Here is a 70,171-nt window from a genome sequence, read left to right as displayed (position 1 = left end):
CGACGCTCTATCCACTGAGCCAAACCGGTTAGGGTCTAACAAGAAATTTTGATGTGTGCCTTCACCCTCTCCCAGGAGCTGGTGGGTAGGTATTGAGGGGACTTTCGTGTAGTCACCCAGCTACTGGAGGATCAGCTCACCCAACCGTCCCCACATTCACACGGGTATGCATTTGGCAGGTGGGGCAGCTGAGTCCCAGGAAAGACAGGTAACTTGTGGGAGTCGCTCTGCTTGATAGTGACTTTGCTGAGGCCAGATGCAGGCCCCCTGACTCCCAGTCTAGTGCTCTTTCCACCACCAACCAGAGCTGCTGCTCATCTTGATTGCAGGTCATATCATTCAGGCCTGAGAACAATGAATAACAATTGCTGGTATCATGGTTACCATGGCAACATGGGCCCCTGATTTCCTCCCAGAGGTTCTGGGAGCATGGCTTGGGCTGTGAGAGGCCTCAGGCTGGGGTGGGGCTTGACCTGGATGGGGCTGAAGTCTGCTGTGTCTCAGGCCAATGGGGTGACATCATCCTGATGCCCTCAAGGAAGCCCCAGGGTTGGGCCCAGAGCAGGGACTGTCACCAATGATGCTCCAATTTGGTGCTGATGCTCCTGGTGAAGACAGAAGCAGGACCCATAGTTCCGGTTGTTTTTTTAAGACAGAAAGATGAGAGGCATAGCTGAGAATGGGAGCCTAAGCAAGGAGGAGCCACTGGAGAGAAAGCTTTTCCGGTGGCAGCGGTGGTGGGTGACAGGCATTGGTTTGTTTGGGGGAAGCCACACAGAAAGGTGCCTGGAGAGAGGGCGAGGCCCAGAATGGGGTTCTGGGGATAGAGAGGGCTCCCCAGACGCAGTCCTGAGGCTCACAGGTGGGACCAGCCTCAAATCCTATAGGCGTCCTCTGAGCACTGTTCAGACGGGCCTCTCCTGAGCTGGGCTGGGCTGCGGAGGAGGAAGAGGAAGAGCGGGGGTCCAGGGGAAGAGGGGTGGGGAAGAGGACCCCAGGGTGCAGGAGGTGAGGGAGGAGTTCTTCAGCTTCCTGCTCTCCTCAGCTCCTTTTCTGTTCCCCTCTTTCCTCCCCTCCGTGTCCCTCTCCCCCTTCCCTACTCCAGGTCTCTCCCCTCCCCTCCTCCGCTGTTACCTTCCTTCCTCCTCTCTCGCCCCCTCCTTTCTCCTCAGCCCCTCTCTTCCTCTCTGACCTCTTCTCTTCCCTCTTCCCTCTAGCCACTCCCCTCTCTCCTTTCTCCTGTCCCCATCAGGTGACCAGACATGCAGTCCTCGGCCCCCCCCCCCCCCGTCCACAAAGCCAATCTCATTTTATAAATAGAAAAATAGATAGATAGAGAAGTTGATTAAAAATCAACTGGGCTCCCCCCCCCCCCCCCCCCCCAACCAGCCATCATCTGGGTCTGCCACTGCTTGTTCAGGGAATGCGAACATCAGCCCAAAGCAAATGAAATTGACAAGGAAAACCTGTTGCTAAAACTCCCCAGAGCCACACGGCCTAGGAGCTCCGGTCCTCACAGTGGGAGATGCAGCTCAGGGATATGGTTAAAGCACAGACTCTAGAGCTCAGCTGCCGGGTCCCAACCCCTGCTCTGGAACACACTGGCCATGTGACCTGGGGTAAGTGCTTTATTCCTCAGTGCCTCAGTTTCCCTTTCTGCAAAATGTTAATAACACCCTCCTGTCATAACCACCTACCTCATAGGTTGTTATGAAGATTAAATGCCTTAAAATGGAAAGATCTTAGCACAGCACTTGGCATGTAAGTGCTATGTAACTGGTAGCTATGTCTATAGGTGTTCCATGCAAGGAAGTTTGAGAAACACTGAGTACCATCTTGGAAATAACCACCATAAGGCCCAGAAGTCCTACCACTAAAATATCTGTTTGACTTTGCTGACCTTGCAATTCTCGAACTTATTTTTACTATCGTTCTCCCCCTCCCTTCTTCGTAGGCACTAAACACCTGTCTCTTAGGACACGCCCACTTTTGAGGGTCGCAGTTGGAGAAATGCCAGTTTGGGATTATTCATCATTTCCAGACCCTGGTGACAGAGGCAGAGGGAGAAAGCATTATCTGAGTCATCACCAAAATCTGGGGTCAAACCCCAGCTTCACTCTGCCAGCCACGGGACCCAGGGAGTGTTGCAGGCAGGTCCCGAGTCAGGAAGTGGCTCACCCAAGGCCATATAGTTAGCTGGGGGAGACTCAAGACTAATGCCGGACTCCCAGCCCTGGACTCTTCCACTCCCCTCACCTCTCCAACCTCTTCGTCAAGTAAAAGCAGGAGGTCTTTTTTGGGGGGAGGGAAGGGTGTTCATCTTTGAGACTCATGTGAGACCCCTCCTCCCTCACTGGCACTTCATGCTCTGCAAATTCTGAACCACAGTGGCCACAAAGAACGTAGCTTTCCTCCCAACCAGTCAGAGGGAGGAGTTGAGAAGTTCCCGCTCTTCCCTTTCCACCAAAAAAGGCAAAAAGAGCTAAATTCCCCACAGGCAGGGTGACCACATGCCCTTGACCAAAATCAAACCCGGGACCCTTAAGTCTGAAGGCCGATGCTCTATCCACTGAGCCAAACCCGTTAGGGCTGACCAGGCACTTTTGAACTTTTGAGAGCCAAAGCATCTGCCCCTGTCCCTGGTGCTGAAACATGGCCTGGCGCCTGGGCAGTGGTCCCCAAGTCCAGACTTGGCAGAATCTCCTGGGGAGAGTTCATCCAACTGGGATCCCCAGGTGTTGCCTCTCACCCACTGAATCCGATCTCCTGACGCCAGTGCCCGGCCTCCGTACTTTTGTAAATCTTCTGAGGGATGGTTCAGGACCCCACTACCGTGGGGAGCATTTGTGTATCCCAACCCCAGGCCACTTCTCCAATGGGTCGTTGTTTTTCAGTGATATTTTCTGAAAAAAATTGTAATTTTGACACTGTCACTGAAAAGAAATGTTATTTTATATGTTTCCCATTAATGGAGCAGCTTGGCGGTCTATTATTTTTATAGCGGTAGCAGTTGTTCTCCACTCTGGGATGTTGAGGATGCATATTCCTTCCTGATTCCACTGCTTCTGTCTAGAGTAAAAAAAGAAAAAACTCAAGGGGACATGGGTTCGTTTCTGGAAAGATGGATTGGATTGGTTTCATGCGGCCCTAGGGGGAAGCCACAAAGCTTAGATGTTAAAAGCATAGATTTTGGCATCAGACAGGCTGAAATATGAGTTCTGGCTCCGCCATTCACCACGCCTATGAGCTTGGCCTCTTAGAGGCTCAGTCCCTTCACCTGTGTAGTGGGACTAGCGGGAAAAGCCACCTCAGTGATGTGAGTCGATAAGAGTCAGTGGCAATACATAGGACATGCTTCGCTCCTTTGACAAATAAGATTTAGGTCTGTGTCATGCACATGCTAAGATGTTGAGCCAGAAAGTGAAGAGCAAGAACATGGAATACGGCTATTCCAGTATGGCCAGGAATAGCCCACACTGTCTGCACATCCAACATTGTCTGTGCAGACTTCCAATGATGGAAGGAGCTGCCTGTGTGAGAGGGGGCTCCTGGTCACTGGAGGTGAGCAAGCCTGGGTAGGGTGCACGGAGAGGATTCAGGCTTCGGCTGGCAACATGGCCCAGCGCCTCTGATGGTCCGTGGTGCCCACTCTCCTCCTTCTCTATTCCCTGGCTCCTGCTCACCGGGGCTTCTGTTTTCCAAAGCAGCAAGCAGCCTGCATGGTAATTACTTTTGGACTTATTAAGCATAATTATCCCCTAATCGCATACAACCAGTAATTACTGTGGCTGTTAGCAGGGGCCTACCCAATGCAGTACCGCCTGTAGCCCTGGGGTCCAATGCCCAGCTGGGGCCTGAGATGAAACTGGGGCTCCCTGCCATGGGGTTGGGGGGCTCGGTTGAGATGGGACTGCTGCATCTCCCACCCAGTGCTCCTTCAGCTTGAGTACCAGGCTGGTGGAGTACACACGCCAGCCCCAGGGCCACTCCAAGCTCCAACCAGCCAGCGCCCTTCCAAGTTCCCCACCTGTGGTGCTTGCCCAAACCGCCAGCCTCTGCCCATGCTGGTCCCTCCTCCTGGGACTCTCCGTCTCTCCTCTTATTCCTCTTTCTTTTCTCCAACCAACTCCCCTCTCCTCTTCCCTTAATAGTTGTGATTTCCTTTTATGTTCTAGGTACTGGAGCTCTGGTGCTGTGGGGGCAGGGAGGACAAAATCCAAGCTTTCACGGAGCTAGCTTCCTCTTTGAGAGAGAGACAAAGAACAAAATAGATAAATGACAACGCATATTAGAAGGGCTGAGTGCAACGGAGGAATAAAAGCAGGGTGATTAAGATGAAGAGGTTTCTTTTGGGTGGGGTGAGAGAAATTCACAGTTTTAATAGGATGGCCTTGGTTGACCTCTTGGAGAATGGGACACTTGAACAGACATTTGAAAGAGGTGATGGGCTAACACTAGGATGATTATGGGGAAAGAATGTGCCCGAAAGAGGAAACAGTTAGTGTGAAAACCCTAAGGTGGGAACAGGCTCCGAGTGTGAGCATGTGAGGCTAGACTGGTTGGAGCAGAGGGAAGGAGGGAGGGGAGAGGAGTGAGAAGAACAGCAGCCAAAGGGGAGGAGGGGTGGAGTGTAGAGAGCTAGGGCCTGGAGGGCCGTTTTAAGGATGTTGGCTTTTCCTCTGAAGGAAACATTTCAGCGAGGAGCGGCCTAATCCCATAGAGAGACTGTGGAGGTGGGGTTGGGGTGAGGGAGCCCCGTGAGGAGGAGCTGTGGCAACAATCCAGGTGAGAAATGATGGGGGCGTAGGCTACCGTGGGGGCCATGGAGTCGGGAGGAATGGAAGGATTCCAGAAGCATTTTCAAGGTAGAGAGGACAGGGCTGCTGGTGGGTAGTGATGAGGTGTGAGAGAGGCAGCAGGAATGACTCCAGGGGTTTTGGCTTCAATAACTGTGAGGAGGAAGCTGCCACTTGCTGAGCTGGGAAGCCTGTGGGTGAAGCAGACTTGGCGAGTGTGTGTGTGTGTGTGTGTGTGTGTGTGTGTGTGTGTGTGACAGGTGTTCGGTTTGGGGCACGTTAAGGTGGTTAGACCTCCAAGAGTTGTGTTCGTCTGTGGTCCAGAGGAGGCCTGTCTGGCTGGAGTGTTTATGTGCCGGCCCCCCAACACAGGGATGACGTTCAAAGCATCCAGACTGATGTGTCATCCAGTGAGTGAGGACAGGTGAGAGAAGGCCCCGGTCTGAGGTGGGGCCAGGGCCTGAGGAGAAGGCAGCAAGGAAGACCAAGGAGCAATGAGAGAGGCAGGAGAGAACCAAGGGCAGACTCTCTCACTCTGTAACCCCCGGGCATCAGGTCCTGCCTCTTCTCCTCTCCCCAGTCCTCCCTCCCCGTTCAGCTCCCCTCCGAGGGCCTACCCTTGGTCGGCAAACTGCGGCTCGCGAGCCACATGCGGCTCTTTGGCCCCTTGAGTGTGGCTCTTCCTAAGCCTTAGGAGCACCCTAATTAAGTTAATAACAATGTACCTACCTATATAGTTTAAGTTAAAAAAAATTTGGCTCTCAAAAGAAATTTCAATCGTAGTACTGTTGATATTTGGCTCTGTTGACTAATGAGTCTGCCGACCACTGGGTCCCTCTCCGTCCTCCTCTCCACTCCTTTTTATACTTCCCTACCGCTTCTGTGTTTCTCTGGGTCTCTCAACCTGGGCTCCTTCTTCAGGCCTCTCCCTCCACTCCCCTCCCCCATCCCCCCTCAGCCCCCTGGGCCTCTCCCTCCACTCCCCTCCCCCATCCCCCCTCAGCCCCCTGGGCCTCTCCCTCCACTCCCCTTCCCCATCCCCCCTCAGCCTCCTGGGCCTCTCCCTCCACTCCTCTCCCCCAACCCCCCTCAGCCCCCTGGGCCTCTCCCTCCACTCCCCTCCCCCATCCCCCCTCAGCCCCCTGGGCCTCTCCCTCCACTTTCCTTCCCCACCCCCCCTCAGCCTCCTGGGCCTCTCCCTCCACTCCCCTCCCCCAACCCCTCTCAACCCTCTGGACCTCTCCCTCCACTCCCCTTCCCCATCCCCCCTCAGCCTCCTGGGCCTCTCCCTCCACTCCTCTCCCCCAACCCCCCTCAGCCCCCTGGGCCTCTCCCTCCACTCCCCTTCCCCATCCCCCCTCAGCCTCCTGGGCCTCTCCCTCCACTCCCCTCCCCCAACCCCTCTCAACCCTCTGGACCTCTCCCTCCACTCCCCTTCCCCATCCCCCCTCAGCCTCCTGGGCCTCTCCCTCCACTCCCCTCCCCCAACCCCCCTCAGCCCCCTGGGCCTCTCCCACCACTCCCCTCTCCCTCCACTCCCCTCCCCCATCCCCCCTCAGCCCCCTGGGCCTCTCCCACCACTCCCCTCTCCCTCCACTCCCCTCCCCCATCCCCCCTCAGCCTCCTGGGCCTCTCCCACCACTCCCCTCTCCCTCCACTCCCCTCCCCCAACCCCCCTCAGCCCCCTGGGCCTCTCCCACCACTCCCCTCTCCCTCCACTCCCCTCCCCCATCCCCCCTCAGCCCCCTGGGCCTCTCCCACCACTCCCCTCTCCCTCCACTCCCCCAGCTCAGCCTCCGGGGCGCAGGGAATCTCCCAGGGGCCCCGCAGGCACTTGCCAATCTCCCCGCATTTCAAACCAGCGGGGGAAGGGGGCTGCCCCGCTTCCTGCCCACGTAATGCGCTCTAATACTTATTTACATGCATTTCAGACTATTATTTATTAAGGTATTGCTGCCAATTGTGAGCGAGCTAATTGCTCTTAAGTGCCCCCTCCCGGTTCCCACCGCTATGCCTTCGTGGAGGCGGGTCCGTGCCTTTCAGGACCGAGAGATGGAGGACCCAGAGCGTGGAGGGTGCCGGGAGCGCGGATTGTCTCGAGGGCGCGGCGGGGGGGGGGGGGGGGGGGGCGGGGGGGGGAGCGAGTACTTGTCGAGTTGGGGACGCCGGGAACGCGGGGTGAGGGTCGCGGATTTAGGGAGTGGAGAGGCGTGCCAGGGGCGCAATTTGGAGTCTTGGAGCGCGAAGGGGACCCCGCAGTGCGGGGGGCGGTCCGGGGAGCCTGGTGGGCGTCTTGGAGCTGGGAGGCGGACCCCCAGTGCGAGGGGCGGTCCGGGAAGCCTGGTGGGCATCTTGGAGCTGGGAGGCGGACCCCCAGTGCGAGGGGCGGTCCGGGAAGCCTGGTGGGCATCTTGGAGCTGGGAGGCGGACCCCCAGTGCGAGGGGCGGTCCGGGGAGCCTGGTGGGCGTTTTGGAGCTGGGAGGCGGACCCCCAGTGCGAGGGGCGGTCCGGGAAGCTTCTTGGGGGTCTCGGAAGTGCCGGGGGGGGAACCAGAGCGCGAGGTGGTGCCTGGAGGGCAATTTGGAGTCTGGGACGCAGGCGGGGATGTCCGTGCAGGGAGACCCAGGGGGGAGGTCTTTGAGCAGGTGGGGGACCCCAAGCGCGGGGCCTGCGGGAGTAAGGTTCGGACCGCCGTGCGGGGGCCTCGCGCGTCTCGCCGGCGGTGGGTGGGCAGACGGAAGCGGCCTGGCCCCGGGAGGGGCCGCCGCCTCTCCCCACCCCACCCCTCCCCTCCCCACCCGCGTAGGCGGTGGCCGCTCGCTTGCTTCTCCCCACGTCAGCAGCAGCGCAAGGAGCCCGGAGCCGGAGGGAGCGGTTTAATTGGCAGGATTTGGGGTTGGGACAGATGTGGCGTCGCTGGGTTTGGAGGCGGGGCGCGCGGGGGCTGAGGGAGGGTGCTGGTCTGAATGGAAACAGACAGACAGAACCGGGCCCCTGGAGACCGAGGCAAAGGCAGGGGTGGGCGATGGCTGGGAGCGAGCAGCCGGTGAAGAGGGACCGGAAATACGGCTGGGCCAAAGCAGAGGGAGAGGAAGGCTGGAGAGACAGTGGGGAGAGGGGTCCTGCCGGTCTGGCTTCTGCCCCCTGCCAGGTGGGGGCCTCCCCTCCTCCCACCATTAGCACAGCCCCGTCCCAGGCTGCAGGCTTGGTTTCCAGAAGGGGCCAACCTGGGGACAGTCAGTCATTTAATTTTATTGCTGGGACGGTGGGTACAGTGTCTACCGCTCCCAGGCCTTGTTGGTGTCACCCTGAAAGTTCTCTCTCTACTGGGAATTGCAATTTAATAAAACCCAGGAACTGTGCCCCCCCCGCCCCCCAATAAAGACTGATTGACACCTGGGTTGCAGGGGCCTCAGGGGTCCCTCTTCTGAGCTGCCTGGGCCCAGGGTGCCTCTAACTGTGAGCACCCTGAGGTAGGCCTGGTGGTTTGCCTGCTGGGCAAACCAGGGCTCGGGGAGATGAAGTGACTCCCAGCTAGTGACAGGCAGAGGCTGGAGGGAGAGGCCGGCCCAGAAACTCACACTTTTTCCACTACTCAGGGCCAAACCTCTGATTGATGGTGGCTGTAATTTCATCAGGCCTCCGGCCCCAGGGGCCACGGTGGTGGTGGCCTCCGAGCTTTCTGGAACGGAATCCTGCGGATCTGCCTGGCTGGTGGCTGCTGGAGGCTCCAGGCTTGCTGTCTGCTCTGTGTGCTCCCGGGTCCCAGAGCTCATTTATCACCCCCCCCCCCCCCCGCCCCTCCCCGGACCAGGTGCGGCCATGCTGGAATCTGCCCTCTCAATGCCTGTGGCCCCAGGGGAGAGTCTGTGTCTGCAGGAGAGCTAGCACAGCCTCCTGGGGGCTGAGGCTGGAGTGTGGGCAATCCGTAGGAATGTTCTGGAATCAGGATGTTAAACTTACCACCCTCAGAGCTGGAGGGAACCTTGGCAGTTATCCAGTCCACCTCCTCCCTTTAACAAATGGGGAAACTGAGGCCCAGAGAGGGGCAGGAAGTTGCCTAGGGGCGCACAGACTACACACCGGAAATGACCTGGGAGGTCTCCCCTCAGCATCAGGGAGTCTGGGGTTGACTACAAAATGGGGAGGACAGCAAGATTTATTTCTAGTTGCCCCAGCCTTGCTCTGGCTCTTGCTCCCCGCTCTCTAGTGCTCCCTGCCTCCCCAGAACCTGGCTTCCCCCAGCCTAAGTATCTAGCTCATGGGTACCACCCCTCGGAAGTTCCCGTCTCGAGCCTTCACCCCCACAGGGGTATTTTCACAGGAGCCTTTCTGGGGACATTGCCGTAGAGTAGCTCTCACATGGGACCTTCAGATACAATGAGGGCAGGTTTTCGGGGACCTGAGTGAGCGTGGTCCAGGCCCTAAATGCCAGGCGTGATTCTATGGTCTTTCCTCTGATTCATTAGATACAATGGGTGACGTTGGTCCAGGCCCTCTGCCTCCCTCGGCCTCCGTGTCCCTCCTGTAAGACGGGGGTGGGCTGGCCATGTGGAGGTTTCTCAGCACCGTTTCCAGCCCTGACATCCTGAGACTGCCAGCAGGAGCCACTGGGACTGGGGTCCCCAGGCCAGGGCCGTCTGCTGCTTCCCTCCTCGGGGCAGGAGTGGGGGCCAGTAACGGGGAAAGCACAGTGGAGAAAAGGCAAACAGCTGTGGGCTCCATTGCGCGGCATGTGGTGAGCAGGGACCGGCAGGAGGATTTGTCACAGATTCTTCTCCTGTGTCTTTAGTCCCTGGCTGTCTTCCTGGGGAGGGACCGGAAGAGTTGGGCTACATTTACCTTCTGGGGATGGTGTGGTGAGGAGGAGACTTCGTGGGCAAGGGGACAGTGAGCCACCTGTCCCACGGCTGAGCATGGAAAGCTCAGGAATAAATGCTCCCTCCCCTCCCCTACTTCCTCTCCCCTCCCTTTTCCTCTCTTTCCTTCTCCTCCCCTTTCTGTACTTGGCCCAGTTAACTTGGCCTGGGTACCTACACATGGTAGAAGTCAGAGTGAACAAATGAATGAATGAATGAATGAATGAATGTCTTGAAATGAAGAGTTGGGCAGACCTAGGTTTGGATCCTGCCCTCACCAGTGTTTGGCTGGGTGACCTTGGGCAGATAACTTAATGCAGCGGTTCTCAACCTGTGGGTCGCAACCCCTTTAGCGGTTGAACGACCCTTTCACAGGGGTCACCTAAGACCATCCTGCATATCAGATATTTACAGTATGATTCATAACAGTAGCAACATTACAGTTATGAAATAGCAACGAAAATAATTTTATGGTTGGGTCACAACATGAGGAACTGTATTTAAAGGGCCAGAAGGTTGAGAACCACTGACTTAATGCCTCTGAACTTCAGTTTCCTCATCTGTCACACCAAAATGATACGTCATGGAGTTGTGAGGAGCAAACGAGGTGAATCAATGGAAAGACCTAGAATCATGCCTGACGTTTAGGACTCCCTAAATTATAACTTCTGATTATTTGCATTAAACATAGAATGATTGGGCCACCCTGTAACCTTGCACTTCAGCACACATTTACTGAGCAGCTGGGATGTGCCAAGCACTGCTGAGGCCCAGGCTCTTCTCTCAGGTTGCTTATAGTTTGATGGACACACAGCCTTGAAATATCACTGAGAGAGCTCATAACAGCCGTCACCGAGAGCACAAAGGGCTGTTGGAAAGGTCCTCTCTGCCCTGGGCTGCAGGTCAGGGAAGGCTTCCTGGAGGAGGAGTTTCCCTTGGTAAACATCCATCATGGGCAGAGAAAACATGGCAAGGACATGAAAGGCCTGCTTGGGGGACACTCGGAGTCCCGTCGAGCAGTCCTCTCTAACTGCCCGGGCACAAACAGCATCCTCTCCGCTCTGCTACTCCCTCCCCGCAACATTGCTCCATTTTGCTGCCCTGTCATCTCTTGAACTAACATGTAGTGACTTGATTTTGTGTTTCCTGCCTAGCTCTCTCTACCAGGACATCAGCCCCATGAGTGCAGTGTCATAGCTTTGTGTCTCCTGCCAAATTCATACGTTGAAGTTCCTAACCCCCAACACCCCAGGGTGTGACCCTTCGGGGAGAAAGGATCTTTTCAGAGGTAAGCACGTTAAAGTGAGGCCATTTTAACCTGATCCACTATGACTGGTGTCCTTAGGAAGAGGGGAAATTTGGAGACAGACACAGGCACTGGGAGAATGCCAGGTGCAGATTGCGGTTATGCTGCCATAAGCCGAGGAACCACCAGAAGCTGGGGAGAGGCTTGGCACAGATCCTCCCTCACAGCCCTCGGAAGGAACTGGCCCTGCTGACACCCTCATCCTGAACTTCCAGCCTCCACAACTGCGAGACAATACATTTCTGTTGTTTCAGCTCCGGGTCTGTGGTACTTTGTTATGGCAGCCTGAGCAAGCTGGAATAGGCCCAGCCTTCTTTGTATTACCAGTCTGGGGCCCGGCATTTAGTAGGTAGCACAGTTCATAGTTCTTGAATGAATGAACTTTGCTTGTGATGGACAGGAAGTGAAGGCAGTGAGGGGAAAATGAGTGAGAAGGTGAAGGGTCCTGAGTGTCAGGGTGAGTTTGGACTTGCCCTGCATGGGCGATGGGGAGCCACTGAAGGTGATTTAGAAGGCTCCTCTGGCCTCATTGCACAGGCTGGACGCAAAGAGGCCAACTTGAGGCAGGGAGAATAGGGCAGCACTGGACTGTTGTACACATGGGCAGTGATGAGGGCCACCTCTTGGGTGGCAGTGCAGGCGGAGTGGAGGACCTGCAGGGAGGGCGAAGATGTGGTGCAGACAAGTGGGGGGAAGGTCTGGTGTTTTCAATCTCCTCCAAGGCTCACCTGCTGCCTTTCTGGTCTTCTTTCCCAAGGACCTTTTGCCTGATCCTTTGATCATTTGCCTGATCAAATCCCAGCTTTCTCTTGCCCAATGTGCAAAGCTCATGGGACTTTGGGGGGGCCCTTCTCAGATCCCCCCTTGGGGATGTAGGGAAGAGGGCTGTCTTCAAACTGCTCACCGTCTGTGGACAGAGTCCTAAAACCGGTGCTAATGGAGCTACCCCGGAGCACACAGTCGGGTGGAGGAGACACATCCCTATCTGACGGAGGAGATAAGATCTGTGGCTTGGGAGAGACTCCGTGTATGACTGGGAGCTCCTATAAGAAGCTGCTGCTAGTAAGAGGCCTGGGAGGGCTCCCTTAAGAAGTGGTCTTGCAGGAAGTTTGGAGAAGGGGGAGTACTAATATGGTGGAGGGGAGGAGGAGTGGGCAGAGCAGGAAAAGGACTAAGTAGTCACACTCTCCTTTCCAGTCCCAGGTGAGCTAGCTCAGTGTCCAGACACACAGGTGAATAAGTGACCAGCACAGCCTTTCAGTGGGCTAACTAGCCATCACGAATCACCCACTTTTAGCCGAGAAAAAAGACTGTTGCCAGGGAACAGGAATAGCTTGTAAAGCCTGCCTTCATTCCTGCTGCCCCTCTTTCCCCAAATGTCTCAGCCTGCCCTGGGCCTGGAAGGCAATGCATGCCCACAGCGCTCTCTGCTGGACAATATCAGAACAGCACTGGAGGGTCTGAGTGTCAAGGCATTTGTGCAAACAGCCCCTGGTTGCCTGCTCTGGGGAAGCCCCAGATGCTGCAGCCAGACAGGAACCCGGTCAGTGCCTGCAGGGTCCATATCTACAGCCTAGAGGATCTTGGAGCTTAGGGGTAGTGTAGGGGATAGTGAGTTCTGCTTGGGGGAGCTGAGGGAGCCATCCATCATAGACAACGTCCCTCCCCCCAGATATGATCGGGGTCTTAGGAGCTGGGGTAACAACATCTTGAGTCCCCAGGCCCCCACCCCCTGGCTAGGAGAGGGTGCCTCCCAGCAGAGTACCTGTGTCTCATTATATCATGGAAGACATTTCCCTTTCTTCCTCCACCCCTGGACCTGGGGTGGCTGGACTTTGGGTGGGTGGTCTGGATGCTTCCAGGAAGGATTCATGGTTGGCAGATTCTAGGTCAGTGATGGCGAACCTTTTGAGCTCGCTGTGCCAGCATTTTGAAAAACCCTAACTGAACTCTGGTGCCGTGTCACATATAGAAATTTTTTGATATTTGCAACCAAAGTAAAGCAAAGACTTACATTTTTGATATTTATTTTATATATTTAAACGCCATTTAACAAAGAAAAATCAACCAAAAAAAATGAGTTCGCGTGTCACCTCTGACACGCGTGTCATAGGTTCGCCATCACTGTTCTAGGTGATGCTCAGGTGGGGACGAGGACAACTGCTGCTGGATGGCAGACCCGGAGAGCCGCAGAGCGAGGCTGGACTCAGCCCCCATTTCAGACCAGGGCAAAGATTACTTGAGCCAGGGGAGCCCAGGCTTCCCCGAGGGCCAGCCGTGACTGGAGCAGACTGACCACCATAGGACAGAGGTGCAGGAGACCCAGAGACCCAGACCACCGGGGTCACTTCATTTGCTCCTTCTAGACTCTAGAATCTAGAGAGTTTCCAGTGCGGAGTCCCTGCTTTTCTGAGTATGTTTTGCATGGTGTGAAGGTCTAGGAGACCCTTATTGCCATCCCAGCAGGACACACACACACACACACACACACACACACATGCAGGACACACACACACACACACACACGCAGGACACACACACACACACACGCAGGACACACACACACACACACACGCACACACACACACACACACGCAGGACACACACACACACACACACACACACGCACACACGCACACACGGCGTGTACAGGGTGCACAATGGGAGAAGAGAACAAAGAAGCGAGTTTCTTACAAAGTGGAGGTCATACCAGCTCCTGTACATCAGTGAAGTGTTGAAGGGACTTCAGGTCCTCCAGCAGCCCAGAGCTGGGGGGGCGGGGCGGGGGTCAGAGAAAGGACTCATCCATCTCAGTGAAAGCCATCGCGCAGCGAAGATCACCCACAAGGGCCATGCCTGCGCACAGTATCGCACAGTATCTCACTGTGACCTTTTAGCCTCAGCCCCCCTGGCTCCCCGAATGATTCTTCTCGGGGCTGGTAGCACATCGAGGCAATGTTTTGGGCCTGTGGGGAATTCCTAGCTCCCTCATTGTTCTCCCTGAAGGCTGCAAAGTGAGGATTGATTTTGAGGAAACAAGGTGAGCTGCCGAAGGATTTCCAGATGAGCCTTGTGTTTGATTTTGAGATCAGCGTGTGTGGGAGGCAAACTGGTGACTGGGGATGATTTGCACATAAGCATACTTTGTGATCACTAATTGCTTCTGAGAAACATCCCAACTGTGGGAAGCAGCTCCGCCAAGACACTGGAGCACGCGCTGCCAGGGCCCTGCAGCCCCCTCAGCTTATCTCCCCTCTGCGTGTGGGCTGGCCACCGGCCAGGACCTGTGCGTCTCTGCCCGGGGCTTTCTCTAACTGCAGGGGCCAGCTCGGCTGCTGTGCCGCCGGTGGCAGCCAGAGTGCCCTGGAATGAATGGCCTGGGTGACCCTCACCCAGTGACTGAGTGGAATGGGTAGTCCCCACCCCCATTCCTTCCCAGGGAGTTCCCCAGGGATGGAGGTGCACACCCATGGGAGTGACCTGCTAGTGACACGCCCTTTATCGGTGTCACTCCTGTCGCTGTTCCACGGCCTCACTTGCCTTGAAGTGTTTCCTGGGGTCACACAACACACCATCTGCACCGAATCCTTATCATAGGCTCTGCTTCTGGGGGAACCACTGTGACCAACTTGTCCCGATTTCCCCCGGATCGCCTCAGTTTTAGAACTGGAAAGTCCCACATCCTGGGACCGCCCCACCTCAGTCCCTGGGGAAATCCAATCCAAGTCAGGTGTGACCACAGGGGCGAGCAGATGGCTGGACGCCTCGTCTAAAGTCAAGTCTGAGCTCTGAGAACAGAAGAGCAGACACACGTGTAATTTTGTCACATCATCGCGTCCAACGGTTTTTATGAGCTGAAAGCCTATACGAGAACAGTAGCCACCACTTACAAATAAGCCATTCCTCTGAGAACACACACACTCACACAGCCCGGGATGGAGTTTGCCAGCTTTCGGTGGACATTAGCTGACTGATGTCCAGGCCTTCCACGATGCCCACCTAACTGGCTGCCGGGCAGAAAGGCGAGGTGTATTCCAAGACCAAGTGTCACAGGCTCCAGGGGGACATTACGGGGGAGCAGGCAAGGGGGCGGGGCAGCACAGTGTAGGCACTTGAGGCTCCGAGGGGGACAAGCACCGGCCATGCCACTTGAGCCAAAGCCACCTGGGCAAATAGAGAAACTGCACTGCGCGTGTCACCACAGGCGACCACATGGAGGCGAGGCGCTTTGCCTTGGGAAGCGGCGAGAAGCTGACGACGGCCGGTTCCAGCCGAGGAGGTTTGCAGCATGAACAGGGGAAAGCCGGCTTCGTCAGGTGACCCGGGAGATGGCGCTGCTCCGAGGCTCAGGTCACCAGGCTGGGGCCGGCTGAGGGCGGGGTTCAGGGAGCCCCATAGTAGGGGCCGAGGCCTGGCCAGGAGACACTGCTGAGCTCCCGACCTCAGAGGAGACCTCAGCCAAGCAGATCACCCAGCTGCAAAGGGCTGCCCACGCCCCTGCCCCTCTGGTTTTTACACGGGCGCTGCGGAGCGTGCTGCAGCCCCGGAACGCGCCCATTCTTTTTTGTTGATTTCTCTAGGCCCTGCTAGAGAAGTGGGGAACAAGATCTCCCAGATGCCATGGCAATGAACACACAGCCCATTCCCCGGGTAGCACTGCCCTTCTCTTCCCTTCCCAGGGCTCTCAGGTTGTGGAATGCATTTGGGTCTGGGGGCCACTCGGAGACGGTCCAATATGCTGTGGTGAGAGGCGGCATTTGGGCTCAGCAGTGGCGGGTGCTGGAGTGTCCCACAGGTTCCAGGCAGGGGCACAGGGCGGCCCGTTGCCAGGGGTGTCTCTCTGCACCTTTGGGTGCTGGGCGGGAGAGCCAGGGAGTGCGGAGGTCAGCAACTTGCTTATGCATCAGAGTTGTCCAGCCCTCCAGCCACTGCTGCCGGGGCAGGGTCTGAGGATGCTCCCTGTGAAGGGGGTGGTGCACCCTCAGCCTTGCGGGGTTTCTCGGTTACCCCTTCCAGGTGTCTCATTCCACACTGGGCAGGTGCCAGGCCATCCCGAGCCCCCAGTCGTCGTCCACACTGAGCCGGGACACCAGGATCAGGTTAACTGGGAGGCTGGACAGCTCGGCCCAACCTGGTCGTGTTAGAGGAGGAAAGAAGCCCAGAAAGCAGATGTGACTTGTTCAAGGTCACCCAGGCAATTAGAGCAAGTCCATGGTCACGAAGAGGAAAAGAGCTCAGAGGCTGGGAATGGGGGAAAGTCAGAGTAGGGGGAAGCCCCAGCTCCAGGACACCCAGAGAAGAGGTGCCACTTGCCTGAACTAGTGCCAGGTGTGTGAACCATCCGCCTGACAATCTTCCCATTAACCACTGCCACGCCCCTCCCTCCTTACTCTGGGGCTGGGGCTGCTGCTGCACAGCTGCAGAGTGTTATTTTGGTGGTGCTGGAGGGAGTGGGGGGTGGTGGGAGGGGGGGAGAAGGTGGGGAGGGAGATGACAATGCTGTCCTCACACCTGCTCAAGGCCTTGAGCAAGACAGCCTACAGCCCTTATCCCTCTGGGGGATGCTGACATTGAGCCAACATCCCCTTCTGCCCTCGTGTCCTGCCCGGGGTGGTGGGAGCCACTGGCTTAGTGACTGCCCAGAGGGTGAGAACAGAGCAGGGAGCCAAGCAGCTGGCGGGATTTATATGAAGGAAGTCTCCAGCCCCGTTCCCTCCCCTGGGGATGGATCCAGCTTTATGTGAGGGCCTCGAGGGGCTGGCGCAGAGAGGCGCCTGGGAGAGTTTGCAGCTCAGCAGGAGGTCAGGGAGGGCTCTTCCTGGAGGGGGGGGTGCTGTGTGTGGTGCCACTTCCTGTTGGGGCTGCCTTTCCTCCAGCCTGGTGGGTGTTGGGCTGGACCCCTCGGCTCCCTCAGCTCCTGCTGAAGACGGGGCATTTCTGAGTCTTCCCGAGGCTGAGACTGCGCCAGAGTCCACGTGCCCCACAGGTCTGCGCGGGGCCCTCCGGATCTCCGGAAGCGGGAAGCTTGTGAGCTTGTGCCAGGGCCGTGGGGCCTGACGGGGCCACTCGATGAGGCGAGATTAAGGCCTTGGAGAGGGGTGTGCGCGCAGGGTGTGCGGATTCAGCCCAGGGCCTCAAGCTGGTGGGCTTCCTTGGTGAGGTCCAGACCTGCCTCCAGGGGGGTCTGTGGGGCAGAGATCGCTGGGCAGCAGCCAGATGGGAATCTGAGGCTGCAACACGGATGTCACCACAGGGCACCACCAGGTGGGCCTGAGAGCAAGTCCCCAGGGCCTCTCTGCCTTGAAGCCTCAAGAGTCTTCCATGTCATTGAGTAGATCACGTCTCCTGGCTGGAGCTGCTGCCCCAAATGCACTGCAGCCAAGCACAGCTCCCTGTTGCAAAGAAGGCCCCGTCCCCTACAGTGTGACACGGCTGGATGGCGCCCCCCGTCCCAGAATGCAGCTGACACAGGGTACCTCTCTGCCCCTCAGCCCAAGGGGGTAGAGTCTGCATTACGTCCTTCCCGAAAGTGTGTAAATTACTTAAGCTGCTGTCTGGTCTCTCCACTGACTTCTGTGACTCCATCTATTCTTTTGGGACTGTGTTTGCACGGACAGCCGCTCAATTCTAACACCCCGCTTTGCAGGGTGTCTCCCCCTGTCCTGCTCACCTGCTCTTCTTAGCCAGGAACTCCCACATCCACACTAAATACACGAAGGGCTTCCAGGCCGGAAGAAAAGGCCCCGGTGACCCTTCTACCCAGTGTTGGGGAGGATGGTTGTCTGTGGGTTTGTAAGCGTGACTTAGGGGTCCTGGGCTGTCACCATGGAGACGAGTGCCTAGCCCACCATGTAGTAGGCCGAGGTGGTCTCTCCGGCCTGGCTACAAGCTTGTAAATCTGGTGACTTGCAGTTTTGGGGTTTGCTCGTTCACCCTTTTATTTGAGGGAACACTGACCACGTGCTCCTCCTCTTGGGGGATCCCAGGTTTAAGTTGTGCTCCCTCTCCACCCCCAGTGGCTGTCACCCCCACAGCAGCCCACAGTCCAGGCAGAAAGGAACTTTGACCCTTCTAGATATCTAGTCCAACCTCACCTCACCCACTGATCTTACGGGGGTTGGGGGGGGAGGGGGGAGAAGGGGGGAAACTGAGGCCCAGACAGGGGGCACGGTCTGGCCTTTCGTTGCACAGCTAGGTGGTAGCAAAGTTGGGATGGAATTCAGGCCTCCTGACCGCTAGTCCAGGGCTCTTTCTAGCAACCAATATATTACAGCGTCCAAAGCTCCCCGCCCAGGCCCCAGGTCCCCTCCCGCCTCCCCTGCCCCAACCCCCCTACACATAATTCGGGTTATAGCAGAGCATATTGAACTCCAGGCTCTCGTCCCAGTGCCGCAGGAGCACGAACAGCTGCAGGGCGGCGGCCTTGAGCGTGCCCCGTGTGCGGCCCTCCGGCACCTCCTGCTGCTCCAGCCATGCGCTGGCCTTGGCGGCCACCAGCTCCCACTCAACAAAGTAGGACGCCGAGCTGTGCTCCAGCCACGCCAGGGCCACCACCGTGGCCCACAGCTTCCCTGTGTGTTCTGTCACCGCGCTGAGCTCCCAGCTCGCCTTGTCCCCTGCCAGAGGCTCCTCGGAGGAGGTGTCACAAGAGGGGTGCCGAGACGAGGGGCTGGTCTTAGATGCGGGCTGGCGGGCTGTGAGGGACACTCGGTGGCAGGTGAAGGGCGAGGTCCACTTGAGCTTGTCCATAGGGATGTGGATGGCCTCGCAGAAGGCCTGGTTCATCAGGAAGGCTCCGGAGGCCAGCTGCAGAGACACCTGTGGGTGCGGGAGCCCCTCAGTGGGCCTCCAACTTTGTAGGCGGTGGAGCCCCAGGCCATGCAAAAGTCTGGGTCCACACAGCCCACCATTCATCTTCCTGGGGGGTCTGCAGGGCACCCAGGCCCACTGAGCTCCCTCCTTTATCCCACAGGCACTCCACTGATCACTCTCCAAGCCCAACGCAACGCCTTCACTCCTAACCTGCCTCTTGTTCTGGGCAGGTGGGCCCATCCCCACCGCTGAGACTGTCCTCGGCCGTCAAGCCTGCTCTGGGCAGCTCACCGCCCTCTCCCACCCTCCGAGCCAATCAGTTTCCGAGTGCCAACAGGTCTGCTTTCTAAACATCTCTGGAGTCCACCATCCGCCTCCCCGCATGGTCCCTGCCTCTACTTCCTTCCGTCGCCCCCAACCCCACACCTTCCCAGCACCCCAAGGGGTCTCTGTAAGGCACAGATCATGTCACTCTCTGACGTCAGTTCAGTGGCGTCAGTTTTCTCTTAGAGTAAGTCCCAACCATGATTTCCAAATCGCTGGTTCGTCCTCAACTTTTCCTCCTCAAGCCCCATTCTCCAGCCGCCGCTCTCTCTCTCTCCTCTCTAGGCTGCCAGCTATCACTCGGCTTTCCTGACCTTTATGCTCCTCAGTAAGCCATGCGTCATTCCTTGACCGACCGACCGACCGACCAACCGACCGCAAGCCTGGAGAAGGTGCCCCACCCGCCTAGCTCTGCCCCACCAACCCGAGCTCTCCTATCACAGCGGCCAAGGAGCAGAATTGCCTGGCTCCTTGTCTGTGTCCGCACTACAGCACCATGAGCTCAGGGACTCTGCTCATCTGGTTCAAGGTTGTCTCCCAGGGCCTGGCACTGGGCCTGGCTCAACGGGTCCTTGTTGAGTGAACCCCCTGCACAGCGCTCTGCCGCCCCGATGGCTGGAGAGGCTCCGTGTCGGTGTGCAGGGACTGGAGCTGCACAGTGAAACTCCAACCATGTCCCTCCTGCCGGCACCTCTGCTCCCCACGCCCCCTGGCCCGGAGGTGGCAGGCCACGCCCCCTGGCTCCTCAATTCAGAGATGTCCACGCCATACCTGGGCTTCCCACGCTGCCACAGCGGTGCTGGGGCGTCTGCAGAGCCGCTTCCCAAACAGTGCATGCCCGTGGGGTGTGAATTTTACTCACCTGAGCGTCATTTCAAGGCTTATTGTTATGCATTGAAAATCAGACACATGTAGATGGTGGGGTAGAATGTGAAATTCCCGTGAATTTTTAAAAAGGCAGCCGATTGCCAAGATGCTGCTGCCGCTAGCTTTTAGCAACATTCTTAGACCCTGGGTGGGGGTCTCGTGCAGACCCCTCTGCCCTGCTGACTACGTGGGTGGGAGGCCTAGGTTTTCTTCCCTTGTGGGGGCGGGGCTGGAAGGGGGCTCCTGGGAAGGCCCCCCTGTGGAGCAGCCGGCGTCTGGGGCACTCACCAGTGGGACGTAGTCGAAGCTCTGGCTCCCCGGCGTTGGCTCTGGAGTCTTGGTCAGCGGCTTGCCCAGGAAGCCCCTGGCTGCTTGCGTCAGCAGCCTGGACTTTTTGAGAGTCAGCCTGTGTGGGTGGAGCAGGGAAGAGCGGCCACAGCCACCCCGGTGGTGTCCCTGGTCATCCCACCCCCCGGTGCTCACTCAGCAGCCTCTGAAAGTCAGGCCAGAAGGGATCGGATAGATGACTTCCTCCAATCTCCTCATTTGACAGCTGGGGAAACTGAGGCCTGGGGGTGTGTGCATTTTCCCTGAGGCCCTCAGTGAGTTAGTAGCAACCTGGACGGGGACCAGGCTATTCTTTTTTAGGACGGTCTTTTAGCCCAGCGGTCAGTGTGTCTCAGGCTGGCCCTCCCAGGGGGTCGCATTTGCAAAGAGACCGCACTGTGGGAGATGAACCACCAAGGTGGGATTTCTGCAGTGGGATACCTGGAGGACAGTGATACCTCTGGATGGGGCCTTCTTGGCACGGTTTGGATTGTTCATTTTTGTCTGAATGTCAGGCTGGGCCTGCCTTTGGTCTTCCAAGTCAGGGACAGCCCCTGGGAGACGGGTGGTGGTAGAGTGTCCCCCAAGGGAAAGCCCACGTACCTGGTTCCAAACAGGGTCTCAGAGGTCTTCAAGGAAGAAGGGGTGTTGGTGGCCAGGTCGTGCTGGGGACCTGGAGAGCCACACAGTGACAGTTGTTGCCTGACAGAGGACCCTGTCCAACCGCTCACTGCCCAGCTGTGGAAACGGAGGCCCAGAGAGGGGCAGGGGCTTGCCTGGTCACTAGGGATCTAGGGGAACGTCAGGCTGTTTCTGTTTATGACCCAGTTGGTATGGGGAGGAGTGAAATATATCGGCCCACGTGTAAGAAACAGGCCTCCAAGTGTCCTTGGCTGGTGGCGCCTGGCATCTTCTGGAAGGTTCCCTGATGGGGCAGTGACAGCCTCATATTAAACCCTCTTGTCCCCAGATGGGGACATTGATTTTCCTTCCCTGGCACATTGCCAGAGGAATCTAGGCAGAGTGCGGTGATGGAACGGTCAGCTAGAAACTGGGAGGCCGGATTCCAGGCCTGGCTTCATCACGGACTTGCTGTGTGACCTTGGGCAAGTCACTTTACTTCCCTGAGTCTCAGTTTCCTAGCCTTTAAGTTGGGGATATTCCTATTTATCTCACACAGGGTTGCTTTGAGGAATAAATGAGCCACTGAGGACTATGTTGGGCCAAGACACTCTCTTGGCCGGAGGATCAACCACTATCACTATCTTCATTAAGGGGAGAGCCGGGTGATGGTCCACATACCCTCAGAAGCAGCGTACTTCTCCCCGCCCGGGGATATGGCATTGCCGGAGGGCACAGCGGGGTTTTCCTCCACATCTGCAACAGAGGGAAGCCAGTGAGGCCTGAGCCCCCTGGCTCTCCCTTTCTCCTCTCCCACCCCTGCCAGGAGAGTGATGGCTGAATTCACAGAACCTGGGGCTGGGCTGGAGAGCAAGGTAAGTGTTCCATCCCTAGTTGGATGGGCCTTTGTCTTCAAGGTACCACCATTGCTCTGCCATAAGAGTCAGAATGCCTGGGTTCCAATCCCAACTCCCCCGTGGACTAACTGTGTGACCCTGGCAAAGGGACTTCCTGCATAAGTTTTGATTGCAAATTAGGGACAACAGTATCGGTCTCACAGTATTAAAAGGATTCAGTGAGATACTTGGCTCATAGTAAGTGCTCAATGAAATCCTGAGCTACAGACCCATCAGGGAAGCAGGAGCAGGTCAGGGGCTGAGGGTAGAAGTTGGGGGTTGCGGAGAAGTGGGCATGAAGCACCAGGTATGTCTCATGGAGGAGGGTTTCATGCCAGCACTCTAGGAGGCACCAGAACATGGCTCTGGGCCTCAATTTCCTCATCTGTAAAATGGGGGTGATAATTACACAGAGTTTGTTCAAAATGTGTAATCAGGGTAGTTTTTCTTAGGATCATTATTTCAAGAGATGGAGAGTGATGGGCAATCTATACTAATAAGAGGGTAATATACTAATTAGACCGGATAGACCGGACGTCTTCTGGATGTCCTTCCGGACAAAGCCGCGGCGGCTGCGAGGGCCGAGAGCAGGCGGCTGGCAGAGGCAGCAGCAGCGGGGTGGTGGGGGCAGCGCCTTCCCCTGATCGACCCGGTTGCTTCCTGCAGAGGTAGGACATCCCCTGAGGGCTCCCGGACTGTGAGAGGGGGCAGGCCGGGCTGAGGGACCCCCCCACCCCAGTGCATGAATTTTCGTGCACCAGGCCTCTAGTATACTATAAAAGAATAAACCAAATCATGGAAAAAGCTTCATGCACAAATATGTTCATCAGAGCCTCTGGTCCCCTATGAGATTGTCAGGAGCTCCATGAGGGCCAAGGATCTCTGGTTATCACTAGGTGCTCGGGTACAGTGGGGCAGCGTGGGAGTGAACTAGTGACTGAGACAACCAGGAGGCAAATTAACCTGGTGGTTAAACCCCTGGGTTCTGGGGCCAGACAATGCCTGAGTTTAAGTCTTGGCTCTACCTTATATCAGCTGTGTGATCTTGAGTAAGTCACTTAACCTCTCTGAGCCTCAGTTTTCTCATCTCTTAATGGGGACAATAAAATAAACCAACTCAGATGATTATGAGGAGCCATGGATAATTGGGACAGTGCCCAGCACACAGGAAACTCTCAGTATGTGTTAGCGATGATCACCCTTGGGGAGGGCAAGTGCTTGGGATAGAGGAACAGCTTAGATATAATAGACACTTGGGTCTGAATCAGAGGACAATTGAAGAGAAGAGATTTTCGCCCAGCCAGCATGGCCCAGTGGTTGAACATTGACCTATGTACCAGGAGGTCACACTTTGATTCCAGGTCAGGGCACATGCCTGGGTTGTGGGCTCGATCCCCAGTGCGGGGTGTGCAGGAGGCAGCCGATTGATGATTCTCTCATTGATGTTTCTCTCTCTCTCTGCCTCTCCCTTCCTCTCTGAAATCAATAAAAAAAAAAGTTAAAAAACAGAAGGGATTTGTGATTTTGATGGAAGTCATGGGCCACCGCTATGGAGAAAGGAAGACATTTCCTCTAGACTGGAGGCTCAGCATGGCTCAGGGGAAGAGCAGGTTCCCAATTTTGGAGGCTCTGATGGAACCAAAGAGTTGGCAGAACTCTTTAATTCTAAAGAGCTCCTCCACCCGCTTACCCACTGTTCCCTTTTTAACCCATCAATGTCTGTGAGAACTTTCTAACCCTCAGGTTAAATTAAATTATGATCTGGGCGTCCTGGCTTGTGGCCAGGTGGGCCCTCCACTGTCCTCCCTGTGCACAGAGCAGAGCTTCACTGCACACCCGGGGGCGTGAAGAAAGGGGTTAGGACTGGTGCAGCTGTTAGGATGTCTTTAGAGCAGCGGTTCTCAACCTGTGGGTCGCGACCCCTTTGGCGGTCGAACGACCCTTTCACAGGGGTCGCCTAAGACCATCCTGCATATCAGATATTTACATTATGATTCACAACAGTAGCAACATTACAGTTATGAAGTAGCAACGAAAATAATTTTATGGTTGGGTCACAACATGAGGAACGGTATTTAAAGGGCCAGAAGGTTGAGAACCACTGGTTTAGAGGGACAGGAAGACATGCAGACATTCAGGATACAGAGAGTTGAAGCCTCCTGTGAATAGTGTAAAGTCACAAAAAGGCCAAACCACGGATCTTCAAGGACCAAGCTGCAGGCACAACGCAATCAGGTGAAGGCGGGAAGGAACGAGGCAGATGGTAGGACCCAAACGATGGACCTGCCTCGTTGCTCTCCACTTTCCCCTATTTATCAGGTTTTCTGGCATTGGACGCCTGGGAGGACTCAGAGATTGGAGGCAGGGAATAGCCACCGGGGTTGGTGGACCTTCAGAGGGGAGAGGTGAAGGGATGGTGTGGGCACGCGGGCAGGGAGGCCAGGGTGCCCCTGGCTCCGAGAGGCTCTCTCAGCAACGCTGTGTTAAGGCAGCATGCTTGGGCCATGCTGCACCCCGCTGCCCATCTCAGGCCTCAGAGAGCCCGGGAGGCCTGGCCTCACCCTGGTCCTGCAAGAGTCCAAAGTGCAGACTCAGAGTGAGGCCTCCAGGGTCTTGGGCATGAGGATGCCATAATTCAGGAGCTCAGGATCCAGAACCCGCCCCAGGTGGTTCTTACTTAGGTTCTGAAATCTGCCAGGTCCTGCTGCCGAGTCTTCTGTGAACACGGACTGGGACCGACTGAAGCCAGCAGAGCTGCCCCTCCACTGTTGGTTCAGGGCCCGAGAGCTGGCCATCCGCAGTGCAGCACCTTCGTGAGGACAGGAGAAGGGGTCAGGTGGGTGCAATTGTGCCAGTCCTTTGCCTCCTTCCCAAGCTGGCAGGAAGGATTCTGGCTTCAGCCTGTCAATTATCCAAAGACAGGGAGGCACTGTACAAGGTGAGACCATGAGCTTTGGAGCCAGAATGACCTGGGTTTGAACCCCAGCCCATCTTTTAGTAGCTGGATGGGGTGCTAACCACTCTCAACCTCAATGTCCAGACCTGGAAAATGGGGATAATACTGACTTTGCCAGGTAAATACTGCTGCCGAGAGAGAATGTTCAGGAAGCAGCAGTGTTTTCTAGTTAGTCTAAAGGCTGGTTTTCTCTCGAACACCCCATTTCCTCTCATTCCCAGTTGGCTGTCTCAAAGGCCCAGGTCCCATGCCCCCTGCCACAGGCAGATCCCTGTAGTCCCAGGGCATCACCTATGGGGGATGGACGGAAGAGAGAGGAAGCTACAGCACCCAAGTGTTGTTGCGGCCAAAGGTAAACTGAGTGGGGGGGGGGGGGGGGGCGGGGGCGGGCGTGAAAGGATTAAGGAAAAGACAGACAAGAGAATAATAGCTGGGTCTCGGTGGGACGCTGCCTCCCTGATGAGGAGACAACGACAGCACCCACAAGCCGTGTCTTATTTTATAGCAGATGTCACGAGGCAAAGCAGGGGCGTGATCACGTTGTTTACAGCATTCTCGTGAGTTCCAACCCTACTCAACTACATGCACCTAAACTCTAGCACAAGGCACGTGGGGCTACGTGTTTGACCATAGGTTCAAGCTTACAACCACAGCCGTTGGCTATAATTGTGCTGGGGGGGCCCTGCCCTCCAGCTGGGACTTGCACGTGGCAATGAGAGGACCCTGTCCTTTCATTAGTCCGAGGTTTGAACCTGGCCAAAACACCGTACCCGCGCCCCACAAAGTGTGTTTTGGGGAACCCACTCTACGAGAACACTAGTTTGTAAGTTATTCTTTAAAAAAAAAAGAAGAGTTCTATTGGGCAATAAATTTTGAAGAAGCTGCATTCTCTGAGCCTCCTGATGTATATTAACATCCCAAAGGTTCCAAAGGCTCTGCTGTGAAGAAAGCTTTTGAGCTTTATTTAGTTCAGTGTTTCCTAAACTGGCATTTAGTTCAGTTTCTTCCTGATCTGATATTTCCTGTTAAAAAAAATTTTTTTTAAATTGATTTATAGAGAGAGAGAGGAAGGCCGAGGGAGAAAGAGAGTGAAACATCAATGTGAGAGCAAAACCCTACTGGGGATGGAGCCCACAACCTGGGCATGTGTCCTGATTGGGACTCAAACTGGCAACCTTTTGGTGCATGGGATAATGTCCAACCAACTGAGCCACACTGGCCAGGACTGGGATTTCCTATTTTTGTGCTGAATGGCCATTGATGGGATGGAGAACTAGGCTTCTAGTTTCCTGGATCACACTTTGGGAAGTGCTGAGCAGACCTTTGGGGATGGCGGGATGGTCTCCATACCTCCCAGACTGTGGCTACGGAGGCCAGGAGGATGGTCAGAGACGGGTGGGAGGGACAGACATCCTGAATAAGCATGACATTCAGGATGACAAGGCCCAGTGAATAAGCATGGCCAGTGGAGCAACAGCCTGGCTGCTGGCCAGAGCCTGAACTGAGAACAGTGATGACTATAAACAAAAGGGGTGCAGGGCACAGGAGGAAGGAGGAAAGGCACATTCCGTTTCCAAACACAATTCTTTGAGGAGGTCTGCTAAAAAAAAGACACTACAAAGAACAGGAAAAAGTAATTCAGAAACAGGTGAACAGCATCTCACCCAAAAACTAAAAACTAAAGAAATTCCCCAGAGAGAGTCTTTCCTCCCTATCAGACTGGCAGGGTTTAGAGAAAGATGAACAACAGTTAGTGTTGGCGAGGGTGGGCATCCGAATAACTCTTGGGCCTGGGCCACTTTGGTAACATCCAGCACAGTTTTAAACGGGCAATCTTGATACGCAATCTGACTTCTGAGAGTTCATTAACCCTGAGCAGATAACCAGACAGGTGCACAAAGGTGTTCTTTGCAGCATCATTTACAATAGTCGAAAAGGGAATAAACTGAAGGTCTAATAATGAGGGGCTGATTCAGTAGGTTCTGAGAAACCTTAAGAGGCAGTTGGAGAGGAGTGGGGTGAGCAGAGACTCTGGAGCCAGATCCCTGGGGTTCAAAGCCTGTCTCTGCCTCTTCCTGCTGTGTGACCCTTAACCCCCTCTGCCTCTGTTTTCCCATCTTTAAAATGGGGGTAATAGTATCTGCCTTGCAGAGTTGTTCTGAGGACTAAATGATTTTATATATATATCTCCATCCATCTCATATCCATATATCTATTCCATCCCTGTCAAATTGACTATTACGATTAGTATTTTTCCGCATCAGGAAACACCGCAGCTGTTAAAATGATGGTAGAGATTCACCTTCCCACCCATATTTCGTAAGGAACAGCACACATTGTTATGGTCCAATTCATGCAAAATTATATTTTTTGATTTCTCTGTGGAGATATCCATAGAGAGAAGTCCGGAAGGGTGGTCACCAAGGAGGTAATCAGTACTCATCTCTGGATGACTGTCACTTCTAGTCACTTCTATTTATTTTCTGTCTTTCTACATTTTGGAATTTTCTACAGTGAGCACATATCATTGCCCTCGTTGGAAAACTTCAGTGAAGTCATGCTTATTTGGTGGAAATAAGGGAGTGGCATGGTTTCACAGGTTTCTGTACCTCGTGGTGCCTACACCATCTGCTTTTGGGGTCTTTATGCTTCTAGACCAGTGATGGCGAACCTTTTGAGCTCGGCGTGTCAGCATTTTGAAAAACCCTAACTTAACTCTGGTGCCATGTCACATATAGAAATTTTTTGATATTTGCAACCATAGTAAAACAGAGATTTATATTTTTGATATTTATTTTATATATTTAGATGCCATTTAACAACAAAAATCAACCAAAAAAATGAGTTTGCATGTCACCTCTGACACGCGTGTCATAGGTTCGCCATCACTGTTCTAGACCCTTCTGTGCACCCCACCCTGCAAGCTCTGCCCCTTAAGGTCCCAGCCACCTCCTCCAGCCCCCAGGGGCTGCCTGGCCACCCCCTGCCTTACCGGAGCTGGGGTAGGCCACCACGGTGGGCAGGTACAGCCTCTGGCTCACGTCCACAGGCACGTAGGCGGTGTACTTGCTGATGATGTTGCAGGCCTTGCTGGTGTGCACGGCGTTCACCTGGTAGCGGCGGCTGGATCCTGCAGAGGAAGAAGCTGGGGTCACTGTGTGGACTCAGAACGTTCTCTCCCACACAGAAGCTCCGGAAGCCAGAGGGAAGGCTAGACCAGTGGTCCCATCTTTAGGATGAAATAAGGCCTTCAAATCAAGGGGTTTCCAACTTGCCGATTAAGAACATAACCCCCCTGCCGCCCAAGATTGTTATCTTCCACTATCACTTCATACAATAAGGATGTTTTAATGTAAAAGAGGTAAGACATCAAAGACTAAAAAAGACAGTTACTGCCCTTAAATAACTAGTGTTATTAAAGACAATCAAAGCCGTCTGTGTTGTCTGCATTTCCTATTTTCAGTTCGTAGCTGCCTGATGAGACTCTTGCTGCAGGACTTCATAGTATCCTGGCTGAGTGGGGGCCACTGGTCTGGCCCATGGGACAATTTTGCAGGGAAGGTTGGAAACCAGAGAGGGAGAGCGGCAGGCACAGGGCCACACAGCGAGGTAGTTGTGGATTGAGATCGGGACTTAGTGGTGGTCTGTTCCCAAAGCCCCAGCTCTTTCCAAGCAGTAAGTTAGCAGTCTCTGCGGCTTGCCACCTCCAAAAGGCTGTGTGAGGAGCCGAGGACATGCAGAGGGGACACGTTTTGTAAACTGTAAGGTGAAGTGCTCATGGGGAAAAAAGAACATATTATGTAATGTTAAAATAAAAACCAAACAGAGATCAGCCTTGAAAATTCCCTGAGCAGGCAAAACCAGTTTCATTAAACAAACAAAGTTTAATTTAGCTCATTTTGCAAGACGAACGTGACCGGGTCATTTCTTGCTTCTGCCTCTGAGACTTGAACTGTTTCCCAAGGTTACTGTAAGGTAACTGCTGAAAATTCCCACTTTATAACCAATCGCCATGAAGCATTAACTGTCACTGCTTCCTCACTCTGAAGCTGCTTTATGATACTACCCCCCTGAGCTTCATTCCATGTGTTGGTCTGGGTGCTCTGGATTTGCGAACTGTCTTTTTGGTGTGTGTGCAATAAGTTTTTCCTAATGACTTCAGTGAGTCATTGGTTGTATGCCTATTATTTCTGAAGTATTCACAACAATACAAATAATACAAAATATAAATCCTATTATGTAAATGAAGCATAAACTATAACAAATAATAGAAATATTTTCTATTTCGATCTCTGTCTAGTCTTCAAGTGGACTCCATCAGGATCCCAGGACTCACTTTTTAAGAAAACTTTGTCCCAATTCCTGAGCTTCCCCACCACCCTTGTTAAACAATCTCTTGTATCCCTATATTTCTTTTTAATAGCACTTAGGACAAATGCGGGCAATTAATAGTGTCTATACTTATTTGATTAATGCTGGCTCTCCTGCTAGTCTGAGTCAAGCACTGGTAAGGGCAGGGATGCCCTGGTCACTGTGCTCAGCCCCGAGGCTGGCCCCCCGAGGATCTGCGTTCAGTAAGTGGCCTTGAAGAGTGAGTGAGTGGGCCGAGCAGGTCTAGGGCAGTGGTTCTCAATGTGGGGCACCTCCCCCACAGGGGGGCAATTTGTCTTGTAAGGGGGGCAATTCGAGAATGAGTGATTAACAGTGAATTTTTTGCATTTCTTATGGTTCTAGGGGCCTCATATACAGTATATAAGTATATATTGTGACATGTTTATGCATTTCAGTTCTCTATTATATGTTTTGAAACTTTATTTGCTATTTTTCATAGAACTTCATATTATTATTATTATTACTAGAGGCCCAGTGCACAAAAATTTGTGCACTCGGGCGGGGGGAGGGGGGGTCCCCCAGCCCGGCCTGTGCCCTCTCGCAGTCTGGGACCCATCGGGAGATAACGACCTGCTGGCTTAGGCCTGCTCCTGGGTGGCAGAGGGCAGGCCCAATCCCTAAGTGCAGCCCCTGGTCAGGCTCAGAGCAGGGCCAATTGGGGAGTTGGGGCGCCACCCTCTGTCATGCACAGAGCAGGGCGGATTGGGAGGTTGTGATGCCACCCTCAGTCACGCTCAGGGTATGGCTGATTGGGGGGTTGGGGCACCGCCCCCTATCACACTCAAGGCAGGGTCGATGGGGAGGTTGCAGAGCCACCCCCTGTCATGCACAGAGCAGGGCCAATCAGGGGGTTGGGCGCTGCCCCCTGTCATGCACAGAGCAGGGCCCATCAGGGGGTTGGGGAGCTCCCCCCTGTCATGCACAGAGCAGGGCCGATCAGGGGGATGAGGAGCTCCCCCCTGTCACGCACAGAGTAGGGCCGATAGGGAAGTTAGGGCACCGCCCTCTATCACCCACAGAGCAGGGCCGATCAGGGGGTTGGGGCACAGCCACTGTCACACTCAGGGCAGGGCCGATGGGGAGGTTATGGCTCTACCCTGTCACACACAGAGCAGGGCCTATTGGGGGGGGGGGGGGTTGGGCTGCCGCACCCTGTCACACACAGAGCAGGGCCGATCAGGGGGTTGGGATGCCACACCCTGTCACACACAGAGCCACAGGGCGATCAGGGGGTTTGGGCGCTGCCCCCGTCACGCTGATCCGGTGCCAGGAGGCCTCACGGCTCCGCTGATCCCGGTGCTGGGAGGCATATTACCCTTTTACTATATAGGATAGAGGCCTGGGGGCCGGCTGGTTTGCCCTGAAGGGTGTCCTGGATCAGGGTGGGGGTCCCCCCTGGAGTGCCTGGCCAGTCTGGGTGAGGGGCTGAGGGCTGCTTTCAGGCTGGCGGTTGTTGATTGAAGCTCCCAACCGCTCCTTTTTTTAAATTTTATTCTGGGCCAGCTTTAGCTCTGGCTCTAGCTCTGAGAGCAGGTATCTGGTTTGTTTCGGTTCTATAATCGAAACAATGTATAACTCCAGCTCTGAGATCCCTGCCTATATTTGTTAGAATGTTTCAAACTGCCAGCTCAGAGGCTGGCAAGTCAGGCGGGGAACGTTGGAGTCTGCAGTCCCTGCAGCAAGCAAGCCTCATGTTCGCTTCCAGCTGCCTGGCTGCCGGCTGCCATCTTGGCTGACAGTTAATTTGCATAAGGATATGCTGATTAGCCAATGGGAAGGGTAGCGGTCGTACGCTAATTACCATGTTTCTCTTTTATTAGTGTAGATTATTTTTTAAACAATTTCTTAGTGATTTCTTCCTCAGTACTTCGACTGTCCTTTCACATTCTTTTATTTTTCTCTTTCACGGATGCCATATTCTTTGGAAGCTTGTTTAGACCAAGTTAATGGCCTTTTAGGCTTCCTCCAGGCGAACAGGAGTTCACTTTTTGAATAGTAAGAATTGTATGTCATGGGGTGGGGGCATCAGGATTTTAGAGACGCTTATGTGGCGTGTGGCCAGAAGAAGGTTGGGAACCGCTGTCTAGTGGGGTCTGTGGGAAGGTAGGTGCAGTCCCAGCGGAGCAGAGTGGGTGGAATGGGGCTGTCCCCATTGTTCTGTCTGAGAGGGCGCTGTGGGGAGAAGGTTGGGAAGTGAGGAGGGTGGAGGACCAGAAGCTGAGGGCACGGAGGAGGAAGAGGAGAGGACAGATCACCGGGTGAGGGTGGGAGGGCTGGAGGAGCCCAGGGCTGGTGGGAGGAGGCAAGGGGATCAGGGCAGATACCGGAGGGGATGGAGCCCTGGGCTGCGTGTGTGTGTGTGTGTGTGTGTGAGTGTGTGTGTGTGTGTGTGTGTGTGTGTGTGTGTGTAGGCACCTGGAAGCAGCGATGCTTTGGGGAGTTGAGCACTGGGTGGTTGGGCGGTGGCAGGTCTGTGGGGAGAAGGGACACGCTGGAGCCGGGGAGGTGGGCGGGGCACTGGGCGGGGCTTGCGGAGGGGGCGGGGCTCGGAGGCTAGAATGCGGGGCGCAGGCCCCCCGGCGCTCACCTTGCTCTATCTCTCCCTCGCGCTCTGCCAGCTGCTCGAAGTCGCGGATGATGGCGCGGGCCGCCAGGTGGTGGAAGGTCTCCTTCCAAAGGTCAGCGTCGTGCGCTCTGCTCCGCTCGTGGCCCAGGGGCTCCAGCTCGAAGCTCACCTCCCATTGTAAACACTGGCTGTCGCGCAGGCCCTTGACCACGGCCTTGCCCAGCACGGGGTCTGGGGTGGCTTGCCTGTCGGTGCTGGCCTGCGGCTCCCAGGCCGGGGAGGTCTGGGTCTCCAAGGAGGAGGGTTGATGGACCGGCTCTGTGGGCGGAGGGACGAGAGGACAGTGCTCTGAACTGGGGGACAGCGGGCCAGCCCCGCAGGGGACAGCATCCGTTCCCAGGGCCCAAACACCTCTAAGCAAACACAGTACAGCACCCCAGCTGCACGCCCAGGGATCTCGAAACTCCTTTCTTAGTCAGCGGAGCCACCCCAGCCAGGGCGAAACTCCTTTCTTAGAACAGGTGGGGTGGCATGGGCTGGTCCCACCTCCCAGGAAGCCAGGACCTGAGGGGTCCAGTAAGATGGGGTGGGGCACTCCTCGGGGAGAATGTGCCGCAGGGAGGACGCAGGGAGGACGCGCGGTAGGGGACAGGCAGCCCAAGGGCCAGGTTGATTGGGAAAAGAGGGGTTGGTGAGGTCCTCAGGGAGAGAAGGGGCCACAGCAGACTCCCCCCACCCCCCAAAGGGCACGGCATCTGTCCTCTGGGCCTGTCATCTGAAGTCAGGCCATCGCCAAGGAGTCCTCCCTGTTCCCAGTCAGGCCCCGGGCCCTGAGGACACTCACCCTGGTCCCCAGGGCTGAGGCTGTCTGAGGCCGGCTGCAGGCTGTACCCAAGGTCCAGCTCCCTCATGGGGCTCCAGGCCTGGGGCTCCTGGTCAGAGGGCACGAAGGGCTGGCAGCCTTGGGGCAGCAGAGAGGGCCTGCGGGCCCCTGGGCCCCGGAGTTTGGGGCCCTGGCACAGGTCCCAGCCACTGTTCAGGAAGGGCTAGGAAGGCAAGAGGAAGGTGAGGAGGCTGGGCCGCTCCCCTCCACCCCAGCTCCACCTGTAGCACCCAAGGACAAACCACTTACTCTCCACTACCCATGAGAAATGTCAACATGAATAATCCCAAACCATGGATGAAGTCCAAACCCCGGAAGACCATGGAAAATCACATACCGTAGATAATCTACACTCACTTATTTTTGCCACAAAGTTTAAAACGTTTGTGTGTGTTTAAAATTAACCCTTTCCTTAGGCCTTCTCATAGGTCATGCTTAAAAGGTCTTTCCTACTCAAAAAAAAAAAAAAATTCCTGTAGAATTTTTGTGATATTTGTTTGTTTGCTTAAATCTTTGATTCACATGAAATTTATTTTCACAGGAAATAGGAACCAGCCTTTTCGCGGCTTTTTGGAATCCTAACGCTGTTTATTGAATACGGTTTATCAGTTCCCCACCTCTATGCCGACAAAGCTCTCATGCACATTTGGTGTTATTTCTGGGCTTTCTGTTCTGTTTTGTGGACTTAATCTGTCTAAAAGAAAACATCAAAAGGCCAGGGGTAAACTGGGAAATATATTTGCAACATGCATGACAAAGCTCATTTTCAAGAAAATGCTCTTAGAAATCACTGGTGGGGGTGGAGACACACTCAATAAAATAATGGATTAAGGGCCTTTACAGCCAGTTTACAGAAAAAGTATCCAATAAACCCATGAAAACATGCTCAGCTCTTGAGTGTTGCTTTAAATTAAAATGAATTACATTCCTGGCCAGGTGGCTCCATTGGTTGGAGCATCATTCAAGGGTTCGCTTCCCAGTCAGGGCACATACCTAAGTTGTGGGTTCGATCTCCAGTTGGGGTGCATATGGGGGGTAATGGATCAATGTTTCTCTCTCACATTGATGTTTCTCTCCCTTCCTTTCTTAAATCAATAATAATATATCCTCGGGCAAGGATAAAAAAATAAAATGAGATGAATTATGATTTTTCCCATTTTCCAGACTAGAAAATATGCAAATGTCTGATGACACGCAATGTGGTCATGGGGAGACGGGGGTCCCCCATGGACTGTTGGTGGGAGTGCACAGTGACATGTACTTGTGGAGAGCGATGCAGCCCCGTGCTAGCTGTCAACATTAATAAGGCCCACGCTCCCTGGACCCAGCGATTCCACCTTTAGGAATTGAATCCTGTGGAAATACACAAGGTTGCAAATATCTATGTACATGTACTGTATCTTTGTTGCAGTATTATTTGTTAAAAAAAAGATTTTGCGAATATCTGGAAACTATCTGGATGTACTTCATTAAGATTGGCGAATACTGGTAAGTTATGGTACGTCCATGTGTTGGAACACCACACAGCACTGCAATAAAACAGGCAGTTTCTTAAAAACTAATTTGGGAAGATGTCTAAGAGAAAACATTAAAACATTTGCAGCTCTTCTGTATTCTGATCGTGGAAATGGTTACATGACTATTCATTTGTCAGAACTCATAGAGCTATTCACCAAAGAGAGTAATTTTACTGTATATAAAAAAGTGAATTAAGAAGATATTAGAAAAGCAATTTAGAAGGAAGTTTGTATATGTGATTATTTAAAACACGAACGTGTGTTGTGTATGTGTGTGTTTGTGTGTGTGTGTAGTATTTCTGGAAGGAAACACTCAAAACCAAGTAGGTCCGGGTACTTTTCTTTTTACTTTATACTCAACCGAACTGTTTGAGGGTATGATTTTCACTCTGGGTATGTTTGTAATTAAAGAATATTAAATTAATTAAAAATGAATTTGTGTCTCTGGCAACATTTGCATTGCCTGATAGGAGACAGGGCGCAAGGGCACTTAGTGGGTGTAACAGAGAGAAAAGGTGTTTCTCAGTCTTTTAGGCCAACAGCTAACTGGGTGGTCTTTCTCATCGCTACCAAGTATTTATTGGGAAGGGACTGTACTCCCCATTAGATGGGGGCTCCTGCTCCTTGGGGCAGGGGCTGAGGTGTTCCTTCCCATCTCCTCTGGACCTGAGGTCCTGGGATGGTACAAGGGTGTGGGAGAAGACTGGGACTGGATGGCCTCAGTGGGAGCTGGTACCCAGCCAGGGTTGCTGCGTCCCAGGGCATCCCTAACCTCACCTCCCTCATCGGAGACTAGGATTCCTCTCACCTTTGCCCCACCATCACCAACCCATTGAGAAACAAGCTGCTACAGTTTCCATGGCAATAGACTAGTCTCAGGTTCAGCCCTTCACCCAGCCAGAGGCTATAGGGCGTGTATACATGTGTGCACATGTTGTGTTGGGGAGAATCAGATTGGGGAAGAAGCCAAGCAGGGGATGGGGCAGAGATGAGCAAAGATGGCCAGAAGCAAGTAGGAGAGAAGAGAAGCCACACTGCTCAGAGCGCTCACTAACCAGACCTGCATTTAAAGGACACCTACTGTGTGCCAGGCACTGCATCAGGCACTTGATCTCTTATCACCTCCACTTGTAGTTGGCTCTCAGTACATATCTGTGGATGGCTGTTAGCTCAACCACCGGCGCAAGCTATTCTCCCCACTTCACAGGCGAAGCAATTGGGGCTCAGAGAGGTTGAGTAACATGTTTGAGGAGCAGCGTCTGCCTGACTCCAAGGTCAGTGTCTTCAACTGCATCCCTGGCTAAGGACAGAGAAGGACCTCAGGGACGAGGTGGCAGTGTCTCTGCCCCTGGGGAGCGTGGGGGCTGATGCGTCTGTGGAGGCGGGGATGGATGGAGGTTGTGGGTGGGCGTGGGGAACGAAAGGCGGCTTCTGTGGAACCACAGACTCACCCTGACGAAGCTTCATCAAGCCCATTGGCTTAGGACAGTGTTTCTCAAACTGGTGATTTTGCCACCCTCCCTCAGGGACATTTGGCATTGTCTACAGACACCTTTAGTTGTCACTGGGGGTGGTGGTTTAACTGGCATTCATTTGATAGAGGCCAGGGATGCTGTAAAATTTCTACAATTTTTACACAAGAGCGCCCCACAATAAAGAATGATCATGTCCAAGGTGCTGAGGCCAGAAACTGGTCTAGCTGGACAGGGGATAACTGGCCCTGCTGTGGCTGTAGTGCTGAGAGCATCCCTGCCCTGGTTGGATGTACCATCGTTGGTATCTGCAGGAGGTGCAGTATGCGATGGAGAGGGAAGCAAGAGCTTTGCAGGAAGTGGGTCCCGGGTCTTAATCTCCAGACAAGCTGTGTGACCTTTACCCTTTATTTCCACAGCCCCTCCTTTCCCAGGGCTGCTATAAAATCAAATGGGAGAGCAGATGGGGAGGCTCCTTGACAACTGGGAAGTGTTGTGTGCAGAGAACTGGTGCTGTCATTGGCCAATGGGTATCATTGTAAGGAAGGGGTCACTGAGGGTCAGGCAGATGAAGGAAGAGGTGACTCGCTTCTCAGTCAGTTGTGGACAGGCTCCACCCTTCCGGCTGACGCAGGAGACACAGCTCACCCCTACCCATGGCCTCCCCCAACTCCACCCTGCCCCGCCCGGGTACCTGCAAATCAATCTGTCTCGGCTGGGCATCTGGGCTGGGCTGGTTGATGAGGTCCTGCAGCTTGGCTTTCCGCAGTGGGTATCTCCTGGCAGCCATCGTGGGGTCGCTGACGGTGGTGGCCCGCGGGGAGGGCTTGTGGTCGATGATCTGGTTGGTGCTATATGCCCGTCGTCGCTGGGAGAGGCCCACACCTGGACAGGGGCGGTGACAGGGGAGCCACCAGAGTGCAAGAAGAGGACAGCGGGCAAAGAGGGAGGGGCTTGCATACCCTTTCATGCTTGAAAACTTCTTGATCTTTCCTCTGCTCACCTACTGACGTATGTTTGGGTGCCTCACCTCACCTGGCATTCAAAGCCTGGCCTAACCGGGCCCTAATCTATCACCCAGCGACTCTCCTTTCTGTTCCCTTTTCAAGATTCCATGTGTCCAAGTATAGTAGCTGAGTAACCAACTGTGGATGTATTTTCTAGGTGTTACACCTCCACACCTTTGCTCAGGCAGTGTCCGCTGCCCAGAACCTCCTGTGGCCCATGTCACTCTGCTTCCTCTCAGAACTAAGTCCAATTGTATCCCTCTCACCAGATGGAGAGCTTCTGAGGATAGGTGCCACGTTCGAGTCATCTTTGCTGCTCACACTGTGCTCAGTACTTAGCCTGGGTAGGTGATCAGGAAATACCTTCTGAGTGGAAACTAAAACCACGAAGTGGCTCTGGAGGCAGACAGGTCTAGACTCTCTGTACTCGACCTCTTTCAAGTTCCACGAGCTCAGCCAAGTGACTGAAGTTCCCTGTCTCAGTCTCCTCATCTGTAGAATAGGCGGTAGCCCCCTCTGCAGCTGCTAACTACTCAATGCGACTGTTTGTATAGAGTGCTTAGCACATAGTAAGTGCTCAGTAAAATGGAGCGATCATAGCTTCCGGAGAAGTGAATGAAGCACAAAGGGCGGCAGATTTACCAGGACTGGTGGTGGGGTCGCCACTGGACGGCCGGGCATCTGTGGCCTGCCGCAGGTCGAGGGGTTCCCCCAAGCTATTGGGACAATTTGCATTGTCTGAGCCGGGCCCCTCATCCTGTGACTGGTAGAAGACAGAGCTGCTGGACTCCTGAGAGTGCAGCATGCTGTATCGTCTCCTCTTGTCCTGGAGGAAGGGAGAGAAAGAAGGTTGGGAATTAGGCAGGAAGGACATCCACAGAGCAGCTAGCAGTGTGAGGCCAGGTGGTGGAGAGTCCATGTTAGAAGTGGAATAATAAAAAAAAGTGTTTTGCTAGCTTGGAGAATTTAGGCAGACTTCTGTTTATGAGATGGTGAATGAAAATTACTTCATATCACTTACATTGTTTATATTTTAAATTATGTTCTTTATTTAAAAAAATTTAAAAGGTAATTCTAAATGCCACTGCTGTCTCCAAATAGGTAAACAAAATTAACAGAATGAACCATCTATTCCTCCCATTCCGTTCTCCATAGTATATACATACATATAAAACATAAAGGCTTTTGCAGATCATTTTTGTTTTACAAAAACTGGACCATATTACTTTCTATTTAGCAGTATCTTGAACACTGCACTTTAAACATTTTGGAAATCCTGCACGTCAACTATTCTTTTAAACATTTGATGATTGTGCAATATTCTACCACCCCTATGGTTAAGCATTCACTTGGTGGCTGTATTTATATTTACATTTAATGTTTCATCAGTCAAAAAGTCAACATGTCATCCATTGATAAATACAAGGTGATGACAGAGAATACAAAAATCACAAAGAGAAAATGCTATTAACCTTCATTCCTTCAACAGTAAGTCAAACCTGATCAGACAGCCAAAGTATAAGTCACCTGGTGTAGGAAAGAGGACAAAGTAGAAAAGGAAAAAAGGAGTAGAAAATCACCTTAAAAAATCAGTTCAATTAAAATAAGTATGTGAGACCACAGTGTCTTATGGTACCTATTATTGTTGATCTACTAAACAATAGTTTGGGAGCTCTGGGGAGGCTAGGGGTACCTTTGGACTAGAAAAAGAAGTTTACGAAGTCCTGGAATTTACAAGAGAAAATTAGAAACCGAATTGACCAGTTCAGTTGTACAAATTGTTGTCCTCTCTCAATGATTAAGTTTATTTGATGAGAAATTCATATTCTGGCTACCAAATCATTTGCAATAATGTCTTTCACAATATTCTCCTGCTGCGTGTAACATCAAACGACATTTTGAGGGGAGCAGCATTAATATGTGGCCATAGTTTTTGCCATCACAAAAAATGCTACAATAAATCCTTGGACATAACTCCATTATATCACTTTATTTCTGTTAGATCCCTTAGAAGGGATTTCTGGGTTGAAAAGTTACGTCTTTCTAATTTCATTAGTTATTTGTAGATTGCGTTCCATGGCCTGGCAACTATACCTCACAACTATAAGCCCAGATCCAGTTCGTTCCTTCCTGCCAGGAACAGTCTTTCCAGTGAGAATGGCTGCAAGGTCATGTTCCTGGACCCCCACTGACCCCGGGCATTTCTAAGATACTTACAGATCTGGAGTTGGAGATGTATAAGGAGGCATCACACACAATGCCGTATCCCACCAGCCGTTCCCCAGGGAAGAGGGTGCTGGTGCTCAAGGGGGAGACCAGCACTTCGGTGGTCTCCGGGAAGACCCACTCCACAGTCACATCACTCAGGATCGGGGCCATGGCCTTCTTCAGGGATTTGACCATCTGTTGGGCAGAATCAGAACGCTGGTTGGGGAGATGTGTGAGCTGGGGTATGTCCAGATGCACGAAGCCCAGGTGGGTATGACCATGCGGGGATGTGAGCAGGAAAGAAGTGACAAGAGGCCTTGGGACGGCTTGCCCACCAGTGAACATGCCACTTCTTAGGCTCCTACAATGCCAGAGTTGGAGCAAATGTTTGCTGGCGTCTTCCCTAAGCTTAGCATCTTATAAATGAGAAAATCCCAGGACTCAAAGGAGGGTTGTGACTAGTCCGGGGCACCCAGAAAGTTTGTGTCAAAAACATGAACCAGATAGTGATCTTGAGCAAGTCGATTTGCTTTCCTGGGCCTTCTTTTCCCCACGTGTTAGAGTGAGGGTCCAGCAGCAGAGGGACTGGGGCCCTTCCACCTACCTTGGGTTGCAGCCGCTCCCCCTCCATCAGGAACTCAGCACTGCCCTTGGACACGGTTGCCAGCCCCTTCACCAGCCTGTGGCAAACGTTGGGTCCAATTCCAAAGCTATAGCACCTGGGCAGGGGAGGAGAGAGGCTGCCACTCCCCATCCTCTCTGCCACCTTTGTCTGCTGATCCAGGCGGACTCTCTCACAGCTGGCCCAGCTTCAGGCAGAGGGCCGGGGAAGAGGGCCATCCATGGGCATTTCCATTCACACGTGAAGCCCGTGACTTCCGCCCCAGCGCAGAGTCTAAGCAGCAGGAAGGGCTTCCTTTGCCCAGGCTGCTGGTTGGGAGCTGGATACAGAGGTGTGGGCATCACATCCCTCCTGAGCTTTGAGGGGGAGAGGCAAACTTTGAGGTCAGCCATACCACTTTGGAAGCAAAGCTCTAAAATAGCGGTTCTCAACCTGTGGGTTGCCACCCCTTTGGGGGTCGAATGACCCTTTCACAGGGGTCGCCTAAGACCATCGGAAAACACATATATAATTACATATTGTTTACAGTAGCAAAATTACAGTTATGAAGTAGCAACAAAAATAATGTTATGGTTGGGGGTCACCACAACATGAGGAACTGTATTAAAGGGTCGAGGCATTAGGAAGGTTGAGAAGCACTGCTCTAAAAGGCTCTTTCCTTGTCTTCTGGCATTTTTTCCCATGTGGCCCAGGTTCTGGAAACCCCGGTCCAGGGCAGCCCGGGATAACCACATCCCACCTAGACCTTCAACTTGTGCCCACCTAGTGGAGAAGGCGTGGTTTCGCACCAGCTCCAGCACCTTCCCGGTGTTGTTGACCGCCCCGTCTGTGACCACGAAGAGGAGTCGCGGGTGGCCTCGGTGCACTGGCTGCCGGATGACCCACCTGAGTGGGGAGAGGATGTTGGTGCCGCCCATGTCAGCCCGCATTCTCTGAATGTTTTCACAGGCTATGGCCAAGGTCTCCTGCAGGAAAGGCACAGGCAGGGAGAGAATTCCCAGGGTCGCCGTATGGTGCGGAGACTCTGAGCCCCTTGGGGGAGGAGTCCTTTTGTTTCCCTAGATCAGCAATTTTCAACTTTTTTTTTTTTTTAACATAAACTAATTACTAAAATTCTGAGGCACGTCAAAAAATATATTTGTTGCTGATCTAACAAAAATAAAGGTATATTTTTGATTCATTCACACCAGATGGCTAATGCTTTGGCTGCTGTCATTTGTGTGTGTGACAATCTAGGGGAAAAGAGGTCTGTGCCCCTGACTAAATAGATAGGTGTTGCATGTCTTAGAAATCCTTGCAGCACCCCCGTTGAAAATCGCTGCCCTAGATAATACTTCAACCTCGCCAGAGTAGAGTCCTGTTCCCAATCTCACCTCTGCCCCACATGCAGGAAGAATAAAAGGTGGACACTTATTTGACATGGTTCTGCCCAATGACACCCCCACCAGTGCCTGCCCTGCTACCATTCGCGGTGTTATATTAACTTATCATTGTCCTTTCTGGCCCAGGATTACTGGCCTCGGATGAATGTCACTACAGCAAGGACAGATTCTCGCTGGACATCAGATGTCCTTCTGCTCCTGACTCAGGAAGATGCTCTTCCAACATCCATGCTCAAAAGTCTTAAAATGTATAATGTGCCTCTGAGCCAGAAAGACTAGAAATTTATCCCAAGGGAATCATGAAGGAGGGATGTGAAGCCTTTGATACAAAGGTGATAAGCAAAAAAAAAAAAAAAAAAAAGAAGCAACTTCAGTGCCCAACTGCAGGGGTTAGTTAAATAAGTCACGCCTCTCTGCAGTGAAACACTAGGCAGCCATTAGAATTATGCTGCAGATTTATACTTAATGTCATAAAAATGTGCTCATGATAGCTGTTGTGTTAGAAAAGTAGTTTCTGGAAGGCCTAATCCTATCTTTCCTGAAACTGTGGGTAATGCATAGAACAAGGTCTGGAGGAATTTACTCTAAGCTCTTAATATGGTTTTTCCTTTTGTTTTTCTGACATGATCATGTGAGATTTACATATTTTTCTTTTTGATTATCTAGTTTCAAAGGCTGTGGGATAATCAATATATTATTATTGCATTTTAAACACCCATAAACTACTTTTAATTGAAAAGGGGCTCTGAAGACCTCCTTCCCTTCCTTCCTCCTCCCTTCCTTCCTTCCTTCCTTCCTTCCTTCCTTCCTTCCTTCCTTCCTTCCTTCCTTCCTTCCTTCCTTCCCTCCAATTCCTAGGCCTGCAATTCTGAACGTGCTGCTGGGGCCACAGTCTTGTTATTTAAAATTGCAGCTTGAGTCTCGTGAGTCCCATTCTCAGCCCACTTACCCACCTATTCACTCGGCCATCCTTCCTGTTCACTTCTTTGGCTCAACCTTGCACGGACGGATCTATTGTCCTCATGAGACAGAGGCTTCAGTGAGTGGCAGGCCTAGGCTATGCATCCTCTTTCTACCCCTCCCTGGACCCCTGTCTGCGCACACCCGCACTTTGTCCAACATGTTCTTTATTCTAAAGAGGAGGGTGTCAGAAGGCTGAGGTGTCAGAGAACTGCCTCAGCAGAGTTAGCCTCTCTTTCCTTCTTGGCTCCTGGGTACCATCCTGGTCCTATACGTGTGGACAGCCTGTGAGCAGGCCTCCTCTCTCCTTTTCTGTCTGTTGCTCCTCACAACCCGCCCCTCCTGGTCCCAGCCTGGTCCTTCCTTACCTCGTTGTAGGTCTGACTGGAAGGGAAGAGGCTCTTAAACGTGGATCCGAACCCAATGACGTTGAAGAGGCAAGCTGGCATGAGGCTCTTAAGAGCCACCAGCATGGCATCCTGGCAGGCAAGAAAGGGATTTTCAGGATTCGGGAAGGAGTTATAACTTCTGCCACTTCACACCGGTATTATTATCCCAGCAGGAATCTGTCCCACACAGGCCTTCCACCCCCCTGCCTGCACCCAACAGCACCTTTCCCCCCAGATCAAGAAATCTGCTGATGCTGAGCGGAGGCTGGACCAAAGCCATCTCATGAAATTTCTCACTCGTGTAGCAAGTCTGACTTTTCAAAGCCATTCTGTTATGGTTGCCAGTTCCATCTCACCTCCTGCTGACCCTGAGAGGTAGGGAGAGCAGGGAGCACCCACTCCTTTCCGCCAAAACAAAATTGATGTCTAAGGGAGGCATGTGGCCTGGTCCGGGTCACCCTGGTGATGGGGCAGGCTTCTGGCTCTCGCTCGGGGCCTTTTGCAGCAGAATTCACCCTAATTATCATTGACTAGGGATGAATCCCTTTGGGACAGTCTCTTTAGGTCATATTTGTTGAATGTCCAGGATGTACTTTACCTACATTACCTCATACAATCTTCACAATCACCCTTGAAGCAGGCACAATAGTATCCCCATTTTATAGAAGAGAACACTGAGGTACAGAGAGGGGAGCAACTTGTTGGTGAGCATTCAGATAGTAAATAGTGGAGGCAGGACTCAGACACGAGTCACTCTGCCTGCAAAGTCTGCGAACATTGGAATCGTAACCTACTTAACTATGCAACATCAGGAGACCCGGATAAAGGTATATGGGAAAAAACGATGCCAAAGAAGAAAAGGGGAGGAGATGCCAAGAGGGAAAAAGGATGATATTGATGATGAGGTCATGATAAGTATCAAGCAATTACTACAGATCAAGCACTGTGACACACTCTTTATATTGCCTCATTCAATCTCTGAAAGAGTGGTTAAGAAGATGCACTTTGATGTCAAACACATCTGGGTTTACATTGTACCTTCACTATTGCTAACTTGACCTTGGGCTAGTCATGTCATTCCTCTGAGACTCAGCACATATAGACAGTCAGCAAGTGGTTACTATTATCTACACAACAAGATGCATAGTAATATTAATACCTTTGTTTTACAGAGAAGAAAACGAAGGCTTCGAGAGTTCAGGAATTGTACTGGATCACAAAACCTAAAGATAGGACCGAGGCTTTCAAAACATAGCTCTGAGCCCTGGTCGGTGCAGCTCAGTTGGTTGGACATCGTCCTGTGCACCAAAGGGTTGCTGGATCGATTCTTGGCCAGGGCACATGTCCGGGTTGGGCGCTTGATCCCCAGTAGGGGGCATGCAGGAGGAAGCTGATCAAAGTTTCTCTCTCACATCCATGTTTTTTTCTCTCCCTCTTTCTCCCTTCCTCTCTCTAGATACCAATTTAAACATTTAAAAAAAAATCTTTAAAAAGTGAAGCTTTATAAAACAACAACACAGCTCTGAAATCTTCATTCATGTTGGCTCTGCCTTGGCACAGAACCCAGGAGTTGGGGGGAGGGCTCTCCCTCACCCCCATATAGTCTATTGATGGCAGCCCAGGGATCTCAGCATGGCTTCAGGGAAGCAAGCTGTTCCACTCCAGAATTTAGAAGTAAACAGCTGTAAGTGGATCCTAGCAACTTCCACACCATAAGGGCCTGCAGCCCCTCTCCCACCCCCTCTGTAAACATTAACATTAATGTTCTCTTTGTTGCTTGTGTCAATCCATTTTGTGTCTCTATGAAAGAAGTCCAGATCTGCTTATTTTTTCATTAGCCGCTCGTGTATATTCCTGCTAGCAGGAGACGTCGCTGATCCATACAGATAGTCTCTGCTCACACCTATTAGAATTTTCAAAGCCGTGTTTTTGGCAGCAAGTGGCAGCTAAAGAATGAGACCAGCTGCAGGAAATTAAATTGGTTGAACTTTCCCCTTCCGCGTGGCTGTTTGGATTTCTATTCTCTCCCACCTCCCTATTTCCAGTTTTTCCTAAAACTTCAACATAATTGGCCACAATTAATGATGCAAGCAACCCCCCCCATGACCTCATTATCAAGGGGGGGGGGTGGAGGAGTGGGGCGGGGGAGGGGTGTGTGGCCTGAGTAATTTCTGTGTCTTTTTCTAAAAAGGGCAGGCGTATATAGCAGAATGGATTGTGCTGATGCAAAGCCAGTTGTGAAAGGTAACCTTGAGGTCAGGGAGCTGAGCTGGAAAAGCAAGCAAGACTCCTAGGGGGACGGAACTGTGAGACGAGCCCTGGAGGGAGCTGTCATCAGAGAATTCTGGAACGTCAAGGTTGGAAAGGTCTTTAGTTCAGGAAATGGATTTCCACTCAGGAACCAGCTCCATTCAGCTGGGAGTAATGGCTTGCAGCACCTTGATGAGAACAATACAGAGACCGAGTCCAGACTCAGCGTGGTAAAGAATGTCATGGTCAGTTGTTGATGTCTGCCTGGGCTTGGGAGAAGGGAACAAAGCGATGTAGGACATATGGTTGCCTCCCTGCATTAATCCTCCCTTCTCATTTTACAGACAGTATAAACGAAGCCCAGAGTTGAGAATCAATCTGTCCAAAGCCACATAGCCAGCCAGTGGCAGACTCGATCCTGGAACCTAGGCATTTCTCTTTTACTAAGTCATGCAGCAGAAAAGATATAATCGGAAAAGAGAGCTTTCCTTAAAGGGGGAGTAGGTGTAACGCCCTATCAGAAAGGTGAGGAAAATGAGCACTGAGCCAGGATAGGGAAAGCGTAGGCTCCCTTGTTAGCACTGTGATGTTGGAAGAAACAGCCTCTCGGGGACTCAGTTTCCTTACCTGGAAATAGGCAGGGGAGGTGGATTCAGTGCTCTCTAAGGGATGCTCCATGATCCCATGATACTTAGAGTAACTGTGGAGACATCTTACAAATTGGTCCAGCTGTGGAATGGGATACACATGGGCACTGGACTGTGCTTCAGCACTCCAGCACTGTGGACAGCTCCCCATTCCAGTATTTGTTTTTGATGGCGGGCAGGGGCAGGGAGAAGGTACCAACCAGTCCTACATCCCAGTGTCAAGAGGCCTCAAACAGGAACTAGGGTTCCATATAGGATGCTCTCTCATGCTTCAAGACAAAACCCAGTCATAGCATGACTGAGGAGCTAGCTGGCCTCACAGATCCCACCTAACCTCTCCTCTCCTTGCTTATCCTGTTGCCCTGGGAACAAGAGTTTGCTCCAGGCGCAAACTGGGAAAGGAGCGAAATTTCAGTGACAACTGAGCCCTCCCCCTTCTCCTTCCCTCATGCCTTGTTTTCTTGAACTGTGATCCTTTACCCAGTTCAATGAACCATGACTGAGGGTTTTTTATGCCTAAATATAGAGCAAGGCCCCATGGGGAGAGATAGATGAGCAAAGATCTGGCCCTTTCCTTAATGAGTTTCCCATAACTCCAGATGAGACAGACCTGCAAGCTAGACATACAAGGAAGAGGTGGATAATACCGGAACTGAGGCGAAGAATCTCCCGAGGGAGAGGATATGCTTTTAGACATTGGGAGAAAGGTGATTACTCTGTCTTCCTCACTCATCAGAAGTCTCCACAGGAGCGAGACCATGCTCCATACATGACTGGTTTGAGGGCAGAAACTGAGTTTACACCCATATTAGGCATTTCGAGGGGGGGAAAAAAAAGAACCAATTTTTTTTCTACTGGATTCTACACATTATTTGATGACAGGGGCCATCTCCAGTGAATTTCTGATGTCAGGTCGTAGGGACAGACAGACAGACATGGGTTTAGTATTAGACCACACTGGCTGTGTGACCTTGGGTAGGTTATTGAAATTGTCAGGATGGGCTTTCCACTTTGGCAAATGGAGACAATAGCACTAACCTCAGGATTATTAGCTGGATCCAACACCCAGCTGTACCCCTCTCCACTCGGTACCTACTGAGGTGTGTTAGCCTGAGCAGCACTCAGCGAAGGTTGTAGGATGTCAAGGGAAGATGTTGATAACTTCATCCCTTGTAAGTGGACAATAGTTCTGCCTCTGCTCATACCACTTCAGGGTTTTCTTTTGGGAGCACATTGAGTTTGGGTGTCTCTGTTCAAACTGATTTTAAAAAGTTGTTGTTCCTTTTAGACATGGAGAGCCATTTAGGAAGGTGGTTCAGGTGTGGAAAGGGGACTTCTTGGAACCAAAAGTGCTGATGAAGCTGGTTTGGGGGAGCACAGCTGATTTACCCTGGAGCACAAGACCCCGGGGAGGGGTCCTCTAACAGGTACCTTCACACGGTGGATGTTGGTCCCACTCATGCTGCCGCTCCTGTCAATGAGGAAGATAAACTCGCCATGGGTCTTCCTCAGGTTCGGCTGGAACGACTGGAGGTCAGGACAGAAGTTGAGCATGATGACAGAATGGTGGGGAATGTCCTTGTGGAGGCGTTTCCGGATGATTTCTGTCTGGAGGAGAAAGAAAAACTCTCTGTCTCTTTATTTGACTGCCTCTGGGTGGACAGGTCCCTTTGTGTCTGTTTTTCAGTTTTGGTCTTTTGCATCCCTTCCCCAACTCAGTAGATGACATCACCAACCATCCAGGTGTTCAAACCAAAGATGGAGGAGTTGTTGCTTCCTCTCTTGCTCCTTCAGCGAAGGATTGCTAGCTCTGCAGCTAAAACACACCCCGAATGTGTGCTCTTTTGTCTCCACTGCCACCACCCATGTTCAGGACACTACCATCTCTTGCCTGGGCCCTTGCCATCGCCTCTTACTGGGCCCTTTCCTCCACTTTGACTCCCTGGTGGTCCATTCTGTGTAGAGCAGGCAGCGAGGTCATTCTTGCCATTCTCTTGCCTAAGCAACGGTTTCCCCTCATACCCTGTGCCATGGCATATGAAGCCCCCAGGGCCTGACCCCGGCCTGCCTGTCCACCTCATCTTTGCCCACTCCCCACATTTCACCCACACAGCCGCCTGTTTCCCAAACATGTCACCATTATTCTGCTTCCAGTTCTTCACCGTCCACCAGGCCTCATTCCCAGACAGGCTTTTTCTAGACACCTGGCTGAACAGCAGCCAGTGCTTGCCACTCATTCCCACATCATCCCGTTTTAGTTCTCTCCTGGTCCCCAGCCCTCTCCAAATGGACTGTGCTCATTTGGTTACTTCTCGTGTATCTCCCTGTGCTAGAAGGTAAGCCCCATGAGGACAAGGACGTGTCATTTTCAGTGTGGCCTCCCCAATGCCTAGAATGGAGCCTGACATCTATTGGACACGTAGTGTTTGTTGACTGAATAAATGAGAGAATGAATCTGTGTGGGTCTGTCTACCACCGACCTGTGTGTGCAAGTTTGTTTTTTCTCTATTTGTCTCTGCTTCTCACCGCATCGCCATCTTTTCTACGTGGTTATCTTCCTGTGCCATTTGCTCCCTCTTTGCTAAATCACAGTTTTGACAGCTTGTCCCTCCCACTCTTCCTGATTGACATTTGCCTTCTGGCTGCCCGCCTCCCTCCTTGGCAAAGGATCAGGCTCTCTGTCCCGCAGGGAGCTCCTTTGCCAGAGCCACGCCTAGCCTGGCTCTCTTGATGACAGAGCCCAAGGCAGTAACACCCCCATCAGCCTCTCAGAGAGTGGGGGCCCCTGGCTCAGGATTCTCCAATGGCTCCTCAAGCTGCCATTATCTAATTATAATAAACTCATCACTTTCGGGCAGCTTCAGGCTGATGGCTGTCATTCCTGGAGCTCATGAGAATACAGGGTATTTCATAACCAACCCAAGGTGGCAAACTAATTCTCATTCGCTTCAGTGGTCCCAGAGCTAATTGATTTAAGGTTTGGTAGGTGGGGGACCCAGCTCCAGCCTGGGAGGCCCATTGCTCCCCCCACCACATTGTCCACATGCTGTAGTTCTCAGAGCTCAGGACACACCTGGCATTGCCACCCCCACTCTGAGAACCTGGCTCAGCTTCTTCTCCCATCTGACTCATCTGGGTGAGGGGGCACTTCTGGGAGAGGGATTTCCAGTGGGTCGCTAACTGGCAGTGATGTGATGGGCATTGAGCCATCTACACCTTCCTTTTGTCATCCTCCCCATCTCCACCAAGCAGGTGCTTCCAGTGGGGCCTCTAACAGTCGGGGTGAGCAGTAGGCTGTCTACATGTGTTTCCGTACACTCCTCAGCGGCCACATCCTCTGCCAGCCAGGCCCGCAGGAACAGGAAGGGCTCCTAATCTAGTGTCACTGCCCTCGGATTGAGTCTAAGCCCTTAGCTTCGTTGCCATCCAAGTCAAATCCCAAGAGAACGGTCTTCCCATGCCCCAGCTCATAGTGATTTTGGGGTGCTAAACCTCAGTTTTCTTTAGCCAGTAAGCAAAGAGAATAAAAAGAAGTGGGCCATCATTCTTAAAGGTATCTTGGCCTCGGACCCGGCTTGGTGTGCAGGGTCATGAACAGGAGGGCGACTGCCGGTACAATTTGTGGCCATCAGCTGAGCCTCCTAGCATTTCTTCCCCACGCGGCCCCTCAGCGGAGGGTCTCTTGTCCTTCGGCTTCGTGGGGGAGAGGGTAGCAGAGGGGCAGGATCTTTGTTAGGCTTTCCCTTCCTTATCTTTACTGTCTATGTAATAGCCTCCGAGGACCCAGAGGAAGGACAGCAAGAGACCCATTCAACAGGTGGGAAAACAGAGGCCCAGGAGTAAAGAAAGAGCTGGGAGTGCACCGGCTGTCGGGTACCACTCAGCGGGTAATTCCTGGGGAAGCACCAGCTGAGAATTTTACCTGGCTTAGGTACCTTGGTACCTCAGGTACCTGGCTTAGGCACTAGAACAGTGGTTCTCAACCTTCTGGCCCTTTAAATACAGTTCCTCATGTTGTGACCCAACCATAAAATTATTTTCGTTGCTACTTCATAACTGTCATGTTGCTACTGTTATGAATCGTAATGTAAATATCTGATATGCAGGATGGTCTTAGGCGACCCCTGTGAAAGGGTCGTTCGACCGCCAAAGGGGTCTCGACCCACAGGTTGAGAACCGCTGCCCTAGAAGGTGACCTGGCAGACAGCGCGAGGACAGCACCAGGGTGACTGCTACATCTGAGAGCCATTTGCCTCTGCCCCGCAGTGCCCTGGCCCTTTGCTGCCCCCCCCTCACCGCCCGCCCCCTTCCCAAGGGAAACATTGACGAGGACCTGCCACCAGCTGCTGAGTGACCTCAGGCAAGTCCCCGCCCCAGCTCCTCCTCCTCGGTGAAGTCCAAGTCCCCAGTGCCACCCCGGTTCTGCCACCCCTGGCTCCTCCTTCAGTCGCCCTCACCTTTCGCTCTGCACTGCTGTCCTTCTTCATCCCTTTAATGAAATCTGCTCTTCCCCTCAGGTGCTGCTCAAATTCTCCCACGGTCATGTCCCCTTTCTCCATCAGGACGTGTGGCATGTGGGGCTCTGCAGAGATGAGATCAAGTCTTGGCATGTGCCCGAGTGTGAGGGTGATGCCAGGGGCCTCAGCTTAGGGGCAGAATCCTCAGAGTGGGGAGGGCTCCCAGTAGGAAGAGGGGTACAGAAGCCCTGGCTGCCCGAAGCAGGGTGAGGCCATGGGAAGACTCCTTAGCTGGGAGGCAGAAGTGCCTAGTGGCCATGGCTGACGCATGGCCCCTCTCTGGGCCTCAGTTTATCCATCTGTAAAATGGGAGTGGGACTGGTTGCTCTGATATTTTCAGGTCCTGGCATTCTAATGAATTCTTAGAGACAAAAGAGTTGTTCCCTGAGAGGTCAGAGCTGCCAGGGCCTCCCTGAGCTTGGGTTTCAAAGATCCTCTGCTCAGCTGGCCTGTGGACAAAGTGCCTGCCCCAGTGGATGCACGAGATCCTGGAGCCTCTGGGGCAGGAGATACTCAATTCCACCAGCTGGAGCCAAGTTTCCTAGGAGGCTGGTCTCCTCTCCTCTGCCACGCACCCCTACCCTTTCCCTGGCTGACCACTGGGCGAGGGGCCAACTGTCTGTGCCCCATGGGCTCAGCACCTCCTCCCTCCCACATGCTTCCCGGGGGTCCCCCCTGGGGCACGGTACCGCTGGGGTGGATGAGGATCTCCACCGGCCGGTCGAAGGTGTGCCTGTTGGCCAAGGTGATGATTATGCTCTTGGCCGAGCATGCAGACGGGGCGGCATCAGCTCGAATCTCGTGGGTCGGACTCTCTACCCCTGAGTGGCACAGAGAGGCGGGATAGGCTCAGGAGCCCTGAGAGAGACAGGGGCTTTGTGGGGGACACTGAGATGCAAGCCAGAGATGTCACTCCTGCCTGTCAGGGGCGCCTGCCCGGCTGGGTAGCCATGGATAGGTCTCCTCAATTTCCCCATCTGCAAAGTGGGTACCCAGTGGCGGAGAGTCAAAGGAATTGCCTCCCATAGCGGTGCATAAGACAGAAGATGCTCGCCGAAACTGGTTTGGCTCAGTGGATAGAGCGTCGGCCTGCGGACTGAGGGGTCCCGGGTTCGATTCCGGTCAAGGGCATGTACCTGGGTTGCGGGCACATCCCCAGTGGGAGATGTGCAGGAGGCAGCTGATCAATGTTTCTCTCTCATCGATGTTTCTAACTCTCTGTCTCTCTCCTTTCCTCTCTGCAAAATATCAATAAAATATATTTAAAAAAAAAAAAGAAGATGCTCAACGCTGGATCGGTGGGCACCCCATGAACACCTCTCAGGCTGGAATGCCTTGCTGCTCTGACAACACACTTGTTGACAAGAAACCACAGCCTTTTAAAGCCTTGAGTGGGCTGGAGAGGGGAACTGTCAGAACAATGGCTCCCACCTCTGGCTGCAGGTTAGAATGGCCTGGGACCTTCTGAATAGCCAATACCCAAGGCATAGCCCAGACCAAGGGCCCCTGAAGCTCGGGCGGGAGATGGGTGGCAGGATTCTGGAAGATCCCTGGTGATTCCACTGTGCAAGTGAGAAGCAAGAAGCGGCTCTATGGCTGAACCGCTGGGAGGGGACCAAGAACCACCCGCGCCATGCACATTCCCCAGGAAGCCATGGTGGTGGGGTGGACAGCCTGGAAGGCTCATTGGGAGGGGCTCATCTGTGGCTGGGGAGCAGGAAATGGGAATCCGTGCAGCTCCATGTACTTCAGGATGTCCTCCATCCGGGCCTGTCACATTCCCCACCCTCCCCTTACTGTCTGCCCTGGGCAGCTTTGGGCCGGAAGCCCTCCCCAGCCTGGGGCCTCAAGTCTTCCTGGCGCCTACCTGGGTCTGGGCAGCTCCCTCTCACCTGCGAGCAGGCATGGCCCACGGATCTCCAGCTGGAAGTTGAACTCATATTCCATGGGGTTGGACACATCCATGTCCAGAAGAGTTGCCAGGCACAGCTTGTTCCAGGAGTCCAGGGCCCGGGCGCCGAAGCAATGCTTGTCTTTGCTGGGAAGGGGGCCGAGAGGAGGAGGAGGAGGAGGAGGAGGAGGAGGAGGAGGAGGAGGAGGAGAGGGAGGAGGAGGAAGCGGGCAGCCAGGACCAAGGCAGAAGGGGTGGGGGTGCCTCGTGAGAGGACATCGAGAGGACGGTGAGTCTCAGGCAGCCCTGGCTCCCCTGCAGCCCAGCCCGAAAGGGGGCTGAGGAGCTCCCTCCCACCCCAGACCCTTACTCTCCCATTCAACCTGATCCCGGGGAGACCCTGGATTCAGACACAGGCCCCGAGACCCTGGAGGGCTGGGCCAGGGGCCAGGCTCAGTGCTCCACAGCGTTAGCACACATTGTTCTCACTAGAACCCTCAGAAAAAAGCCACTAGGCCCCCACCTCCCCCATCTCCCACACGGGGAAACTGAGGCTCAGCAAGATGAGGCAACTAGCCCCAACATTCCCACAGTCGGGACTTGGCAGAGTGAGCATGCTCATCCAGTCTGTCTGGCTCCCGTTCGACTATATCACAGCCCTTCTCAAATCCCTGCTCTGTGTCTGGGAGCTGGGAGCCTTCGAATAAGCCTTGGTTTTCTCATCCATTAAATGGGGATAATAATGACATAGTTGTTTTTCATGAGTGTCTGTCCCCTGCTGAGCGCTCAAGTTTCTGGCTCTCTTTCTGTGTTGCCCCCACCCTGTCTGTGATCTTGGTCCCTCTCCTGCCCTCCCCATGGGCACACCCTCTAAGGCAGTGGTTCTCAATCTTCCTAACGCCGCGACCCTTTAATACAGTTCCTCATGTTGTGGTGACCCCCAACCATAAAATTATTTTCGTTGCTACTTCATCACTGTAATTTTGCTACTGTTATGAATCGTCATGTAAATATCTGATATGCAGGATGTATTTTCATTGTACAAATTGAACATAATTAAAGCATAGTGATTAATCACACAACAATATGTAATTATATATGTGTTTTCCAATGGTCTTAGGCAACCCCTGTGAAAGGGTCGTTCGACCCACCAAGGGGTCGCGACCCACAGGTTGAGAACTGCTGCTCTAAGGTCTTTGATGTATATCCTTAATAAGGGCACATATCCGTGGCAGTGTTTGGTTGTGAATACACTTTAAACTGAAAAGATTATATTTTATTATGAATCTCACTCATTACTTCCCTTATTATTTAATTTTTTAAAAAATATGTTTTTATTGATTTTTAGATAGAGAGGAGGGAGAGGCCTCATCCTCACCAACACTGGGTATTATCTATTTTTCTCTCTCTGAGCAACTTCGAGGCTCATCGGGACTTGATGCAGGCCTCTCCCACGAGCACCTCTGCTAACTCTGCCTGCTGGGATGGGCAGGAACATGCTTTCCGGGGCCACCTCAGGGGCCTCTTGTCCCTGATCTGCCAAAGTCCTGGCTGTCCCCAGCTCCGCCAGGTCCTGCCTCTCAAAGGCACCAAGCTTGGCGCCTATGGCAGTACTTACAAAGGTAACATGCAACCTGGTGTCCCCTGGGCTGAGACTGGCTTGTGCCTACAGCTTCTCTGCTGTGGCAAAAGTGTCCTCACCCTCGGCTTCAAGGTCCTACACGATCCGACTCCACGTCAGCCCTCTGACCTCTCTCCTTCATTCTCCCACCCGCTATAGCTATACTGGCCTGCCCGCCACTCCTTGCACACATCAAGCCTGCTGCCCCAGGGCCTTTGCCTCTGCTGTTCTCCCTGCAGGAATGCTAGATCTGTGCCTACATCCCCCTCACCCGCCAGGTCTCAGCTGAAACATCACTCCTCAGAGAAGCTTGGCCTGGCCCAGGACCTCTGGGTTGGGTCCCTCTTTTATCTATCTATCTATCTATCTATCTATCTATCTATCTATCTATCTTAATCCTCACCTGAGGATATTTTTCCATTGATTTTTAGAGAGAGTGGAAGAGAGAGGGAAAGACAGAGAGAACTATTGATATGAGAGAAACACATCAATTGGTTGCTTCCTGCACGTGCCCCAACCAAGGTCCGGGCGAGAAAGGAGCCTGTAACCGAGGTACACGCCCTTGATCAGAATCGGACTTGGGACCCTTCAGTCCACAGATTGATGCTCTATCCACTGAGCCAAACCAGCTAGGGTGGGTCCCTCTTTTATATTCTTAGCTTAATGAATGTCTCTTTCATTATACTTTTCACATAATTAATTATGCATGCAAGTGCACCAGTGGGTCCACATTAGGGGTGTTATTCATTGGATAATGATCTCTCCCACCAAGTTCTAAAAAGGCAGGATCTGTGAGGATTTTGGATCCCTAACACTCAACTCAGTGTCCTAAGTGCATGAAAGAATAAAGCCTGGAAATTCTAATCCCAAGGTGTCCAAATTCCAGAACATCTGGCCAGTAGCATTCCAAGGCATCAGGGAGACCCCAATGCTCTAAAAGTGAGAGGGGCAGGAGCCGTTGTTCAGGGGGTGGCCTCCAGCGCCAAGCCTCACCTTCAACTCCATCTCCACCACCCTGCACACCCTGACTTCACCTGACAGACTCCTCACTGCCCACCTGAGACGCTGACCCTTGTCCCCTTGTCTGGTCAGGAGCTCCTTACCCGTGGGCCTGTTGGCTGGAGGGGTCACCGCTCTCTGTGCAGAACTGGGGCACGGTCGGGGCGCAGACAGCAGGCAGCAGGACCCGCATAGCCCCGCTGGGCAGCGTCGGGAGCTCTGAGGAGGTGCTGATGAAGACCTTGACATTCTCCATCGGGGTGATGGTCCCCAGGTTGACCACAAAAAGGATCCGCTCCAAATCCTCGTCCAAAGCCACCTTTCCCAGGGTGCAGGGAGGCGGGACCACGGAAACCCCCTCTCGCAGGATGTTTCCTAAGCGCCGGGCCTGGAGTCAGCCGCTGCGTACATCATGGCTAGTGCCCCCTACGCTTGCTGGGCGGTAGGTCTGAGTCGCCCATTTTGCTGATGGGAAACAGGCTCAGCGTAGGGGTGACTCGGCCAAGTTCCTCAGCAAATGACTAACTCGTTGAACCAGGATCTGAACCTGCATGGGCCTGAAGCCAGGCCTGCTGGGATTGGGAGACTTGGACCCACAAAACCCCAACAGAGGGTCACGTCTCCATCCGCAGACTCTACCTCCCCACAGGAACCACATTCAAGCATGCCCCACCTTGGGATCCATGCTTTTGCTCTGTCCTTTTATCTGTAAGGCCCATCTGCCCACCCCTACTTATCCAGTCTTACCCTTCTATCCAGTCCTTCAGGAACCCCTCCATGGAGACCCCCCGGCCCCCAATCTGTACCCCTCTTTCCCTCCTCTGACATTATCCAGACCTCTTTGGGCACAGCCACTTTCCACCTGCTCTCATGGTCACTGCTAGGCACATCCTAGCTATTCTTCCAGGCTGTGAGTGGTCGTATCAGCCTGAGGGCAACTTTGCAGCTTACACCTGGTAAGTGCTCATGAAAATATTCTTGAATGTCTCAATGATCAGATGAACAAACATCACTTCGATCATAGATCCAATGGTGAGGATCTCTTACATCATGTGATACTTGGTCTGGATTCAAGCCCTGTCTCAAACATGTGGAGGGGAGCAAAGGAGGGAAGGAATGGGAGACATCTATAATACTGTCAACAACAACAATATATATATCATGCTGTGTGACCTTGGACCAGTCACTGACCCTCTCTGAGCCTCAGCAGCCTCAATAGCAATTTGAGTACTTAGTCTGTACCAGGGAATTTGGTGCGTGCTCTGCATACATGCTCTCTGTTGAGCTTTGGTGTGTATAATTATTAGCTTGATTTTACGGATAATTTTTATTTTTTATCTGAGCTCACACCACTTGCAAGGACCAGAATAAGGAGTCAGACCCTGGTGTGACTCATTCCACAACCTCTGAGCTTAAATGACACGCTGTTCTGTTCTGCAGAGAGAGCTTTAGAACCTGTGGTTGAACCCTCTGATCCTCACCATGCTTCCTAGATGAGAAGAGGAGAGATGGCCTCTGTTTACAGACAGGAAGGTGAGGTTCAGAGAGGGCCAGTGACACACAGGATTCCTGACTCCTACTGTCATGCTCTCTCTATCGCATGCCATTGCTACCCTTTCAGTCTGCCCGAGACTTCAGCCGGGCCCAGATCCTGCCATAGCCCTTCTGGCCTCCTTACCTGTGACAGTTGTGGCTCGAAGGTGGGTGGCATTGAAGTGGCCACTCTCCATCTTGGCTTTGTCCTTGATCTGTACCGTTATAACCCGGTCAGCAATGACCGCCTCAAAGCCGATCACCGTGGTGTACTCATCCAGCGGGTACACGAAGAGGCCTGTCGGAGCAGGACCAAGCATCAGGGGGTGCCCCGGACAGCAAATTCACGACGCACATGTGTTTTATTTGGCCCTGCACGCCCCACCCCTGGGAAGGAACCCAAGCCTAGGCTGGTACTCACTGCCATGCAGTGGTTCTCAACCTTCTGGCCCTTTAAATATAGTTCCTCATGTTGTGACCCAACCATAAAATTATTTTCGTTGCTACTTCATCACTGTAATGTTGCTACTGTTATGAATCGTCATGTAAATATCTGATATGCAGGATGGTCTTAGGCGACCCCTGTGAAAGGGTCGTTCGACCGCCAAAAGGGTCACGACCCACAGGTTGAGAACCGCTGATTTAGAGGCTGCCAGAGAGGACTTGGGCTGGGACCTCAGGGCTCTGCACTGAGGCCAGGCACTCTGTGAGCACAGGGGCTTCTGGGAAAAGGACAGCAGCCCCCCTGTCCCAGCCAATGCTTACTCGGCAGGCATGTGAGGCCAGTGTGGCCAGGGCCTCTGACTTTTCGAGAGAAAGTAAAATTCTGGATTTGATGTGACCTGTTGTGTGGGCCAAATAAAACACATGTGCGTCGTGAATTTGCTGTCCGTGGCTCCCAAGAGCTGGGCGTTGGAGGAAGTAAACTAGGTTTTGAATCTGGGCCCTGCCGCCTCTCTGAGCCTGGTGACCTTGGACAAGAAGTTTAGTTTCTCTAAGCCTCACAGCCCCATCTGTAAAATGGGGATAACAGAGCCCCACTCGTAGGGTCATCATGAAAATGAAAAAAATAGCCACCATTTATGAAGCTATGTGCTCCCATTTTTATACCTTAGTGCTTCTCAGCCTTTAAGAGCACACAGATCAAGGATGAGGGGGTGTGTCTTGTTAAAATGCAGATTTTGACTCAGGAGTTCTGGGGTGGGGCCTAGATCTGCATTTCTAAGCAGCCCCTGAGTGAAGTGGATGGCTCGATGGTGCGGGAACCACAGGGAGGATCAAGGCTGTATCTCATTTAATCTGCCCACCAACATGGGGGCAGCACAATGCTGGGCCCCTGGTGAGCCCTTCACAAACGCCTGCTTCCCATCCATCCCCCTGCGCCTCAGTTTTCTCATCTATAAAATGGGGACTGGGCCTTTTTACATGTAGAAAGCCAAGGGGCTGTCCCCGAGTTATTCAGTCATTTAGTCTCCTGGGTCCCCAGTGGGTCCCATTTTAAGCCACCCTCTCCGGGCTTCCTTCCACAGGGTCATTGTCTGCCCAGGGGATTTCGGAGGGGACCAACTGTGGGTGGGAGGGAATCCTACCCCCGACAAGTCGTCACACAGCGCCCTCCTGGTAACTCCCTTCCTTCATTGGAAAGAGAGGAGTTTGACTTACGCATGACTCCTCCAGGCAGACGTCTGTCCACAGTCCTGGCTGCCCCACCCAATGATTCATATTCGCAGGCTGTTTCATTCTACACTGATCTTCTGCACTCCAGACCTCACCTGCTCCTCCCCACGCCCCACCGGACAGGCAAAGGGGCATCCTGCTTCTGAGAAGACGGTGGCTTCTCCAGAGCCACAGGGACCAGAGCCACACCTGGGGCTGGCAACTCCTGGCTTCCACTGAGTCTCGAGGCCCCTCCCACCGTGAGGCTCCCGGAGGAAGTGGAGGCGGGCCCTTTGACGCAGGGGGGCGTGCCTTGTGGGACCTAAATAGCGCTGGGCCAGCTGGCAGGGCTGGGCTAAACCTGGGCTCAAACCCTGACCCGACTTGCTACCAGCTTTGAGGCCTGTTGGGCAGAAATGGTATCCCCATTTTACAGGTGAGGAAACCGAGACTCGGAGAAGGTCCAGGCCTTGCCCAGTGTCCACCGGCTACCCTGCTGGGGTGGGGATTCAATATAGAGGAGGGGTCCTTACCCTGGAAAGACTGGGCTTCCAGGTTGCCATAGGTGAGGGATGCAGTCAGACCCAGGGCATAACCACTGACGAAGGAGGTGACGTCAGAAGCAGTGAGGGGCAGGGCTGCCCCTGTCATCTGGTTCAGCAGACCGGGCATCCCGCTGGCTACTCAGCCTTCAGGGCCTGCGGGAGACAGGAAGTGAGAGTGGCCCTCATCCCCCCACCAGCCCAGTTCTCTCACGTTAGACCCCCCAGGCAGTGGGCCCCTCATTCTCTTCCCTTTCCCCAAGCACTTTCCCGTTGGTGACCCCCGATAACGCTGAACTAGCAGAGAAGTGGTGGTTCTGTTTCTTCCCATTTCACAGCGGAGAAACTGAGGCCTGAAGACAGGGGACCCGCCTGGATTTGCTCGGTGGGCTGGTGCACAGGTGGGGCTGGAGCCCATTGGAGCCCCGTCCATCCTGGAATTCTCCCGGCAGACAATGCCCTCCGGGCCTGACCCACCCTCTGTCAGCCCCAGAGCCTCTGAGCTGCAGATGGTTCCTTTGCCAAAGGAGGGGATGGAATAGCTCATCAAGCCCCTCCTCCTCTGATTTCAGTCAATCTCCCCACTGTGTCCTCAGTGCTGCTTAAATGAATAAAAGGATGGATGACTGTCCTCATTCCAACAGGAAAGACTTGAGCACTTCTTAGGGCGATGTTCCATTGGGACCCTCCTGGATGACCACTGCCCCTTGAGGAGTGGGGGGTGGGAGTGGGAAGTGAAGTCAAACAAAGGCCATGGAATATCCGTTGGAGGGCAGGCTCTCTCTGGGTTTTTGTCTCTGAGCCAGGTGAAGCTACCATGGGCTGGTAGCCTATTTGCAAGGCCTTTCAATGAGTGCTGACTACTCTGTCTTTTCTCTAAGTCGGAACTCTTCCCTCCAGGCTCTCCTCACGTCCCACCAGGATCCTCACCTCCCACTCCCTCGGCCACACCAGCAGTGTCTTTTTAATTATGTTCTCCTTTGTGGCTCGGGCCCAGACAGCTCTCAGCCCTGGCTTATCTCCCGCAGGCTGACTGACAACAGGAGGTAGATAAGGAGCAGGTGGGGGAACTGCTGGATCCCCCAGCTGCCTTCTCTGGGGGTTCTCTGTCCTGGTAGCCTCAGCAAAGCCTGGCTACTGGCAGGGTCAGAACCAGAGGGTGGAACTCATTTCCTGAATCTCACCTGGGGCCACCCACACCCCCCCCCTCCTCCTCCCTCCTCCTGCTTCACTCCTGGCCCGAATGCTGATTGGGAAAGGCAGCTGCAGGCAAGGAGCACCCAGATGCGGGGGGAACTTGGACTTAAGGTTCAGTCCATCCTGGGGTGGAGCATTGCCAAGGGCAACTTATCCAACCCAGTCTTCTCCTCCTACCCCTGGTGCCCACCCCAGGCTTCCTGGGGGCGTCCCTGAGCTGGGGAGTGGTGTTTGGAAAGTGATGTTGATAATACAGGGCAAAGGCCCTGGGAACCGGCCCCTTAACAATATCAGCCCTCTTGGGAAGAGTAAACTTGAAATTCTTCGGGGCCTAATTCATGCAAATTTTCATCAATCCATCCAGCATTGATAAGCACGGACTACCTTCCACTAGGGATGAAAGACGAGATCGCTCTGTCCTTAAGGAGCTTACAATCTAGCTGCAGAGGAGATTGGGGAGTGGGGGAAGAATTGCAAGAGCAGCTGAACTTTGTTGAACATTAAAAACTTGCCAGGCACATATATTTTCTCATTTAATCCCCACACCAATCTTAGGTGCAGTATTATCCTTGTAGATGAGGATACTGAGGCCTCAAAAGAGATGTGTTTGGTTTACACATGAATTTGGGGTGTCTGAGGGACATCGGGGTACAAGGGGCACTTGTGTAGGGCTTTCTCCTGGGAGGAGCCCATGGCCATCCCTGTGACAGATGGGGACCAGAGCAAGTAATGCGGAACATCCACCCTCCAACCATCCCAGCTGGGCCTCCAGTGGGCACCAGACCACAGGAAACACCGGGAGAGACTTGACAGGGAAGAAACCACCAACGTTGTGTCCAGGACAGTGTGAAAGCGAGGACTCAGCCTCAGGAGTGGTGTGAGCGGGTCCGACGGAGTGATAGGGGCTGAATTTAGTGCATCAGGACCAACATGTTCCCCTCCCCACCTTCTTCCCCTAATCTGCCATTCAACCTGTCTTCACCAGGTCCTTGACTTATGTGATGCTGAATCTGGAAAATGGGCTAGAGCAGTGGTTCTCAACCCTCCTAATGCCGCGACCCTTTAATACAGTTCCTCATGTTGTGGTGACCCCCAACCATAAAATTATTTTCGTTGCTACTTCATCACTGTAATTTTGCTACTGTTATGAATCGTCATGTAAATATCTGATATGCACGATGTATTTTCATTGTTACAAATTGAACATAATTAAAGCATGGTGATTAATCACAAAAACAATATGTAATTATATATGTGTTTTCCGATGGTCTTAGGCGACCCCTGTGAAAGGGTCGTTCGACCCCCAAAGGGGTCGCGACCCACAGGTTGAGAACCGCTGGGCTAGAGGGATGAGAGAAAACAGAAAGGGGACTGAATGGGTTGGGAAGAAGGAGGGGTGGGGTCATGGGGATGGAGGGGCCACTAGAAGCTTTAGAGCAGCCACGGGGAGAACTGGGGAGGAAAGAGGATTCTTTAGAAGGGGTGCCCTGAGTTACAAATTGGGCCCCATTCAATATTCTTTAAGAGTCACAAAGAAAACTTTGAGTGATGTGGGGTGTCGGACTGTGTTTCTTTGAATGAGATGTTGTGCTGAGCCTGAGCCCTGAGAGTGCTACACAGGTTCGAGGAGGTTCCCATGTTAAATACCATGACTGTTTCTTACGGGTCTAGAACTTGTAAATCCCAAATGATCGCTGTCCTTCCGACAGGCCTCTTTGGAGCCAAACTTAGATTTGAATCCTGGTGGATAACTTTCTGCCTCACTCATCCTGAGTCATGTAATCCCTGAATGCCGTCCCCTCATCTATAAAACTGGGTGAGGGCAGGGGCACTGTGAAGACTAAATCGAATTAAATGTGTAAAGTATCCAGCACAGTGCCTGCCATGTAGTAGGTGCTCAGTAAATATTTACCAAGTGAAATAAAGGAATGAATGTCAGCACCCTCCCTGAACAGGTCAGGTTCTTTCCCATCCTTGAGCCTTTTACGGGATGATTGTTGCCTTCCTCTACTCTACAAAGTCCTGTTCACCATTCAAGGCCCAGTTCCACTGTCACCTCCTCCGTGAAGCCTCCCCTGATACCCCAGTCCATCAGACACGCCCCTCCCTAGGGCTTCCACAGCCTATGAGCACTTGTCTGTCACATCCCACATTATGAAGCACTGTAACTGTCCTTCTGCAACGGCTAGTCTCCCCCACTGCCCAGGGCTGTGAGCTCTGTGAGAACAGCAGGTCCATCCCCTTCTTCTTGGCCCATATCCCAGCTTCCTGAACAGGGTGCAGCTCAGAGGAGGGACTCTTAATGGGGGCACCTTCCAGGTCCTAATGCTTGACAATCATTGCCAATGCTCATACCCACTTTCACTTTCCAGGTGGGGCAACTGACATGCAGAGAAGTCCAGAGCCCAGTATTACACAGCTGGTGAGTAGCCAGGCTCGATGAGACAGGAGGCAGCCGTCCTCCAAAGCTTGTCCTTGCCCTTCCCCAGGTGCTTCCCAGTCTATACTGAGCACAGGAGAGAGTGATGGAGGGGAGGAGGGAGAACCAGGAGCCTGGCGAACGGGGGTTGTGGGTCTTAGGGACACGGGGCTTTCTGATTGCACCCTGAGCTCCCTCAGCCCCTGCCAGCTCTCCAACTCCAGAAGAGGCCACTGGTGAGGCCTGTGGTCTGGGGTGCCGTTTGGGCCCTGCAACTGCCTGGGGTGCAGTGTTCTAGGCTGAGAACAAAGACTGGGCCAGCAGGTACCTGCAGCAGGTGTGGTGTGACCTGATTCAGATGCAATAAAGGACATGCAGGAAAGGGGGTGGGAAAGCAGAGTGCTGGGGCCCTGCTTCTCTTTAGTCATCATGCTGGCGGCGGGGAATGCTGGAATGCTGGCATCAGGGCTTCTGGGGTCAAGGAGAGGGCCTCCCCGTACCCCCTTGCCAGGGAATATTTGCGTCAGGGAGAGATTGGAAAGGGGTAAGTTTGCCTGGCCCCTGTATCTAGAGTACTGCCTGGGGTCAGAGTCCCTGATGGCCACTTCCTGGTGGCCTTGGGTCAGTTATTTGACTGGGCTCTGCCCCTTGCATATTGTGTGGCCTTGAGCAAGTGACTTAACCTCTTTGTGCCTTGGCTTCTGCATCTGTAAAACGGGACCAAGATGGTGCCCAGGTCCTAGGAAACTGAGAGGATAAAGGAGAGAACATCTGCTGAGTGAGTGGGCGGGAGCCGGGCGGATCCTGCTGGGCTGAGGGCTTCTCTTCTCTGCCTTCTTCCATGGGCCCTCCCTTCTGGGCTGCGTGACTCCTGTGCAGGCTGCCAGGTCACAGAGCTGGGAAGATCCTTGGTTTTCTTCCGAAGTGCCCATATCAGTAACCCTCTGATTCTGCCCTTGGAGATGGAATCTGCCAATGTTGTCCAAGAGACAGTATGGCAGACCTCCTCCCTCCACTTAGAAAGCCATTCTGGAGACCTCTCACCCTCATCCTGTCCAGATCCCCCCAGATTGTATCCACAGAGTTGGGGGGCTGAGTGGGCTCAACCAGCCTGACCCAGATGCAGACTGAGCCCACCAAGCAATTCTGGCTCATTTCCTCTGATGCTCTGCCTTCTTACCTTGGGCTAGGGGTCCTCATCCTTTTCCCTGTCGCCTAACCTTCTAGAAGTCCATGCTGTCACGCCCCCCACTGGGAGCCTGTCCTCCAAGGACCACTCACTCACTGACCTGTACCAGCACCCCCATCAAAGTGGGGGCAGGATTTCTGGATCTGATCGGATGGTCCAATTGTTCTAGGCTTCTAGAATCCTGAGGTTCTCACATTCTGGTTCCTTCTTTCAAAGCTCTTCCCCTTGGGCCCATACCCAGCTGATATAGCTGACAAATCCATGTTCCTGACCCCCCACCCCCATCCCCATGCTCCACCCAGTCAAGACCACTTGTTCTTTCTCCAGACAAGCCTGGCTTCCCTGCTTCCATATCTCTTTGAAGCTGCTGGCTCTGCCACCCCCACCCCAAAACCCCTCCCTGGAGGAGTACTTATTCATCCTTCAAGGCCTAGCTCAAATGCCACCAACTCCATGGAGCCTTCTCGGAGTCCCGTACTAGGTATGATTGCCCCACTAGCACAGTTGGCACCTCTCAGGTCAGCCATCTCATTATCCATGTGTGGTATGTCCATTCAACAGTATATGGAGCACCTACTGTGTGCCGGACACTTGCTAGGCTGGGCCACAGAGGTCAACAGATGGACAAGGACCCTGCCTTGAGGCCTTGTGTCAGTCCTATTCCCCACCCACCCAGCTGGGCTGTCAGCTCCTAGAACTCCAGACCAGAGCTCTGTTTCTCCGCTATCTGGTCTATAGCTGGTGTTCAACAATGAACTGAATGGATGAATGGCATGGGCTCATTTGCTGAATGAATGGATGAGTGGGTGAATGGAGGAATGAATAGGATGGAATGTGTCAGGGATGGGAATAGGCCTTGGCTATGGGTTCAGCTAAAGAGTCTAGTAGTGGGCAAAGTGCCTCTATTTTAGCCCAAAGCCTGTAGGATTCCATCCTAGAGATGCTGTTGTCTCCTTTTGGGTGGGGAGTTGGGGGGATGATCAGAACAGAACATGCCCAGGTCTCTCAGTTTTTAGTTTGAGGCCAGTCAGCCCCGGTTACCCATGGCTTCTGAGGCAGCTGGGAGGCTGTGTTGGAACCCGCTGAAGGAGGGGGAAAGAGCCACATCTAAATTTGAAAATTCCAGATAATTAAGGGCTGTCTGTAGGGTTTCTGAAGAGAGACTTTGTTGTATAACATTAAGGTGGTTTAAATACCCATAAATGGTGTGGTTGATAGGTGGACGAATGTGGGTTCCCTGGGGGGCAATGAGGTTCCAGCGCTGGAGTCTCTGCCCTCTGAGGGTCCCTGAGAAACGAGCCCCCCGTCGCTGGGAACATCGGACTCCATGTTCAGCTTACATCCACCTTTCCAGGGGTACACTGGCCAGATGAGTTCCCCGGCTGAGCTGCCAGCATCCCTGTGGCCCCATTGAAAGACACTAAACTGTTCTCTATGTGGCTTGGCCTCGCCCATATCACCAGCCCACCACTCCCCGACTGCCGAGGAGCTGGCAGGATGATGGCGCAGAGGGAGGGCTATTGTAGAATCCAGCCTGTAGCCTTTCCCTTCCAGAACGGCTCCCTTGCACTGGGGCTCCCAGGGAATCAGAGGGTCCCGTGTACCGTGCCCTCCTGGACACTGAGTGGCACCATGACAGACTAGGAAGCGGACTCCTGCTCCTGGGACCTGCCTTGCCTCCTCCATAACAAACTTTCTCATTGGAAAACCTTTGAAACTCAGTTTTGCCCTCTGCATAATGGGCACGTCAAGCGGTGGTTTCCTTCCCAGGGCTATTGTGAGGGTGACTAGGGAGGTACTGTGTGTGAAGTGCTGACCCCAGCCCTCTGCTTGGCATGGCCCAAGCTCCCTTTCCAATCTGGCTGGACTGGGGACACTCGTGTGACCATAAGAAAGCTGTTAGCTTGGCCAGTGGTTGCTCAGGACATGTAGTTGGAGGGTAGTGCTGAGAGACCCATTCACCCAGCAGGCAGGACAACTTGAACCTGAGCAGGAGCCCAAGGCCAGGGTCCTAGAGAAGCCGCTGACCTAAAGCCCCTGGGTGCCTCTTCCACTGTCCCTGTTCCTCCAGGATTGTCCCTTTCCCTGTGGAACCACAATCAGCAACATGTGTGGTAAGGAGAGGCCACCGGCCAGTGCAGGTGCTCACTCAGAGCTGAGCACAAGGAAAGGAACCGGAAGGGACAGAAATGCCACTCTTCCCTCTGGGCCCAGGTCATCCTCACTAGCAGCGCATTCCACTGGGGAGCAAGCCACTGGCCAATGGCTGGCGTCCCTCCCGGGAGGGTCGTCTGGCCAGGACTGGAGGCTGGTCTTCCACAAACCCCAAGTTACCTGGGGCTGGGAGGATGCTCAGAACTCCAGCCACCCCCCGCGCAGGAGCCTCGGCCTATCTCACGACAGAGAAGCAGTGGCGTCTGTGGGCCACTCCTCAGGCACAGTGCCCACTTCCCCTTGGGCCCTAGATCATCACTGGGTGGGTCAGGGTTGGAAAAAGCCAAAGCACTGTCCCTGGAGAGAGAAGCCAACCGAGGCTGGACGACGAGGGGACTGCATGCAGCTGCCACGTCAGGCCCTGGGGAGCCTGCCCAGCCACCTCTAGGTCAAGTTCAATCTACAATGGCCTGCATAGGTGCATGTGTGCGCTCACATGGGCGCAGACACAGGGCATCCCACACATGCATCCCTAAACATGTAAGTACATCTACACGTCCTCCTGACCATCTCATGTGGCTCACTCCATGCATGTGACCACCCTCCAGGGACACACCCCTACACACACATGCCGGACACTTTTCAAGCACTCAGTGACACCCCCTCCTGTCCAGCTAACCAAGGGAGCCTCCGTGCCCTCTGCCCCCACCCCTGAACGGGAGGCCTGGGGTTCCCTGTGCCCTCTGAGCCTCTGCCCAGCTGCGGCGTCCTGGCTGGGCTCAGACCGCTGATCCCAGGAAACAAGCTGCCCCCAGCCAGCGTGGAGGAGAGGAAGAGCGCTCTGCCTCCTCCAAGTCTTCTTCCGAAAAGGCACAAAAGAAAGGCAACTCGGAACAGAGAAGGGGGTGCCTGTTGCTCTTGGGGGGCGGGGGAAGGAGCGCGGGGAGAAGGTATGCCCCTGCCCCCAGCCTCTGTCTGCTGCGCTAAGGTGGGCGGCCGGCCGGCGCGCTGCGGTGCGGATCGCCCAGGGAGTCCAGGGAGGAAACTGTTGCAGCTGCTGCGGGAGATGTTATGACGGGACTTCCAGCCGGGGCTTGACGTGTTAGCAGACGCCACTGCTGCACTGCGGTGGCCCCCCTCGCCCGCCCGCCCGCCCTCCTCCCTCCTCCGGAGGACCCCTCTCCCTCCTGGAGCTCTGCTTACCTGCCAGGAGCCGGGGGACTCGGGGCTCTGAGAAGGGCGCTTGGCCGGCTGGCCAGCGGCTTTGGGGACAGTCACACGCTGGGCACCGGGAGGGCAGCGGGCACGAGCCCGTCAGCTAGGGGTGAACAGCCCGCAGAGCTCCTGACCGCCGGGGCCCTGGAGGACAAACGAGAGATAGGGGACTGGGAGGTGGTGGAAACAGGTGGCAGGAAGGGGGATAGAGAAAGGGGGGAGACAGAGAGAGAGAGAGAGAGAGAGAGACAGAGAGAGAGAGACAGAGAGAGGAGAAGGAGATGCAGAGAGAATCACACAGAAAAGACAGACAGAGAGAGAGAGAGAGGTGGGGGGCAGTGAGAGAGAGAGAGAGAGAGAGAGAGCGAGAATTCGAGCAGCAACATGTGGTCGTGTTATCTCTCACTTCTAATGCTGGAGCACCCGGAGCTGTCTTCTGCTGACCCCTCCTCTCCATGAGGGCAAGCACACAATGTACACACTCACACACACACTCACACACGCACATGCCCACAGAGGCACACAGATCCACCACACATACACCTTCCCGCGCGCACACACTCCAGACAGCCCAGCTGCCGGCCCTCATCCCCACACAGGCGACACCAGCCCTTACCTTGCCCCAGAAGCAACACGTGTCTGGGCCAATAGTCCCTCTGTCCAGAGTGCCAGCAACCGCCTCCCTGACCCAGAGCTGCTGGAGGGGGCACCTAGGGCTCAGCACCCCAGCCTGGCAGCCGGCTTGATCAATGCCCACATTGCAATGGCTGTTTAGGTGGCCTGCAGGAAGCAGAGCCATTTGTTTTGTCAGAGCGTAACCATGACAATCACCCCATGCGCACACGCTGGTGCTACTCTCCCCTCACCCCGCCCCTCCCCCTTTCTCCCCAGCACAGGAGAAAGCAGGAGGCCACTTAGCAGCCTCTGCTAATTCCCGCTGGGGCTAATGGCGAGGACCTGGCCAGTGCGAACAGGTCTGCGGGCAGCTCCTCCCTGGGAAACGGAGCACCGTGAAGGGCCTGCCCGGCCCTGGGGACCCTCTGCATGGGACCAGAGCCAAGCTGGCCTCCCCTACATCTCCCTGTCCCCTGGCAAGTCCATTCTAGGGCCAAATGATACAAGCTGTCAATCCATTCTCCCCCTGCCCCCTCGGCCATGATGCAGCCAAGCAGATGGCTCTGCCCATAGCTGGACATGGGCAGGATAGCTACTGAGACCTTTGGTCATCCCTGTCCGGCCTTAGAGTCCCCGAGTCATCCCCTCCTGCCCCGGTCATGCCAAAGCCACAAGGGAAATGTCAAGGCTTTTAGGTGGAGCTCTGGGAAGCATCAGACCAGAGGCCTGGCCTCTGGGTACAATGTTGGACAGCCCACAGAGCCACAGGTTTATCCTGATCAGGGACAGATAGATCCAGAAGCCAACAGGTCTGCCAGGTGGGACTGTGAAACCTCACTTTGGAGTCTAGAGTTAAAGGGTCCCCAGTTGAGAGGGTAGGTGCCCCAGAAGCACAGGGCAGACAGAGCGAGTGATCACACACCTACACATCTCATTTAATCCTTATAAAAACCCCAAGGAGAGGGGCTTTATTCCAATTTTATAGAGAAACTGCAGATTTGAGAGGGTGATGACTTGCCCAAGGCCACACAGCAAGGAGGTGGCGGGCAGGGATGCAAATTCATGCCGGTCAGATTCCCCTGCTGGGAAGTTTCCGTTCCGCTGGCTTGGTCTTTTATATCTGTCACCGCTCGAATCCCTGAGAGCTGTCAGTCCCACCAGACCTTCATTAAACGTCAACCCGAAATCCTGTCACTGCAGGTGTCTGCCAGCTTGAGAGGGGATGCCCAGGAAGAGAATTTTGGAGAACAGTCTGGAGGGAGGGATCTGGGGGTACTGCTGGGCGGGGCGAATGGAGCGTGGGTGGAGAGGAAAGGGTAGTAGCTAGCCTGTGGGAACACAAACTTCTCCGGCTTGGCTATGTTGCCTCGCTGCTTCTGCATGCTTGCTAGGGTGTGGGATCAGCTGTAAGTAGAAAATGAGGGTTTGGGGAATGGAATGTTGACTTTGTCATAATGAGGACTAATCAAGATACAAGGCAAAACCCACTTCAGTTAATACTTACGGTCACCCACAATGAACCTGACTTTGGTTCCAGTGCTTAGAGAAGGTGATGGTGAGCAAGACCCAGATTCCAGGTACTTGGCCACATGGGGAAGAGGCACAAGGATTCCCAGCCAGCCTCTGTCCCACTCGACAGTTCCCTAAAGTCTCTGCACATTCACTGTCCATTGAATCCTCACAATCACCCAGTGCCGCCAGCAGAATCAGTCCTGCTCTAAATGGGTGGGACCTGAGGCTGACAGGTGACAGACATGCCGGGCACCTGGAGTGGCTCTGAGCCCCTTTTCAGCTCAGAGGGTTCCGGATTCCTCAAGGTCAGGGACTAGGGCTTAAGGGCATGGCCACTTAGAATTCTGAGCCTTCCTCCAGGCTCCCAAAGCCACATGAAGTTCTAGATCTCTGTCCCCTACTTAGCTCCCCATCCGGGTTCCATATCCACTGGTCATCCTTTCAACTCGGTCATTCCAAGCCTGGAGCTTGCATTTCAGCACCAAGGTTCCCCGGGGAATCAAGATCAGCTTGGTTGAGTGGCCATAGGCTATGAAGAAGAAATGAGAGGTGGCAGGTGAGAGAAGATCTGAGAGTGAATGAAGGGGGGGAGGGGGGGCATGTAGAGAAGGCTGCTAGCTTGGAGGCATTTTCCAGAGCTGACTCTGCTTAAACATTCAGGGTTTCCTTATCCATTGCATTACTTCCCAGGGCTGTCATAGCCAATGACCACAAACTGGGTGGCTTAAAGGAACAGGCATTTATTCTCTCACAATTCTGGAGGCTGGAAGTCTGGAGTCAGGGCCGGGATCCCTGTGAAGGCTCTCGGGGAGGTCCTGCTGGCGTCTTCCAGCTTCTGGGGGCTGCCAGCACTCCTTGGCGTCCCTCAGCTTACAGACGCTTCACTCGGATCCCTGCCTCTGCTTTCGCATGGCCATCTTCCCTGAGCCTCTCTGGGCCTCCATGTGTCTGTCACCAAACCTCCCTTTCCTTTCTCTTATGAAAACGCCCTGGTGGTGAATTAAAACCCACCTGAGTCCAGTACAACCTCATCTTAACTTGACGGTATTTGCAAAGACCCTGTTCCAAAGGCCACATTCACATACCAGGGGTTAGGACTTGGGGGGCACAATTCAACCTATTCAGAAGGAAATAAAGAAGGACGTGAGGCGGGCATGACTCCGAGGGGCCAGTCCTTGGGGTTTACAGACAGTGGGAAAGGAGGGGGAAGCAGGTGGTGGCCAAATGTGGACTCGCGCTGGACGGCCTGTGCTCAAGCTCTGACGCTGTCATTCCCTGGCCGTGTGGCCTCGGGGAAATTACTGAACGGCCCTGTGCCTCAGTCTCCAAGCTCTAAAATGAGGAGTGCTGTTATGAGAATCGAATGAGTTAATGTTTGCAGATGAAACCTCCTTCCTCATTCTTGCAGCAGTTGGAGAAATCAGGTAGACAGTCTGGAGGGGCAGCAAGAGAGGAGAGGTGTGTCCAGGGGGATCCCAGTGAGCAGTAGTAGATTCCTCCCACTCCCAGACACACTCTTTTCCCACCCACCCCTCTGTTTGCAGGAGTGGAAGCAATTGTGTGACTGTTTCTGCCCACATGGAGGAAAACAAGTCTCAGAAATGTGTACTTAACACAGTCTGAGAAGGGAAGGCTGGTCTTCCAGTGACTCAAGCTGGGGGCCCAGGGCAGGGCTGACAGGCAGATCGGGAAGGCCTGGGTGGGGCTCGGGCTCAAGTGGGAATTGGTTCTTTCCTCAGAACATCCTGAGCAGGGTGGCCAGGCTGCACAGACATGGCACCCGAGATGACCCCTGTGTCAGGTATAAATCCTGATGGGGCTGGACCCAGCTGAGCATGGCTGTGGGTTGAAAGGGGAGCAGGTCCAAGCTTTGGAGGCAGTTGGGCTGACATGTGCCACACATTCTTGGCCAAAAAAAACAAAACAAAACTCATTACATCCTCCCTCTCTTACCTTCCCCTTGCAAACCCTCATCTGCTGCTAGAAATGGCATGAATGGACCCAGTTTTCCTCCCCTCCATTTATCTATGTCATGGGCCATGTGACTAGGA

General features: G+C 53.5%; 1 protein-coding gene across 1 annotated transcript; it reads right to left on the bottom strand.

Moving 5' to 3' along the window:
* Window positions 1-14,798: 14,798 nt before the first annotated feature.
* VWA5B1 (von Willebrand factor A domain containing 5B1) lies at window positions 14,799-57,949 on the bottom strand. The gene is made up of 21 exons (XM_070404242.1): window positions 57,811-57,949; window positions 55,767-55,919; window positions 54,193-54,463; window positions 51,470-51,615; window positions 50,267-50,398; window positions 49,518-49,642; window positions 46,492-46,668; window positions 42,143-42,253; window positions 40,195-40,397; window positions 39,415-39,529; window positions 38,820-39,005; window positions 37,245-37,428; window positions 36,290-36,480; window positions 32,568-32,769; window positions 31,745-32,041; window positions 27,758-27,895; window positions 24,487-24,618; window positions 21,595-21,669; window positions 20,896-20,965; window positions 20,254-20,371; window positions 14,799-18,780 (listed from the first exon to the last, which is right to left on the bottom strand). Exons 1-21 carry the CDS (start codon window positions 57,947-57,949, stop codon window positions 18,295-18,297), a joined length of 3,651 nt encoding a protein of 1,216 aa, XP_070260343.1. The 3' UTR covers window positions 14,799-18,294.
* Window positions 57,950-70,171: the final 12,222 nt, after the last annotated feature.

This window comes from Myotis yumanensis, unplaced genomic scaffold (genome assembly GCF_028538775.1).
Source record: "Myotis yumanensis isolate MYYU_CA2020_CCGP unplaced genomic scaffold, mMyoYum1.0.hap1 SCAF_2, whole genome shotgun sequence".
Classification (NCBI taxonomy): domain Eukaryota; kingdom Metazoa; phylum Chordata; class Mammalia; order Chiroptera; family Vespertilionidae; genus Myotis; species Myotis yumanensis.
Note: the sequence above shows the minus strand (reverse complement) of the source record. Positions and strands in the feature narration are given on the sequence as shown.

What these genes read in the sequence shown, in the direction of transcription:
- VWA5B1 (XM_070404242.1), bottom strand. Translation starts at nt 57,949, where the DNA reads ATGCCCGGTCTGCTGAACCAGATGACAGGGGCAGCCCTGCCCCTCACT. An exon ending in GGAAGCCCAGTCTTTCCAGG is followed by an intron (nt 55,920 to 57,810) that starts GTAAGGACCCCT and finishes CTGCTCCGACAG; the next exon opens with GCCTCTTCGTGTACCCGCTG. An exon ending in GCTTCGACTACGTCCCACTG is followed by an intron (nt 18,781 to 20,253) that starts GTGAGTGCCCCA and finishes CCGCACCCACAG; the next exon opens with GTGTCTCTGCAGCTGGCCTC.